We start from the raw sequence: 71,463 nt of genomic DNA on the forward strand, positions 1-71,463 counted from the left end.
ATTTCCTGCCATCTGAATCACCCCTGCCCTTCAATTTCAACCCCAGAACTTTGTCCCCTATAAACAAATTTAGTTCAATTATAATACTTGTGATCAAATGCAAAAGGTGACAAACACTATTGAAAGACCTAAACTAAATTCATATACTTGTTTCAACACTATTTGCATCGTTCTGCATGCTACTGTCCAATGCCTGCTGTTCGGCAACAAAAGATGTAGTAACATTAAGCAAGGGTATGTTAAACAATTTGGAAACCAGATTGAATACCGAAACCGAGACACCCACTGCTGCCAACTCAACGGATCCTGATGAAAAATTGAAGCGAGTTAATACAATAAACACAGCCCCAATCTTGGATTGAGTACATGCTAGGAAAACAAAACCCCATTTTACATCACACCAGCATAGAAATTTATCATATTTGAGACTACTATTCTAAAGCACCTAGCAATGAATTGTATTGGAGAGTGTAAGCGTTATTGTATTCAGCACTCTGAAGTTTCCGAACCATTTGAAGTCCCGAATTACTTACCCAGATGGCCTACGAAGGCGGTGTCGACAAGCGATGCAATGGGATCAGCGGCGAGAGCCAGTACCACCGGCAACGCAACACTCGCTATCTCCAAGCCAATTTGATCACCCCTAACAATCTCAAATGTAACATAGAAGACTCCCTAGCATCAAAAGATATCAAAGTTCAAGAACTTCAACCCTTTTCCAAACAAAATTGGATTACCTAATACGATCGAGAAAGCGTGGGATTGACGAGAGGAGTGATGCACCGATGGGGTTTCGGATTGGAGGCTTGAATTTGGGCTGGGTGTGGGAGGTCGGCGTTTGTTCGTCCGAGGAGGCAAATCTCGGCGGCTTTTGGAAGCGGAGGCGGGAAGGGATGGGGTTGCGCCTGGGTGGCGGGAAGTTTGACGTTGTCGGGCGGAGGGAAGTGATGAGCGGGCGGAGGAAGAGACCGGTTCCCGCCATGGCTGCGTGGGGGATGGGAAAGAACTCGGTCCGTTGGTTGCCGGCATTCTGCAACCATAAGCTTTTCATCCTCTCCTCCTATCCAAGGACTCGACGGAGATTATTTGGAAAGAAGTTGCTGGGATACGGTTACCCACCAGTGTTCTTACCTCTCCCCTATATGTGTGCCATTGTGACTTGGTGCTGCCGTTGTGGGCTTGTGTTGATTTGAGTTCAACTGATCCGAGTTGAGTCCGAGTGGGTGGCTAAAGCTTTAGAAATGGAATCTTGGCATATGTGGATTATCCTGACCAAACTGACTGCTACACCATGTACAAGCAGGTCCTTTGCATCCTAAATCAAATTAATCCTCTAATTTGGAGAAAAGCTCTGAATTCTGGACTGTCTCTGTCCTCCTTCAAGCTTTTACCACCTCTCCTTTTCTGAGCAAGAAATTACACACATCTAGATCATGACTTCTAAATAACCCTTTGATAGGATTGGAAAAAGAGGTTTGGAGGCCCTTCTGTAGCTCCAACATGGCGCATTTAATGAGAAGAGTTCCAGAATCTTAGAATCAAGATTACAGGCTTTAACTGTGATTGGGTTTGCCTTGGTGGTCCACTCGTCTGCTTAGCAACTAAAGAGTCTGAGTTCGATTTTTGGATGGTGCATCCTGACAGCCTAGAATGATAGTAACATTGCACTCAATCTACTTGATGCATTTTTTCAAAGTGGACCGAAATCAAAAGTGGCTCATGTTCATTGATTACCAAAAGCTCGCTCCAAATTTGACTGGAAATCAATAGCCTTGATGAAAATCCATCCTAAGCCAAGTTTTTCTGGGTCAGATGTGCAGGCTGCTGGGTCCAATCCAGCCCGTTAAATTCCACCACTAAAAAGGGCATTATAAGGAAACTTTATGTTACCAACCTGGGCCCCTTAAAGTTCACTTATCTACAAGTCAATTTGGAAGTTCTAAGCAACTTAACAATGACGGATCAAGACGGTTGGATAATATCCAACCTGTTTTTGGCCCTACTAATATGTTTCTTCTTTCTGTGGCGCATATAATGCACGTACTATTTTTTTAATTAAAAAAAAATTATATAAATTGAAACAATAATTAAATGTTAAAAGAAGGATTCAAATTTTTGATCTGTTATTTTATTTTAATACCAAATTGTATAAATAACTCATAAATAAACGTTAGTAAAAAGAGCTCGGACTTTTGATGCCATGGTTAGAACATAAAATAAGGGGTAGGGAGAGAGAAAATGCATGAGATGAGCGAAAACATGATAGAGAAATGCGGACAATCAAGCATGCCTCATGCAAGGACGCATCGTCGGAGTATATGTTATATATTAGTATGGATAAGTGATTTTCGATCGTCTTGCTATACCATCTCTTAATCGCCATGGAAAAGCTTCAGTATACCTTCTTCATAGATGCGAGATATTGCATGGGCTCGAGATAATACACTCTTCCGATTTTTTGACCGAACGATCTCATAGCCTACATAAAAAATGAACGAAATTGGTAGCCCGTTACATTTGTTCATCCATCTTTCGTTTCCCTAATTTGGTACACGGAGAACTCAAATCCTGCAAGGGCCTACCAACTCTGTCCCGGTCCTTTTTTTTTTTTTGTTGGATGCCCTCTTCCGAGGGCACGTCAAGGTGAACTTTGATGACAATGGCAAAATTTAGAGGCACTCTGAAGAGTTTTAAGCTGCTACCTGATGGTAGGTCCTACATAATCCCGGCAAAGATACTCAGGTGGCTGCCACCTGCTCTGCTGCAGCGAATTGCAACGTTTTCATGTGGTATTAATTGATACTAACATAGCCAGGTCCTCTAATTACAGAACTTAATGACTCGGTCAGGCCTAGACTACTGTATCTCATTTGGTTATCAATTCATATTAATTATAGACCCTTGGCAGTACGGTCTGCTGTTTTTTTTTTTTTGCCTAACTGACACAAAATGAAGTCATCGTAGATGGCCAGCATCCAGTTCGCAGTCGGTACATTTTTACAGCAGAAAACAACAATAGCACTTAATTTTGCTACTATTGTAGCATAGCCAAGTGCACTATATTTTAAGAAGTAATTCACAAGGAAATGAATGAGGATTCTCTTGGTCATGGTTCAGCATGGGGCCCTGCCAAACGTAGATAAGATAACTACGACATTGTGCATGGGTTCGTCGGAGACCAAACCTAGAGTTGAAGTCCCATCAAGATGAGTAGAAGCTTATTGGGACCCAACTTGGTTTGGTGTGCAATTGCTCAAGATATCGAACCAGCCAATAAATTTCAGCATGGGTCTGACCCTGGGTGGCTGGGTCCGGTTCTACTCTGGACCGTTTTAAATTGGGTCAGATCAGTCCTAAACTGATGTTCCTGCATGTGCTACACTGATATCAGTGGTTGGCCATTCAAGAAGACCTGGGCAGTGCACTTTTAACCAGTCAAGCAGCCCGGATCCAAACCATTTATATTCGGACCCTAAAAGTTTAAAAGTTTCAATTAGCCATTAAAATTTTATTTTTTATTACAATATGGTCTCCTCGCATATCTCTATTATAAAACGTTATCACGTGATTATCACATGATAACTAAGTGTTTGTAAAATTTTAGAAACACCTTTTTTTACAAATTTAGCAGGGCTCTTATTTTGGTGGTTGAAGAGGAGGGGAAGGAGAGTCAAGTGACTCTCATTGATACATGACCTACATTAAAAATTAACAAAGTAGAGAAAATATTCAATAAAAAATAAAATTATCCTGCCATGTACGAGAAACGCATCCTTCTCCAATACTGTTTTGTGTTTTTTATCCACTTCCCTACAAATTTTCTCAATTTTTATACCTTTAAACACACCCATCATTAGTCTAACTCTTAGTCTCTGAATTATATCTTTTTTGCTCTCTGTTTATATTCTTGACTGCTTTGATTCGGTCTCTTTTTTTATTTTTTTTTTCGTTTTTCACCATTCTGGTTCTATTGGGGCTTCGATGTTAAACCTCTGATAGCCAGATAGGGTCGGATTGTAACAAAAACAAAATCTTGATAGCAAAATGAAATATTTTAAAGTTTTAGAATATTAAGTGTATCTTACTCAAACTTAAAACAAATGTCATTGTAATTCTACATGAAAAATAATCTCTACTGACTTCACATTCTTGATTGCACCAGACAATATTTGCACCCTGCATATCTGTTTCCATTACCCAACGGCTGAACAATCCCCATGGCTTTCTCTTCCCGAAACAAAAGAAAAAAAAAGGAAGTAAACATGGGATGAGGTTTCTAGCTCCATGGTCGTTAATGTACCTCCAGAAAACAACAACATTAAACCCCTCATGTGCTTCTGACTTCTGTTTGTGTGTGTGTGAGAAAGAGAGATAGAGAAGAAGAAGTGGGCACCACCCTGCCACATCGATTTCTACGGAACCCAGAACTGAAAAAGGCAAAGCAGCAGAATAGTATTATATTACTGTAATTCACATGAACCCTGTCCCAGTCCCCACAGTACGTACCCAAGTATAAGATATCAAGGAGTGCCTGCCCATAAAAGAAAAATTTATAAGCACCATGGAGATGTCGTCAGCATGATTTGAGGGTGAAAAGTGACCCAAAAGCCGTGACCTGCACGGAGTTTGCAAAAGGTCAACGACCCCCCTTGGCTGGAACCCATCTCCATCGATTCCGGGGCCCCACCTCTCTTACCGAGCCCTTCTTCTTTCGACTGGTTTAGTTTAATCGTAGCTGAAGTACCACCCTTGTCCGCAAGCCTACGGAAGTAAGGAGAGAGAGAGAAAAATATTAAGCAAATGAGTCCCCCCTGAACCTCTGGCTTTGGACGCTGTCCAAGCGCAAAAAACATGACACATGGGGTGAAGTCATGGGAACCACATATGGGTTCTCATTGGAGCTGAAGCATTTCAACGATTGTCACTTGACTTGACGGAATGATGGATTATAGATAGACATATTTCTGTAACCTTGCCGGATATACCAGGTATCCATTTTATTAATTAACACTTTCATAAACTCATGTTTATAGTAGTGTCAAACACCTTACATATAAGGTTAGGAGTCGCATCGATGAGGATAATATAATTGGTTACAAGTGAGAGAGCCTCTGTATGGTTGATCCCAAGCATATAGGATGGAGGTAATACATGTGAGATCATCTCCATTTGATGTGCTCGAGATTGCATGAACTTTTATTTGAGATAAGGAAGGAGTCTTCATCATCAAAATCTGCGAGAATAACACCATTGATGATGGTATATATCCATATTGTAAGGGGGCTTTAGATAGTTCAAGAATAAGAGCACTGACATGCTTTAATGCCTGCAATAAGTTATGTCCAAAAACGACCATACAGACCATAAATTACTTCATAAATTTACCTCCACTTGCAGTAATTCAGACCTGTGAAAAGTAGGGAGCTGACCATGGTGTACCGAGAAGGAAAGCAAGGAGCCATGGTCTACCAGTTGAGCTAGCCAAACGCTGGTTGCTGTTGTCCGCTCGAAATAGACATAAAAGAAGAAGAGAGCAAGAAATTAAAGAAGAGACTACAAACCCTTCAGACGCTTCTTGAGGTATTCTTGGGAGTAGGAAGAAGCCATAAAACTCAGGATAGATAGCGCATTAGATGAATGGAACCTTTTTGAGCTTCATCTTTACAGTCCCCTTGTTATCATCCATGGCGCTATCCCTCCTGAGCTTTACGGATTCTTCGATACTTTTTTCATGATCTTGATCTGCTAAACGCGTCAGACTATATATACCACTTCCCTCCTAGTCTTGAAGGTGATGGTGGATGTTCCAGCCTCCCTCTTTTAACTTCATCTCTCTACCAAATTGAGAGATGATGAGAAGGAGGGGAGGAGGAGGAAGAGATTGAGAGGGTAACCAGACCTCCAAGGGAGAGAGATAAGGGAGGCTTAATATACAAGCGGTGGGAGAAGGGGTTGAGGAGGGGTTGGGGCCATGGGGGGTGTATTTATAGGAGGGTCCATGGGTGGGTGATAGGGCTGTGTGGAGGACGTGAGAAGCCAGGGACAAGAGTGACGTCTCTCGGGACATGAGAAGCCTTGACTTGGCATGGAGAGAGAGAGGGAGAGGGAAGAGGGAGAGATGGAGCCATAGAGGGTGAAGAGGAGGAGGTCCTTTTCTTCCTTTTCTTCAAGCAAAATTTTCTCTTCATGGGGTGGTAGTCCTGGTCACCCTCTCCTCTCCCCATGAGATAAGGTACCATCAACACACACTAGAAAAAGCTCTTCACCTTTTTGAATCTCTCCATGGTTACTAAAATGCCCTTAAAAGATTGTGGTTTGATTAGGTTTCAGCAGTAAAGGGGAACATATGGTGTCAGGATCTATGAATATTTGAGTCGGTAGAATTTAAGTTTCACCAATCATTTCCGCAGATTTTTGACTCATACCTTGACTGTAGTCCTTGGCCTTTATAGCCGTCTAAAAGCGGGGCAGGGCATTTGATCAGACAGCTGGAGTTTGTCAGATCGTGATGAAACTAGACTTATGGCCTGTACTGCTGTACATGAGACGGTGTTTGACCAGTCAATGTCAGGTGGATGACCTAGATGAGCTTGTTGCCAAAGTCATAGATTTGGTAACAGGGTCTTAGGTTTTGCAAGTTGGAATTGGTTTCAAAGTTTAGTTTTTTCCCTTTTTTTTCTCTTTTATAAAGCTGTTTTTTCAGTTGTCTCAATGCCTAGCTTATATGTCAATGTCTTCTTGAGTATTAGACCAAAGGCTAATTATTATCCTTTGAAGCTAACACTTCATCATTTTCCTTGGGTTTTAGCTAGCTAAGCAAAATTTGTTGCTTTCTAGAAAGATGTGGCATTTTCATTGAATGGCATTTGATCAAGCATGTGGATATTCCTTACTGGTCGATCTAAAGCTACCATCTTCACTGTAAGTTCACTAATAATTCAAGTTCAATGACAGAACATCCTAAAAGACTGCTAAATATATATATGTGTGTGTGCGCGCGCGCGTTGTGCCAAGACTTAGTAGATCTATGAACTCTTATGACAATATGCTATGTTTTGCTCACGAAAGATGTTCTACAATCAAACTATCAAAAAACAAAATTCAAAAGTCATCGACAATTACAGCATCTAGCAAAACGACATTGAGACTCTTTATTGCACCTGCATCTGATTTTACTCGAGCATTTCTATAGATAAAGTTTCAAAACCAAATAGCATTACCAGCTCATTTATATTATTCTTATCTCAAATATTTCTATTAGTATTTTTAGACATACTAAAGTAGTTGCCTATAGTTACAATTTGAGAGTATTGAGTAATTAATAATAATGTATGAATATATTTTTTCTAAAAAAAAGAGGTAAAATGGTCAGAAAATCATGACTCTTGACGTTTGCCAAATCCTCAACGACTTAGAAGGTTACTAATATTGTAATTCACATATGCCATGCACATTTTTGACCAAAAAAATAATTTAGACAAAAAAAGCAATGCACCATTTATACTAGTTATTTATTTATTTTTGGGCACATCAGCTGCTCACACTAATATCGCATGAGCACTGCTATTGGAGTCAAGAAAAAGGATGCAATCCAGATGTAAGGGAACAGATGCAAGGTGGAAATAGAAAAAAATTTCAGAATGGTGGGCGGAGAAGAAAATAACACAAATATTGCTAATCAGGTAACATAACCACTTCTTAAGCGATGGAGGAGAAGGAAAAAAATTTGGGGGAAGAGAGGGGGCAAAGTTGGGCAGAGGGAGATGCATCCTTGTGAAAAATTCCCTCCTGTTCCCACCGAGCCAAAACCCATACCTCCATAAAATTCTGATAAAAAATATCCACTGACTCGGCCGGCCCTGGCCTTGCGTTGGAACTTGAGCCCTCCCCCCGGCCTTGTGGCTCTCCCGGGACCGACTCTTCGTACCCTCTCTCCAACACGAAGGCCTCCTTCAAGTAACAAAAGGACAAGAATGCCCCTACCAAGTTTTCTCCTCCGAGTTACTTTTTTTATCTCTCTGGCTCTGACCAAGCTGACACGACAACTAATGCCATGTCCTCCCTCGCTCCTCCCCACTCCGCTGCGAGAATGACGGGGTCGATCCCGGCCCGGGCGACCTTTTCGAGGGTAAGCCTGTCATTGTGCCATGATGTGGCTGTGCTCACCGCACGTGAGTGCAAACTTTCTGTGACCGAGCTTGGCCTTCTATTCTAGCTCGCCTTTTTACCGTTTTGAGGCTGGCGAGACAACTGATGACCGGATATCTCATGTAGTATATAACATGAGATATCTCATGAATGAAGTTCCAAAATCATTGAGTAATCCAGATATCTCATGTAGTATATAACAACCATGGTATTGAAATTATAGTTGCGGTCTTGTTACTAAGTTTTGTAACCAAACAAAAGCTTTGTACATTCTTCTCTTTCACCAATGTAAATTTTCTTGTATAAATAAAATTGGGTGGCTAAGCCTCTCTGCTAACAAACAGGGGGCCAAGCCGCCTCCTTTCTAAAAAAAATAATTATTATGATCGCTAAATTGTCCAAAACAACAATTGTTGGTATCATGAAAAAGAGTTGAACGGATGCAATACATGTTGGCCAATTCAGCAACATGTACAAGCTAGTTTAAAGAAACGGTAATAGTTATGTCAAGAATATCTAATTTAACAATAATTAAATCTAAAGCGCAAACGAAGTGAGCTGTGCATGAGCGGTTCGGCCTTGGCTTGCTATCAGCTCGTTTGAGCTCGGCTCCACTAGAAACAAGCCAAGCTCAAACATGTTTGGGAGCTAGACTCGTTTGTCTTACTGTCAACTCAAGCTCAAACACGCTTCAACGCTAAGCTTCTAAACGAGCCAGGTCCGAAACGAGGCTTGCTCAAATATCGTTGAGAAACTCGGATTGGTTTAATTGAAGCCCTACTTAGAGCTTAGTTGAGCCAAGCTCAGAGCAGCTTGTTTATAAAACTGACAGAGCCAGGCAACCTGCTACTTGCTTGTTTGCTTCCCAAGTGCAATCAAGTATCTCTTTATCCTTAGCATTATGAATCCCTGGGATGCAGCAGCTCTAATATACAGCAAAGCTTTGAAGTATTTATCCATAATGTTAGCATTCAGCAATCCTGACAAGTCAAGAACACCTCTCGGTGTTACTTCGTTCGCCACCGGTTTCCGTTCAGGCCTTCAGACCACTGAGGATAAAGGCCCTGACTCCCATGTTTCCGGAAATGCCATCGGGATATCATCAAATCTCGCTGAGACCATCGTAAGACACGGAAACTTACCCCCTAGCTCCTTCGTGCCAAAGGATATAAATAGGAATGTGAAAATCGTCGGGGGTATTAAAGAGAAGTAGTAGAAAATTCTCTGGGGTGGTTCTATATACACCCCCCCTATTGCTCAGGACACCCCCCAAAAATTAAAAAAAATTAAATACTCTCTACACCCCCCCATTTGCTAAGGACACCCCTAAAAAATTAAAAATTCCTAAATTACCCCCCACCCTCCCCACCCCCTCACCTAAATTGCTCTCTACACCCCCCAAACCCCCCCCCACCCCGCTCTTCCCCTCCAAAACACCTCGCCAACGCCCAAAACCCCCCGTTCCCCCTTCTCCCTCTCGTCGCCGGCATTCTCCCGATCTCCGACCACCTCGCCGGCTTCTCCCGGAACCACCTCGCCTGCTTCTTCCGAAATTTTTTTTTTTCACGGTTCGTGCTCCGTTCGGCACTGGATCGCCGAACAAAAGGCTTCTGTTCGGCTGAACAGTGTCGGACAGAAGCCTTCTGTTCGGCACTGTGCAGCCGAACAGATCTGTTCGGTTGAGGATTGCCGAACAGAAGGCTTCTGTTCGGCACTGTTCAGCCGAACAGAAGCCTTTTGTTCGGCGATCCAGTGCCGAACGGAGCACGAACCGTGAAAAAAAAAATTTCGGGAGAAGCCGGCGAGGTGGTTCCGGGAGAAGCCGGCGAGGTGGTCGGAGATCGGGAGAATGCCGGCGACGAGAGGGAGAAGGGGGAACGGGGGAGGAGGGGTTTAAGGGGGGTTTGAGGGGTGTTTTTTTTTTTCTTTTCAAAACGAAACGGAGGAGGAGGAAGGGGGGGTGTATGAGAAAATTTCAAGGGCAATATGGTAATTACACTAAAGGTTAGTTTGGGTTTTTTTTTTTTTTGGTTTTTGGGGGGTGTCCTGAGCAATAGGGGGGGTGTATATAGAACTACCCAATTCTCTGCTATGTAAGCTTCTGAAACAGGACTGCTAACTGGATTGTCTCGTTTGTTGTTTGGCACTCTGAAGTAGTCCTATGAATAGATGATATTGCCATTTTTATTCTACTATGTTTTTTTTTTTTTGCTTGATTCTTTCGGCAAGTGCGCCGGCGTCGAGTACTCGGACGCCGGATGTTTTGTGAGCCGGACCGGCCATTGCCGGGGCCGGCCGGCCCAGTCCACCCTAGTGGATTGGTTGTACCTTCGCTTATGATAAGAGGTCATCTAGTCACCATCACATCCATATCACCTCTTACTCTTTCTCTCTCTCCATAGACCAGAAGGCTTATAAATGCTCCATGTGGGCGTGGGATGAATAGCCATTACGGACCCCCGGGCCCATCCCTTATGATTTGCAGTCTCTCCACTACCTAAAATATCTAACGGGAGGTAGGAAAAGCGACTTGTTCCAAAGAGAAGACACGCATGGAGGACCATGAAGAGAATCTGCAATAAAGTCTATGGGACTCGCACTCTGATTTAGAGGTAATTGTTAGGGCTTGAGGTACGCAGGAGTCACGTGGTGTGGTCTTTGTTGGCGTTATCCCCCGTCTAGTTTGATCCTGCAAAGAGAAATGGGAGGGCAACACATGTTCTCACACAAACATGTAACACTAACACAATGAGAGTGTAGCTTTCCATTCCTCCCCACTCTTGAACGGGGGTTAATGTCTTTCATGCTAAAAGAAAAATTAGCATTCCTTTGTATGGATCCAATATCGTATAATAGCCACTTCAAGATTTATATAGATGGATAAATGAACATGTTCGAAATGCTTTAAAATTTATGCAGGATTCAATCGAAGATTGATATCTCGAAATAAGCATGAAAGATACAATTTGGACCCTAAAATCTCTCTCGAGGATAATGCATGCAGTAGAAAAGATACACCATCATGTGTGCAAGATTCTGTGTTGTCGCGGCATTGCTCTAGTTGGATGGATTGGTGGGAGTCTTATGGGGTCTGATTTATGTAATGATTTTTTATTTCTTTTGCACATGCACCTGCCGAACAAAAATCATATGGGGCGGGGACCATAGAAAAAAATATGAGGTGCACTTCCTATTTTTCCATGTTTTCTTTAGTGCACATATTAAAAATAAACTCAAAAATCATAGATTCTTTATATTAACGGAGTTGTCAGTTTTGTGATTAAAAAAGGAGAGAAAATTATAGTACATACTACGTGACCAAGTAATGCATGGTAAGCAAATTAGTTGCACTATAAGAAAATTAGGCATTACTAACACTTTTTAATGTATATATCGACATTTATAAGCGTCAGTAGTTTTATTTCCGATGCTTTCTAAAGCGATGCAAAAGCGTCGGCTATGCTACGTCAATAATTATCTTGACGATGCTTTTTGAAAGCGTCTCTAATTGTCAACGTTTATTAGCGTCACTAATTGTGGATGCTTATTCGCATCGCTAATTGCCATATCTCTAATTAACGACGCTAATAAGCGTCGGTAATATATCTTTTAACGGTGCTTTAAAGCATTGTAATAGTTAATTTTTTTAAAAAAATTAAAAAATAAAAAACTTTGTCTATATTTACCAAACACATACACAATAAAAATTATATAATAATATATATCACAATCAATTAGATCATTCAAAATATTCATATTGTTAAATATGATTACATTTACATTATCAATTTATATTTACAATATGCTTCGAAAAACATAAAAAATATACACATAAAACTCCTAAATAAATAGTCTAAGAGCTATCGACCATCAAGAACCTACAAGAAAAAGATAGAAACTTTAGAAGTTAAGAACACAAAAATCATTAAGCTCATACAAAAATACATGATAATTATGCAAAATATTCAAATAGATGTAGTTATTTATCTGAGAAAGGACAAACCTATGCAACATAGATGCAATCTGGTCAAGCTGAGCCCTTCAAGATTGCATCTTTGTTTGATGGCTCTGTCTCATCTCCTCAATCTTTGTCTGATGGCTCTGCTTTATCTCTTTCATCGCTTTCTTTAGACTACAAACCTCTGCAGTGCTACTACTTTATCTGGCATTTCAGGTATATCTGCTCACTGCAGACAACTGAGTGGGGATAACTCCAATGCCATAACCCCTCACTCGACCATAACACTTCGGGTCCATCAACTCGGCGAACATCTGAGCTTCGATGTGATCGGTCTTGTCGGATGATGATGACTCCTCGATACGCTTTAAAATAAGGGATATATCTTTATTCTATATTTTAGAAAAAAAAGGTCACATATTCATGTTTAATAAAATAAAACTAATAAAAAATCGTTGCATAAATTAAAGATGAATACATACAACTATATTTCTTGACTCCTTTCGGACAAAGATGTCATCTCAATGGGTGTGAGTCATCTTGTGGAACTCCACCTTACCAGGCTCCCTCCCATACTCTTTCATCTACAATAAAAAGTATATTGGCAAGTTATAGGAATTAATATATGATACAAGAGTTTCAAAGAAACTTACAAATTCATTTCTATGTCTCGCATATCTCTTCGAGTCTAATATGTAAGGAATTGCCGGAGATGCTCGTGCAGCTCTACCAATGTCGGAATATGTCTGCCAAAAAAAGTAAACAATATAATATATTCGAAGATGGTTTCATACACATCCATGGTGATAAATTATATGAAATCAAAAAAATCGGTCAAGTGTTATACGTAGAACTCATCGTTCGAAATGGATTGAACCCATCAGTAGCTAAAACCAGTCTAACATTACGAACATCAAAAGCAAATTCGTGATGTCTATCATCAAATACTTTTCATGCTAAACTATCTGCTGTGTATTTTGATATTTTATCCTTCGTACGATCTTCGTCATGCCATCTCATCGAGGAAGTTATCTTTGATGATGCATACATCCTTTTCAATCTAGGTATGAGAGAAAAATACTGCAAAATTTTGGCCATTTTTTTCTTAGTCCGTGCATCATCCAGTTTATTCAAAAATCATACTCTTCTTTTTTATATTTTTTCCATCATGAATATCCATATATTCGATACGACTCTTGGTTCACATTTTCATCATGATATAAAATAAAATCATTCGAACAACTATATATTTTCTTGTATCCAAAATCTAAATTTTTTACTAGTTTCTTGGCTTCATAAGAAGATGATGGCAAAGTAACATCTTTTGAAAATGCATCTTCTAATAATTGAAGCAGCATAGTTAAATACTTGCTAAACCAACCATTCAAATATTTTAATAAAATAAATACACAAAAAAAATCTGTTAAATTTTCAATACCATATCCAAGGGCATCTCTGAGTAAGCTCTTTTTATCATTTTTTCCTTCAGAATATTTTTTCATATTACTGGATCCAAAACTATAAGTGTGTTCTAAATAGAAGGGTTGGTTACATGGAGATGACAATATGGACTCTCCATAAAATATTCATTTAGTATAACCCTTTACAAAACTATTTCACACCTAGTATTTTTCAACAATTTTTAGAGTGAGAGAAGAATAATTTACACATTTTTAATATGGACATAAAATCTTTTCATTCATATTAGATTTCTTAAAAATAAATTTAATAAAATTCTGAACTCCATCCAAATATTTTTTTGCTAAATCTCAACTTATTTATTCAATTTTTATCTATTCTATTAGAATACCAATTGAACGCAACTTATTTAAAAAAGATAAACAAAATTAGACATCGATCTATTAAGTATACTTCAAATATATTTAAGTATACTTCAACTTTAATCTTAATACAACTTCCTGCATCTCACATGGTAGTGGCCTGGTCTACATAAAAAAAAAAACTTGATTATTCTACTATTAATCTTATTAAGAAGTCACGAATGTAACTTTCCAGGTCTGGATCATCTAATGACAAATATATTTTCTTAGCACATGATGTCTAAGATCTATGCTATCATAAATACAGAATCTTAAGCTCGTTTGTCTATTGCACTTGTTTGATGCTTATAAGTATTCAATGTTTATACTACCATAGGATACACTTGGTGCCGCATGGAGCTACCATTTCCATTGTTGTGTTGTCGTAACTCATATCTTTAGTTAAGATGCCAAACCGATAGCAACAAAATTTCAGAATAAAATTATTTATTTGAAGAAGATTATAATAAAAAGAATATGTTTTCTATACAAATAAATATAAGAAATATTAGCAACAAAATTTTAGAAATTTTTAGGTTTTCTAAAATTCCAAAGTTCAAATAACAACTCAAAAGGAGAATATTCTGAACATAAAAACTTACTAGCATAGAGGAAGGTCGGCTGAGATCCGCAACGGAGGAGGCCGTCGACTGGAGGAGGATGGTTAGCTAGATCTTCGAAGAACACCGCGGATTAGCGGTGGGTATAGGTAGCAAGGAGGGGGAGAAGAAGGAGGATGTTGGCAAAGAAGAAGGAGGTGCTGGAGAGAAGGAGGAGGAGAAGGATACCTGCGCGGACGAGTAGAGGTGGAGCTCGGCGGGTTGGTCAATCGATTCGGGCATCAGAGAGAAAAGAGGGTTGAAATCAGAATGCTAGGGGTGCTGGGTTGGGTTCAATATTGGCTTCTGACAACATTTATAAGAGTTGTCTTAATATTGACTTCCAACGACATTTATAAGCATTGTCTTAGTTTAATTCTCGATTTATTCCACTTCTAATGCTTTTAAGCATTGTAATATACCGACACTAGTAAAAAGTATCGACAAATTTTGGCATGGTGACTAAATTGCCAACGCTTCTTTTTAGCGTCGGCAGATCATAGTCGGAAAAACCTCTTTTTTCTGTAGTATTATTTAGTAAGCCAATACTTACATCTAAGTAAATCGATACATAATTTTTAGAACGACAGTATTCACCAATATACAATATATGGTCAGATGATATATACTTAGCAAATTAGTCATCTAACAACCCAATGCACACTTTCAAACAAATTAATGCATAATTTCTAAAATATCATATTCACCACTACACACAACATGACTGGTGATATACATTCGTTGACTTTCTGATATATATTATAAGCTTATGTGGTACACATTTTGTAGTGATCCAATATATGCCTTCAGATAAATTGATACAAAGTTTTAGAACATGCTTTTTATTAGTACATACTACACGACTAACACTACAAGCGAGATGATGCATACCCAACAATTAATCATCTCGTTTTTTTTAAATTATGATATTGATGGATTTCGTTAGTAACAAGAGTCTTATTTTTATTTAACTTTTAATTTTTTTAAAAAATAAATACTAAAAAATTATAATAAAATAAGAATTTTGTCCTATAAAATATTCTACCGCTTATGATTTTTCCTACACCATTCCATGTTGGGTAGGTGGAATATCTATGCAAGTAATGAAAGTTCCTTTATGTCTAATTAATTCCCTTCATTTATAATTCATGGACGCGTTCTTCTCTGGAATCATGAATATTTTAATTTTATAGCATTAAATAGGTACAGCATTAAGTACTACAACAAATAATTGACAAAATCATGAGCATTGGTTAAATAAGTTTGATATTTTTATTCCTCAGACATGAAAAACAAAAGCTTTATTTAATCCCACTCATCGTTTGTTAGTTTTCTATGCAAGTAATGAAACTTCCTTGATGTCTAATTAATTCCCTTCATTTATAATTCCCGGACGGGTTCTTCTCGGGAATCATGAATACTTTAATTCCATTGCATTAAATGCATACAATATTAATGCACTACAACAAATAATTGACAAAAATCACGAACATTGGTTAAATAAGTTTGGTACTTTTATTCCTCAGGCATAAAAAACAAAAGCTTTATTTAATCCCACTCATCGATTAGTTAGTTTTCATAATGAATCTTGATGTTTTAACTGATGAACTTATAAACAAATCATCTCATTTATCATTTTTTAGGCAGGAGGAGGAAGGTAGCCTACTGCCAATTGCAACTCGACAAAAGGTAACCTACTGCCTATCTCCTGGATTCAAATCTGGTGGAACTCAACAGTCCAAAATACCTTCTCTTAGCTCATAGAAGCTCTATTGGCAATGAAATAGACTTCAGAATTTTGTGCAAGGTGACATAGATGTGTCAAACCATCTCAATTTAGCTTTCCAATTGATTCTCTAAACTTGTTTGGAATAAAATATGTAACCTCTACCATTGTATCAGAAAGATGTCTTCACTTTTTCACTATTTTTTTGTAAATTTGATCGAGATTTGTGTCTTCGGAGATGGAAATAATAAGAACTTCGCCACTATAAGAACAAATAGCCATGAAAACAGGTCCACTTGTTTTTTTTGAAGCCATGACAAATAAAGAGAAATCTGAATTTTCGGTAACTCACAAATAAGAAACAATCAGTTTCTTCATCTCTTCACCTATAATATCTAACATTCCTTTGCCTCACTCCCAATAGGGGAAGAAGAATTCGAACCATATCCCTTGTTTACGGTCGATTTCCCAACTGATTCCACATTTTAAACCTTAACGGCAACGAAAGGGCATCTTCGGGAAAAAAAAACATAAAACAAACCTCTATTAAGAACTGATAATTTTGGACCGAAAAGCTTGGTCTGGGTCTACAGGGATTTAGCGTTATACTGTAGTTATGGGGAGGGTCGGAAATTAATTTACGCTAATCTTTATCAAAAAAGTTTTATGTTACAAATGTCTTATGATAACTTCTCTTCTTTGGGTGCTTTGATGCTATGGAACTAATCATTTCTTTCTTATTTCAATGTTCAAAATCAAACCGTTTGCTTGTTTGTGGTTTTTTTTTGAGGGGAAAAGTGCACGAAGCTTTTTTTCTTTTAAATCTCTCTCTCTCTCTCTCTCTCTCTCTCTCTCTCTCTCTCACACACACACACATATATATATATATATATAATTATTGGAAAAAAAGCGCAATCCATGTGCTGGAAGTAAGTGCACGAATCTTGATGAGGAACGCTCGGCTGTTGGCATCTTAAAAACGCGCTGACAAAGCTGGACCATATGATCTTTTGTATGCCGCTTCAAGATTACCGTACAAGTGCAGCGAAACTGGCCGTAGTACTATATCTACAGGCAAGCCCTGTTCCCGGAGTTCCGAGGGCCTCCGATTGCCGAAATTCGCTCCGACCGTCCGCTGGAAGGGCCGGGGTAAACCCTAGGTTCCCTCTTCAAAGGAGAAAAGCTTCACATTCTCTTGTCCTGTTATTCCGATGCCATTGAAGCAATCTCGTCTTCTCGCAAGTTCTTGCGGCATCAACGAGGCTTCTTGACAGTGGAGGAGATGGCGGCATCGTTCCGATCTCCAGGCGGCGCCACGAGGTCCGTTTCCGGTGAGGGAGAGCTTGATTCGCTCCGCCTGTTGTTGCGAGAGGGGAGATTGCCGAAGGAGGTGAATCGATAGCGTTTTCTTGAATTCCCTTCATTTTCTTTTCTTTTTCTTTTTTAAACTAATTTGTTTCTTGATGTTTCCGTAGTCAATTGTTGATGGATTTTTTCTTTAATTAATTGTTTCTTCATCTCTTCTTATGGGAGGGGAGATTGCCGACAGGCGACAGAAGCGTATCGATTGTTTTTTTTTCTTTACTTTTTTTTGAAGTACTTTTTTCCCCTTAATTATTTTCTATAGGTTTCCTGTGATAAATCTTATAAAGAATGGATCTTTTCGGCTCCTAGAAGAAGAATGAATCTTTTTTCCCTCCACTCGCTTAGTCTGTTCTTATTTTGCAGAAAGAGGTGAAAAGATAGTTTTTTCTTGAATGTTCTTCATTTTAAGTGAATTTTTCTTTAGTTTTTTCCGTGAGAAGTCCAAAAGAGAACGATTTTTCTGTCGATTGCTTCATTGTTTCCCCCTTTTTCTTATGAGAGCAGAGTTTTCGGATTGCTGATAGAGGTGAATATATGCCTTTTTCTTGAATTTATGGCTTTTTATTGCATTACTTCGATCTTCGTGATAAATACTGAAAGGTTGTTAATGGTTGTTATCTAATTAATTCTAAGCCGATGTTAATTATTAATGAGCATAATTGCAGCGTCCAATGTTGCCTTTGTTTATCCGGGTTCAAGAAGAAAAATGGAGAAAAAGAAGAAAAAAAGGATGGCTTTCTCAAAAATGAAACAAGGTGAGTCTCGTGCTCCGTAATTGACTCGGATGACGTCAAGCGACGGAGGTAAGCTCACACACGGTGATGGGACCTCAACTCATCCCAAACGTTTGGCTGAGATTGCCGCGCAAAGTATAACAGCACCAGTATATAGAAGACGGAGCTTTGTGAGAGGCTGTAGGGAAGGGTCAGCAACAAAAATGGCTGCCTTTTCTCTCAACTCCTTGCCTGTACCTCCTTCTAAACACCAGAAGGCAGCTGATTGTTCTCATGTCAATGGAGTCCTTAAACCGATTGTGGTCACTGGCAATCCTCCAACATTTGTCTCTGCCCCTGGTCGCCGAATTGTTGCTGGTAACTTGACTGTTCCTTTCTTTCATTCATGTGCATTTTCAAAATTGTTAGTTATTTCTGTGGTTTATTTGGTTGAGCTGTTACACATTAGCAGATGCCATTTCTTAATATATTTTACTTTGATTTTTCATTGCTATAATTTGGTTTAGTGTTTAATTCAAGTGCTTGATATTTGGCAAATCCAAATATTTCCTTCTGATCTACCTCTTGGTTTAATAGCTAAATTTACTTGATCAGTTTTGGTGGGTTAAATTTGAGGGTTGTCTAGATGGCTTGGTGGCTGCAAGTGTGAATGCATTTAGCTCAAGAATTTGTCTTCATTTAGGTTGGTTAATTTTGTTCTTTTTTTATGGGAAGGATGTACATTACTTTAAATAACTATAACCTTATGCAGCAATTTTGAAAATGATATAAATTTTGCCATTACTCTTGGTCCAATATACAGAATATGCGTCTCCTATTTACGGCATAGCAACTCCTAAAAGGGAAATTTTACTTTCACTTTAAACGAAGATTCTTATCTTGACAGGTATCAAGATAATTGGGACTTGGGAAGAGTTAAAGAAGAGAAAAATGAGAATTGGGAAGAGTTAAACAAGAGAAAAAATGAAAAGACTCATCTCTGGTTTGAAAAACTACTTAGACTTTTCTTTTCGATTATAAAGGATGGAACTTCTTCCCATTGCAATATATAGTTGAAAATGCAGTACGAAATGAAATATCACAATATATATATATATTTTTAAATACATGTCCAAGTAATTGGGAACAACAAAATATCTTTTGCATATCCACCTAGTTTATTGACTTTTCGGAAATGATAGAACGAAAATGTTTTTGTACACAACAAAAAGATGGTAACAAGTTATGTTATTTCTCTGTGAGAGCTGATGTTTCTAGCCATGTAAGGGTTGGAGATGTGTGTCATACACACTGACATAATGCAAAAAGAAAACAAAAAATATATATGATTTTTATTGTTGGTTACAGTTTCTGTAAGATCTATACACTATTTTTATTTGCACTATTCAGCATAATGAGCTTTTCAAGCACCTTATTCCTATCAAAAATGATGTATGTGTTTTTGTTATTCTTGAATTTCTTTACATATATATGTTGGAGGCAGGGCTGCATGCTATTCTTTGGTTTCACGTGCATGCTATTCTTTGAAAAAGAAATTACATGCCACGTTCATTGACATTGCTCGTTTTCCTTTGGTACTTAGCTTCTTGTATTTCATTTTTTTCTAGTATGTACAATTCTTATTCATGTTCATTTTGTTTTATTTGACATTTCTATGAAGATTGTTCTTCTGAATTTCAGTTGGTGATCTACATGGGGACCTTGCTCAAACAAGATGTGCGCTTGAATTGGCTGGTGTTTTGAGCCCAGATGGTCAAGATTTGTGGATTGGTGGAGAGACAGTATGTGGCCTTACTTTCATGTGATTCTGATATAGTTTTTTTCATATTTAAAATATGCACGTGAAACCATTTATTTTTGAACTTTTAGAGTGTGTAAAAGGCTAAACAAGTCTTGAAGATCATGGCATATTCATTTTTAAGGTTTTTATGACCACAGAACTACCATTACGACATTATATTTTCTAAAGGATGCAAATGTCTATGTTCTGTTACAAGGCGGATGCGGCTACTTAAATCTTATGGTGCCAACTTGAGAGAATATGGTTACAGAAATTCGGAGTCTTGTTCTATTCAAATTATCAAGTATATCACACTAGACAAAATGTCCCAAAAATGTCGTGTCTAGAATCAGTTTGATATTTCTAGCATTGCAGCAGATACATCAACCATAAATTCCAGTGATTATTATTGGGTAATAAAAGTTAGGGTGGGTCAGTAGTAGGATCAAGGATGTATGAGAGAATTTAGTATGGAGAGCTGCAGGTTGGTGGCTAAACATTTTGAACAAGGCAAAAAAGCGATAAAACAACAGGAAGAATACAAGAGAAAGCTAAAATATAGAGTTTGGTGACATTAGATAGAGAGGCAAAAGATTTCGGATGTGAATATTTTAAGGGGTTGTTTGGCTGCAAGGAACACTGTCCGCTGAACTTTTTCTTGGAAAATATAGTTCTCCATCAATTTGTTTCAATAGAAAATTGACAAATTTGGAAAGCTTAATTCTGTTTTTGGAAAAAAATTTCTTTTCCATAGAGAAATCCAATTTATCCAAAGTCTTAGAAATAAGCTTTCCAAATTTGTCAATTTTATGTTGAAACAAACTGTTGTAGAACTAGATTTTCCAAGAAAAAGAAGGTCAGTGGACAGTATTTTCCTTACAACCAAACAGGCCCTAAAAGAAAATTGGAAATAGAAGGTAAGATAGTAATGATAGTAGTAAGAGTTTTGCTATGGTACTCTTTAATATTATTTTATTAAAAAGTAAGAGATATCTTGACCATTCATTTCATGAGGGTACGTAGGAAATTTTGTTCTTGACAAGCAGTAGGTTAACTATAGTTCGACAACCTCCCTTATTAGTTATTATTTTTCTGAATAGTGTGGGCCGCTTGCACCAACTTGTCGCCGTCCCCCACCTCTCCTCCTCCTCCTCAGCCTCTTTCTTGTTTATGACAGCAACGACCAAGCCATGGTCTCCCACCCACCACAGACCTCACCCTCTTGACCTAGCCCCCTTCTGTGGCGGCGATGACCCAGCCTTTTCCTCGTTTGCGGTGTACGCTCATAGTCCCAACCCCTAAGGTAACTCATATATGCCTACCAACTCCTCCCACCACCTCAGACCATCTCCAACAGCCATCGTCACTGCCATGATTTCAAGCCCCCCATCTGGAATTGCTAGTGCCGCCTTTGCTCCTTCCCCCACCCTGATGCGGCCCTCCTTGACCCTAATCTCCCCTCCTCCGCCCTCCTCCTCAAGCCATCCCTAACTTCCCTCATAGCATCTCCACTCCTTGTCTCTCTGCCACCACTGCTGCCAACCCTGATGAGCCTGCCGACTACATTGCCTGCATTGAGATTGTTGGCGGCCACCATGCCTACAGCATCCACGCCCTTGTGGTTGAGGTGGCTAACGTTATGTCCTCCAACACCCAGCCAATCGATGACCTAATGCCCCCCTCCTTGGCCTCTTCCTTGCCCTCAGCGACGACCCAACCCCTCAACGATGACCCAGCCCATCCCCATTTCTCTTCCTCCTTGGCCACGATCGAGCCCCCTCTCCTCCTCTTCCCTTGGCGATGACCGAGCCCCCCTCCCCTGTCCTCAGTGACGACCCAACTCCCCCCCTCCTCTTTCTCCTCTCTTGATGGCAGCTGGCCCGCAACCTGAAGACGACCCACTAACACCCCCTCCTCCGTTAGGGTCCTTGCCCTTCCTTCATCATCGAGCTCGCTGTTGCTGTGGCATTGCCACTACTCTCTCTCTCTGGTACAAAGGCAGGCATCAGGGTTGAGGAGGAGAGATGTTGGAAAAAAGCCCTTGAAGTTCGAAATAATTACCAGACGTACCACTTGTTTCAATAGTAAAATTATTGTGAAGTTTGAAATATTACTATGCCAGCCATGCACATAACCGGCTACAATCGGTTGCCAATGGACAAATCCAAATAGTCCACGTTGAATCAGACGGCTAGGGATAGGGCAGTGGTAGAAGGACAAAAATGCCCTTTGGAGTACCATAGCAAAAGCCTAATCTAGTACACAAAGCTTTGGATTTAGTTTTTTAATCCAAATCAAAATAGAAAAGAAAGAGAAAATACATTTCTACATTCATGGAAGAGAATTATTTCTTTGTATCTAATTGGTAGGAGGCGAGAGGGCGTCAGTTCTGCTGGAGCTCACACAAAAGAGGGGAACCATGTTTTGTGGTGGAACAAACTAATGGATTAAGAAGCTAAGCAAGGAGAAAGGATGAGTTAGAGAGAGAAAGGCTTAGGTTCTGGCCACTAAAGTTTGTTTTTCTTATGAGAAACAATTTTCAGTCTTACATTAGGATCTCAGAAAAATCTTTAGACTGAATATGGATTAAGATCTCCAAGCGATGAAGTTAAAAAATTAAGTTTGGTTCTTACATATTATGAAATATTTTATTATTAGCGACTGGAATATATTTCTAAGAAAAAAGATCAATTATTGTCTCTAATATCAAATTATTTGTCCTCTTTTATTTTCAAATTTTTGTCTCCTTTTTGGTTATCATTTTCACAATTCATCAATATCATTTTCCTTTGTTTATGTTTCTCATGCATCAAAGTATGCTCAAGCCACATGCAATTTTGAACTTAAAGTTAATTTTTTTCTTTGGGATTTTCCTGGGAAGAATTTCTCTCAGTAAATTCAATCTTGAAGAAAGCAATGCATGCCTTTTTTCTCGTAGATATTGGTTCAACTTGGAGATATCCTTGATCGAGGTGAAGACGAAATAGCTATCCTATCTTTACTACGATCACTAAATATTCAGGCAAAATCTGATGGTGGTGCAGTCTTTCAGGTCTGGTCTGCTTTGAAATCAAGATTTCATGATTTTTCTTAGATATCGTACTTTGAAGGATTTTCCAATGTACCTTATTACATGATATGCAATTGTTATGTAGCCATTTTTTATTTATTTTTGTCACTTCTCAAATTATTTGACTATTATTCATATAGTGGCTAGTGTATCTATTTTCTTTGTGAGGCTTTTTATATGCTCAAGCATGACAATATGTGAGATTCATCCATGGTTAGTGTGCTTTTGCTATATAAAATATGATGATTAACTTTAACTTTTTCTCTTGTTATATAGTTGATTTTGCAACATGGGTTAACAAAAACAACCAGTCAGTGAAACAGTTGGGATTTTCCATATGTTCCTATGTTTTTGTTTGCAAAGGAAAATACACATACATGTACAAAGTGAAATGTTTAGTTATTGACTTGCTATTTCACTAAAGACATAGAGAACACGGATAGTAAGTGCATGATCATCTAGCATGATTATGTCAGGACAAAGAAAGTAGGAAAACATGGGCAACAAAACAAGTGTATCAAGTGCAAAGATACTGCAAATTACTTTTCCTAATTGTGTAGAAAGGAAGTTCATGAACATTGTGCCTATGAAGGGAGAAAATAAGGAAGGGAGAAAGAATGGAAGAGCAAAACATGAGAGCAATGGAGGTGATATTTCCTAGACCTGATACCTTCAAAAAGTGTTATACCTATTGGAGAAGATTATTTTAGCAATCTCTTGCCTATCTTTGGAGAATTGTACTTCACTTGTATTAATTTTCATTATGTTGGGAAAGCAAAATGTCTGTATCTGCCTCAACATCCATATTTTAGTTGAATTTGAAATTTTAAGACTTTAGAGCATCATGCTTGTCTACCCTGGTTCGTTATTTTGAGCACATTTTCATATGCCAAAGTATCAAGTATGGATATGGATGTTTTAGTTTTGCTTGGCAGCTGCTTAATTGTGATCTCTCATTTTCTGGCTGGAATAAAATAGTAAGCTGGATGCAAAAGCCTGAAGGTTTAGGTGTGTCTTAAATGGGTCATCTCTGATTCCAATAACCTAAATATATGTTCCTTTAAATTTTCATTATAAGAAACAGAACTTTAACTTCACTTCTCCCTTTTAATATATTGTGTTTATTTGTCTCTACCATGTGGCATCACAAAAACACTTAGGGCCTGTTGTAATATTCCTATAGGATTGGGTTGAAAATCATATAGGATTTGTGGATTGGGTCGTCCATTTAAGCATGACCATGTATCAACCAAACACCACCCAACCTAAATCTTGTGGGAAGAAATAAACAATCTCCATGAGTCCTTTTTTTTTCTTGCAGCTCAAAAGCTAGGATCTGGGTTGGGTTTAAATAGGCTCTTAGAAAATGCAAGCTAGATGGTCCAACAAGCTTGATTCCTACGGAATTTTCAGCCCAATCCTATGGAAATATCCAAACAAGCCCTCAGTATTTTTCAAATATCTGATGTAGTCAAAGGCATGTTTTTATCTAGTACAACATCTAATGTATTTTGGACATGAAGCATTGTCTAATTTGTGGTAGGTGAATGGAAATCATGAAACCATGAATGTTGAGGGCGATTTTAGATATGTTGACCATGGGGCATTTGATGAGTGCATAGACTTCCTAGAATACTTGAATGAACACGAAGGCAACTGGAAAGATGCTTTTGTTGGGTGGATCAATGTTTGTGAAAGGTGGAAAGAGAATCGCAGAATGTCCCAAAATTATTGGAACCCTTGGAATCTTATGAAGGTATGGACCTAGAATGTTTTTCTATACTGCCCTTTTATTTCCTTAATCTAGAAGTTCAAAGCTCTTTTACCATCACTTCACACAAGTCATGGTATCTCCATTGAAACGTCGCTCTGTAAATTGTTTTATGAATTTTGTTATTTGCTATTTTTTTAACTTTATCTTTATATGATTACCATTTTAATGAATTCCTTTAAAAATTTTAAAGTTTACCATGAGACCTTTTGTCAAAGAAGATAAGATCATATGTATAGGGCATATATACATTTCCATTGCATGTGCACATGAAACTGCATATGTACTTTGTTGTTTATATTGTTATTGGCTATTTGCACCTGTATGTATGTCTGGTCATGCTGAATTACATGAACTGTTGTCTTGAATGGGTATTCATTTCCTGAGCATTTAATTTGTGATCCATATCTGGCATTTATTATTATTATTATTTTTTGAAAGTGTTTTAGGAATTTTGAAGTTCCATGACATCATTCTCTTTTTCTTTTTTCCCCTTAGAAAGTAGAGAAAATTCTTGGCATTTTTTTTGTTGTTGTCAAAATGTTACTATATGTAATATCTATTTATTGACTATGTTTTACTTAATAATATGAAATATCAGATGTGCCTCCACAAAGTCTACCTGCAACGTGTTTTTTTCCTAGTGGCCCTGATTTCAAGTAGTATGCCAAAACAAGTAACCTGATATCCAATTAGTACCTCTACTATCATGTGGTTTTCATAATATGAAAAGGTAGCGGAACTCCTCTCTCTCGATGTGGCAGCTATGTTGACAGAAGTTGCAAATTTAATGTGTTGGATATGAGAGCCATGGAGGTCTGTTTGACTTGGTAAAACTATAGCACACATTAGTAGACTCTTTTGGTTTAGGATTCAGAGTTCCTCTCTCAACATTGACACGTATTGCAGGCAACTGGTTGGTTTAGAGTCAGATAAAATGTTTCATGGACTTGAATATGACCATAAGAGTGTAGGGTAGGGGTGCATGTCTGTCTTATCCTTTGATTCTCATAATTTCCCCTTGTGTACCGATACCCATGTGTCATATAGGTTTCTATGTCTACGTGCTGGCTGTGGGTACTTTAGTACAAGCCAAAGAATCTGCTGAGTAATTGATTAATCCCTAACTTGGTTTTGATGTGCCAAAACATTGAGGGTGTATTCTTTGTTGGACTAACAGTTTTAAACAAGTATCTTCAGGATAACGATGCTACAACTTCAAAAGAATAACTTAGAAATGGTTCATGGATCTTAGAGTCAAGCTTTGGAACCACTCAAGCATTTTTCAGAGTTCGAGTCGACTCCAGGAAGTTCGAGTCGACTTCGGCACAAGCATAGAATATTGGCACACCTTCGAGCCGTCTCCACCAAGCGTGAGTCGACTCTCTCAAAAAGACAGAAAGAGGTATTTCTGGTCGCAAAGCGCGAGTCGACTCGAGTCAAGCGTGAGTCATCTCCTATCCCGCGGACGAAGCACGAGTCGCCTCTTCACTAGTACGGGACGTTTCTCTCAGACAAAGACAGAAAACTTGTTTTCGGCGGACGAAGATGCGAGACGACTCCCGAACCACGCGAGCCGACTCCAACGAAAAGTTGATCGATAACCTGACAGAAGGATTCCCAGCAAGAGCCGACTCCAGACTCATACGAGACGTCTCCCACTTTAGTCGAGTCGACTCCTGGATGGGCGAGACGTCTCCAGCTTCAACGGATCCTTTTGTCAGAAATGACAGGCGCGACAAAACGGCTAGTTTTTTCAAAACTAAGCTATAAAAAGACCCATTCAGAGTGAAACAAAAATAAGAACGAAAAATCCAAACAAGAGGGAAAGCAAATCAGTTTGAAACAAGGGCTCAAAGGATATTCAAAGAAAAATCGGAAAAAAGCAAGTCTTTGTTGAGAATCCATTCTTTCTCCACACCTGAGCCATAATAGAAAGATCCTTCATTGCTGTTTGATCTGGAAAACGATCCAGAAGAAAAGAAGCAGCGTCTCGATTGGCTAAAATCATCTGAGAAGCTTCTTTTCCCTTATTCATTTAAACTATTTTATCTGCTTTCTTAGAAGCTTGTACTTATACATTTATTCTCATATTTGGGTGCTTGATTCAAATCAAGGGATTGAATCAGAAGGGTTTAGGTTGTAGTTGGTAATCTGGGGAAAACCAACTGGGTTGGATTGTGAGCCCGTGAAAACAGTCGGATTGGTTCTAATTGGTGAGCCTGTGAAAATCGACCGATTTCGTTGTGATCTCGTGAAAACAACAAGGTAGGTTGTGAGCTTGTAAAACAACCGTGCTGTAATTCTAGGATTATAGTGAAAATCTCAAGTAGAACTTGGGGAGTGGACGTAGGAGCAAGGGTAGCTCCGAACCACTATAAATCCTGTGTCTTTGTGCTTTGCTTTTCTATTGTCTCATTGTCCTCATATCGTTAACTATCACTTTAGATTAAGCACAAATTGAATTTCCATATTTTTAATTAAGCCCCAATTCACCCCCCCCCCCCCCCCCCCCCCCCCCCTCTTGGGCTGCCTACTAGGCAACAGAATCTGATTAACATACAGCTTAACTTCTCATAAATTTTCTGTTGTGCTCATGAAAATGTAGAGAAAATAAAGGTTTCTATCCATAGGTTGAAGTAGTAGATAATATCTTGTATTTTTATTAAAGTGCTCCTTTGTGGCATAATCATCTTATTTGTACCTGTATAATGTGCGTGCAAAATTACAACATTTGTCTTTACTCTTTTTTCTTGATTCAAACCTTAGCATTGCATTTCCTTCTTGCAAATTTCTTTTATACTAGCAAACCTCCATATATAGAGTCTATCAGATCAATGTTCTCACAATTTCCTCAGTTAATATTTTGATATAACAGTTGGGCCTCTATATTGGTAAACTCATTAATGACTCTATAAGTAAATGTGGCTTATATAATAGGTCATGTGTATGCCTATGTCTGTAGATGCTATGTGCACTAAATATCCTAATGGCTTGACTTTGACACATCGTGTAAAAGGGCATGTTGAACATTAGTTTTCTTTCTAAAAGTTTTCCTCATTATGCTGACAGATTTCTGAAAATATTACAACAGAGGCAGAAGGGGATTATCGCTAGATCAACACTTTTAAGACCAGGGGGTCCTTTGGCTTGTGAACTAGCTCAACATGCAGTTGTCCTTAAGGTTGATGATTGGATTTTTTGTCATGGTGGCCTTCTTCCTCATCATGGTAAAGTTGTATATAATGAATATCTAATGTTTATTAAGAAAAGCTCTTCTTGTTCAAAACTGACTTATGCTCGTCATTTTTAAAGCAGCAAGCATTTTAAAGAAATTTTCAATAATATAGACCTTCATACATTTATAATGAGTTACATCTAACAATGTACAAAAGCTTGGTTTTGGTAGCGACTTCGATAGGAACAGATAAGTATAGGTTTTGGCTGCTTTATTGAAAATTATGAAGAAATTCAAAAAATCTATTAGATCAAATTAAGAAAAGTAAAACAATAAAGAAATATTTTCATCATGAAAAATAAATTGGATTATTAGATTTTGCACTATATTGTTTTGGATTATTAAATGTATCGTTTTGGTAATTTTGCAGTTAGCAATTGAAAAATTGTTTTTTGAAAATAAAATGTTCGAAATATCATGTTTATAGTGTATTATATACTTTACAATTTAAGACATGATAATAGTGATGCCTACAAAATCTGATCTTTAAGATAACCAGACCTATGCCAAAAAAAAAACCCTTCCCTCATAATCTCTTTGGAGTCTTGCATTTCGGTGCTTCTAAATCTTCTCAAAACTTGCAAAGGCTGTGTCTAGTCTGAAGAAAATGCTGTGGCATTTATGGAAATGAAGATACACTATAAATTGGAACAAGACACCTATATGTACGTTAAAGTTTGGGCCATAAGTTCGACTTGTTCAAAACTTTAAAGCTAAGCCTAGTTTCAGATTGGTTGTGGTTGAAATTGGGAGTTCTGGATGAGACCTCAAACCATGCATATACATAGTTGGACATGGGGTTCCATGCTTCTTGCTGAAAGGATTTTTATGAAACTGAACTTTATTTTTCAGTGTAAATTTGTCTTTGATGGTGTAAGCTGGGCTTGAAGTTTTAAGCATTATCAGATTTTACAACCTACATGAGTTGCATATCAATTCATTTTGTAGTTAGACCTGTTACAAATCAGTTATCTATTTCATTTTACCAACTTTATTTTATTTTTTAGTATTTTTGTTGGGACTTATCCTAAGCATTGAAAAATGAAGTATTAAACTTATGAGCAATGCAAATTATGGGAGAGGTTTTTGGAATAAAAAAGAAGAGACTGGTTACAAAGCACTCAAATAAGTGATCAGTAAAGATCTCGAGGAGCCAATATTGGTTTCATACCAGGCACTATATCAATTGACGATAATTTTCCACGTAGACACGTATGAAGAGAGAGAAAAAAGTGCTCTCCAGTTTTGGTGTAAATATAACATATTCTCAAACAACTTGATATATAATTTGATGGGTAGTAAGGATATGGGTGGGTGGTGACGGATGCATTGACTACCAAAAAGATGTAGGTGGGTGTGGTGACAGATGTGAGATGTTGTTCTAGTGGAAAAGAAGCAATCTCTTCTATCAATTGCTTGATGCCTATGGATATGGGTCAAAAACTTAATTAAGTTAACTTCCTTTAATAACTGGATGGCCCATTCACCTCAGAAAAAAAGGGACTAAATAAGGGATCCTGCTGTAATTGTGATAGGTAGTTCTTCCTGGTTCTTGAGGTGTATATTGGATGCTTTTATCATGAAAATCTTAACTATCTAAACTTGTTTGGAAAATTGACATGTCATTAAACCTGATAATTGATTTTTATGAAAAACAACTACCTCCCTTTTTTTTTCGTAAAATCTGTTTCACACATAACCAGGTCCTGTGGATATCTGTTTTTATAAGACCCACAGAGAATTAAACAGCCTTTGGACAATGGTTGTCTTAAGGAGACAGGGTTATAGATGTTTAAAAATGTAATTCTATAGATTTTTTCCTTAAATATTCCAGATTACTGTTTTCAGAGCTGGTATGTTATACTAGTGATAAAGCTGATAAGGTTCCCCATACGGCTAAGGATGTCATATCCTTAGTTTTCTTGTTGAAATATGCATGTGGCTAGTCAAATTGGAGTATTATAACAAAGTCTTGAAAAGAATAAAGTAGACATAACTAGTTAAGGATGTTAATTACCCTTAAAGTGGTTAGGAGGTTTGATCCTCTTAGCATGATCAAAAATTTTCTTTTATTTATAAATTTTTTATTAGATTTTATCTACTTTCAGTTAGAATTGAGGTGTGTCATAAACTTCACTAGCAATCTATACAACAGACCAGCTTCATCTCTCCATTGGAGGAGAAAATGAATAGTATTCATCCCCTACGATATATTCAATATTGATTAGGAAAAATATTATTATGATAGTCATCATATTACTCCGATGAGAAAGCAGTGATTCTTAGTGGCTAAGTTTGATAGCCAACTATGATCTTCTCTCCAGGTATTTATGTGGTACCCATATGTTGCTTACTGTTTTTAGAACCTTGAATTACCAAGTCTGTTATGATAGTGTGGCGACCCTTAAAATTATGTATCACTTCAATCAAGGAGCCACTTCATGTAATCAGCATTAATTGCAGCTGCTTGATGTTAATCAACCAACATCCTTAACTGAAAAGGATCTTTCAGGGTCGGAGACTTAGCCAACATATGAATAAACTAGTTAGATATTGTTAACCCTACTGCCTAAAACAATTGTTCTATTGAGTAATGATATGGTAATCTATATCTCATTTCTCTCCTTTATATTTTACGTAGAATTTAAACACTAGAATTTTATGCTTTTGTTATCATTGTTTGAAGGACATCTTGACATCCACTGGATTTAGAAGAAATACTCAATATTTCTACTTATCACTTATATTTTGTGGTTTTATACATGCAGTTGCATATGGTATAGAGAGGATGAACAAAGAAGTATCTCATTGGATGCAAGGGTTCAGTGAAGATGATGATTATAGTCCTGAAATTCCTTTTATAGCTACCAGAGGTTATGATAGTGTTGTTTGGAATCGCTTATATTCAAGAGATTCTGCAGACAGAAAATACCAATCTTGGCAGGCAAGTAATCTCATAGTATAGAAGCAAAGTGACCTGAAATACTTATCGAATCCACGATGTATAAGTTCTGGATGGTATTTTCTGAAATAGTTTATGTTCTTTCTAGATTTCCTCCATTGTGGAAGAGGCATTACAAGCTGTAGGAGCTAAGGGGATGGTGGTCGGTCATACTCCACAGTTTAACGGTGTTAATTGGTATAAATTATTCTTGTGGAAATATGGTTTATTTAAATGAGCCAACCTGGAAGCAAGACCTGCAATATTTCTTTCCATGAAACTTGATTATACAGTTGCTTTTTTGCTCAAAATGTTCCTCCTTCATGTTCTGCAGTAGATATAATCAGAGAATATGGTGTATTGATGTTGGCATGTCAAGTGGAGTCCTTAATTCAAGACCAGAGGTAAAGTTTCTGCTTGGTAAAGATAAAAGTCACTCAAGCATGCCATTCAGTTCTTGCATGGTATATCCATCTTCTGGGTAGTTAAATTGGATATTGTTCTTCTTATGGCTAGTGATGTCTGTGATGTATCTTTCTGGAAAAATTGAATGTTCTAACTCACCAAAGATGCACATGACCTTTAGTTAGAACTCTGAGTTACATTAAAAATCCCAACAACATTGACCCTGCTGTACTCTATTTGGAGCCCGGTTGTTATCATTTCCCAGTATATAACTTTATTGTGATAGGCCCATGTGCAAATCCTCCATGCTGCAGTTTATGAAAACCACGAAAGCTGGACTAGAACTGTTTATGGTTGAAATTAACTGAAACCTGAAACAGGGGGTCAGTTTTGGTTCGACCTCAGCCGAAAATTAAAACCTTGAGTCCTCGACTATGATTGTATGTGATCACCAACCTGAGTTGGATCCTTATCCTTCTGGAATGTAGTTTTTGAACTATCAAGATCTGCCATAGGTGATTGGAAGTGATGAGGAATTTCCAATTGATCTTGAAACCCAAAATCTGTGAGCAAAAAGGCAAAATTTACCTCCTGTCAGAGGCAAGATATTAATGTGATATGTTGTTTCATTTGTTTGATATTCTACATGTTATTGCATACAGTGATTCCAATATCTTGAGGTGTCCGTTAGTTTTGTTGTTCCTTGTTTAGTTATAATTTCAAAATAGTGAATTTTGGGGCTTTAATTTCCACTAACTCTCAATTTTGATCAACCAGGTTCTAGAAATTAAAGATAATAAAGCAAGGGTGTTGAGGAACCAAAGTTACTTGTTCGATGAACTTGAAGTCATGGATTATCTATGAGAACATGCACTATGGCAGAAGGTATGAGAAATCCATTTTGCTTTTCTTTCTTTAATGCTTTCTATCTACATATCAGATATGAGATCATATTATGTTTGTACTTTTATATTTTCAGAAGTTCAATTCGACCTTATCTGCCAATTTTAGTAGAGAATTTTGAAAGTGCACACATTTTCCAGTAGAAATGTTAAACTTAGATTTGATACTCACAATTTCATGCACTCATGCTTATCTGTATGTTTTTGTTGAGAATAACTATAACAATGTTTACGTTATACTTGAAAATCTATGATATTTGGTAACAAAGGACCTAAAGATGGTATCACATCTCTCTCTCTCTCTCTCTCTCTCTCTCTCTCTCCATTATTTTTGTAAGACTTGGTGCTAGTAGTTGTTTGCATCATTTTGTTGGAAATGTCTAAACTGGCAAGCAAGGTACGCCATACCACACTGAACCAAATAGTATGGAGCGTATCGTATTGTATCGGTTTGATACTGGTACATGATACGGAGGGCATGTTGACATAGTGATAGGGTGGCACCAGTAGAGGGATCGGTATTGAGATGGCGTACCTTGCTGGTAAGAAACCTAAAGATAGAGGCATGGATTTTTTGTTCGGAGTAGGAAGTAGAATATCATTAAGAGAAGCAAATCACTTACTAAAAAGAAAAAACAGAGAAGTAAATCAATCTGCAGATTAACCGGTTTTAGCTACGAGTTTTGTGGATGATTGTGAAGTTGCAAAACTCTATGATGGCGACCTAATTAAAAAACTTAATGGCGTTTACCCATCTCTGTAGCCGACATTCACATCTGTAAGTGTCACGCCCATGATTACCTCGTTAAGTTCTGGATTATTATGGGATTAATTGGGCTATCTGATACAATCTCAAGCTACCAATGCAATAATGAGTGATTAGTGACCCACAATCCTTAAAATACATAATGCGAATTTCTAATGTGTATTTTATGATTTTATCAAAAACTTGGTGTTTGAACTGCTACTATCACACTACTGATAAGTTGATGGAGATGCAACTCTTAGAGGTTAGAGTGCATGCATGTGGTATAGGGAAGGAGGGATAAGGACCGGGTGGAGTTGATATGATGGGAGGTAGTGATTTCAAGGATCTCATTGCACCAAAATTACCTTTCTCTTGGTAATACTGTACAAATCTTGCACAATTTGTATTTGGTACCTGTTGTATATGTAAGTTTCAGATCACAATAACGATAGCAAAACATTGCAGCTGAAATTTCAAATGATACTTGAGATGTTTTTGCATGAGATCTTTTTATGCATCAATCTTGGTATGTACAAAGCTTCCCATACGACATGATCTTACATCAGTCTAAATGTGCTCGAGTGTTTGAAATAATATCTGAAACTAATCTTGATTTTGTTCAATAATCATTTTGTTCTTATGAAGCCTTTCTATTGAATTCTAGATCTGTGTCCTCTTCATCTTTGGCATTATGTATGGCAAAACATGGACATAAAGCTGCAGGGGGAAGTTAATCATGAATTCTCATTTCATATATGAAGACATAAACTCACACAGTGTATACATACTTCCAAATGAAACTTGAAATCAGATATGGAAGCAAATGGGGAATTTATTTGGGTTCTACTGCAAATTCTCTCTTCTTTGTACATGTATAGAACTTGATGTACTGGATACATAAGTGATAAGGAAGCAATATATCTTATGTCTTATTTTGTACTATTTTAAGATTGACACTGAAAAAGGGTTCCAAATCAACAGTCATACTTGTAACTTTGATAAAAATTTCAACATGACTTCTCTGAAGCTCTACTACACAATGGTTATTGGAGAATTTGACTACAAGCTACCATGGTAATCTGTAGAATGGATTTTCAAACCAGAACTATCGCCAAATTCGCCACAAAAGTCCATATAAGATTTTATTCAGCGACTAATATGTCCTAGTTAATTATTTTTCTTAACCATCCAATAATTTCTCCTTGCCTGATTAATCTTGAAGTAGTTGACATGAAATTCAAGAAGCAGGATGGATTAATAATCATGCAAAGAGCTGCAAATTACTTGCAAGATGTAGGTAAGATATCCAGAAGTAGTTGTTAAGCAGAAGTTGTCAAATATCGAAACCACTTGATACAGGTGGACAACCCTCTTGGTTATTTGGGTTCGAGAATGAGTTCTGGTATGCAGAACTTGACCTGTAATGTTTTTACATTAGTTCATGAAGGGGTTCGGTCAATTTATCGAAATTGATCAGGCAGGAAAATTAGATTTGCATTCTTGTGTTACTGTGATCTAAATGGTTAGTGTCTTCTTGCTCTTTCTTATTCTTCTTCCTGTTTTTTGATGAAAACTAAATGCTCAGTATCATATTACCGTGTGATGCCAGGGACAATAAGAACCCCAAAATTTCTTTTTCTTCTTCCCACAATTTGCTGGATTGGATAGATTATCAACAAAAATAGGATAAGGAGCATAGGTTTCAGTGCCTTGGCCTAGCATCGTCTTCTTCGTCGCCCTCCTCCTCTGACAATTTGCTGGATTAGATTATGAACAAAAGTGGAATAAGAAGCACAGTTTCCAGTGAACCATGGCCTTGGGCTTAGTATCTTCTTCTTCTTATTAAAAAAATCTTTCAACGGAAATGTTCATTTTAAAGAGACCAGAAGTCTTTTCATCATCTGGATGATGTGATTTCCAAAAGAATCATTTCATCTGAATATATCTTGGAAAAAAAAAACATTTATTTTGTTATCTGGAAAAGATGTAGGCATATAGCAGCTCATTCCAGACATCAGGCACTCCGGGGAGGCACCAGTGTATGCAGTCAGCAAAGCTAGTGGGGTTCTCAAGCTGCTCTTTGGTTAATGGCTCCCAATGCTTCCTGTAGATCGATGGGTGGCCATCTTTCCTATACTCCGACAGTTGAGTAATGTTGAGTATTTGTACACTTACACCTCTATCTCGGAGCCCCTCTATTGTTGCCTCAGCTATTCTCATTATTTCACCATCTGATCCTCTGCCCCAGTACCCATCTTTGGTGATTGGCTCGGTCTCGTTGTAGCAGTTCTGATCGCTGGGTATGCCCCATTCCTCGCCCCTGCCAGAACTAAGCAAAATAAGCTTGCAGAAACCTTAATAATTCATGAGTTAGCTCCCTTCAATTATTTTTGCGTCAGGATCTTTCAGCTCATTGTGTTATAAAGGCTGAAGCTTTTGTGCAGGTAGAGACAAGATTTAACTTAAAAGTTCACCTGTAGGGTTGCAATTATGTGTCACTTACCAAAAATGCGTGGGCGACATGCTCATGAAGAACATCTGGGTCCTCCGATGGTCGACATGGAATTCAAGCCATTCAGACCATGTCTTCAGAGCCAGCTCGTAGGCACGGTGAGCCTCGATCTCTTTATAGATCCCATCTTTGTCCTCAAATGATCCCCACCTAGTCCATCAAGATGGCCATTCAGGTTCCAGCAGGCTTAATTCAAACTCGATACGTTTGGATATAGATCAAGGAATGAGTGGGACAGCAATATGGAGATGAGTTTCTGACATTAGTTTGACAGAGATGTGCACATCTGGTTCAAAGTAATGCATGCCACTCAAACTACAAGGTCAGACAAATTGGCCTGACCTGAGAAGATTCAATCAAGCACACGGGGATCATGCGAAAAAGGAGGCAGAGTACTTACAACACCCTCATGGTGTCCCTCCTCCACAGATAGGAGTTGAAGACCAGTATATCAGCATCAGTCCAGTGCCTTGCATGCTTCTCAATGGACTGTGCCCTTACGGTCCTGTCCGGTATCTGGTGGTGCACTGGATCGTCGGAGTTCGATTCCACCAGTAATGGAGACCAGTAGAAATCAACTGTTGCATTGAATTCCTACATTGTGTGGTCTGCAATGTCAAGTAGATCTCCAGAACAATATTGTATACTAATATGAGATCAAGGACAGAATGATCTAAAATACCTTGACTCTGAAGGACATGCGAGATCCATTGGTTTCCATGGTCTTGGAGGGGTCAGGTATGGAAGCGCCCAGGAGGCAGATCATGGAAATCCATTGATTTCTATTCAGGGAGTCCCCAACAAAGGCCATTCTTTTGTCCCTCAGCCTCTCCAGTAGTCTTGTGGCATTGAACCTGTTTTTGTTTAAGATTAGGATAATTTTAGATGAGAAGGGAGGGCAGATAGTATAAATTGGAATTAAGTATCATAGTTTGTTAGTTAAGCTTAAGATAATGCCAATGTTTGTTATTACAAGGATAACTATTAGGACACTAGTTATTTAATAATTGTGCCATATGCACTGTGATGGAAACACAAACAGAAACTAGTCATACTTGTTTGTGACAAATGGCCTCTAATGAAGATCCTGAAATCTGCATCCTTAGCTATTTAATAATTTAAACGCAAAATTTGCCGAACTTTAGAAAGAATTATGGAATATTAATTGCTGTTTTTTTTTCCTTTCAATTTGCTAACCTTATTTTCCTTCATTAAATGAAAGGGGTACTGGCTGGTGCATCATCCAAAGTACTTCAACTATGAAGAAGAACATCAAGTTATTACTTCAACACCAGAAATTTCAATTCGACATTTCTTAAAAATTTTTGAATGCCAACATAACTTTAACCGAACAAAAAAAAAAAAAAAACCCTAGCCTTCTCAATTCCACAAACATCATGATTTACTATTCACCTATACACCTATTTAAATTAAAACCCTTGCGTATAGAATTAACATGCATACCAAAGAACATATATAGTTCCATGGACATACCTTGGAAGGTCGCATCCGTGGGGCTGCCACCTCCAATTTTGATACTTTAGATTTGTCCTTCCGAACTTCTCGCATGCCGATTGGTCAGACATGAACTTGCACCCCTTCTCCAAGTACAAGGGGTAGGTCGAGTTGTCGTAAACCCATCGGCCTGAGAACAAGTCACAGGTCACAGCTGAGCTCTCGAATACAGGCATCGGGATATCAGGCCGGCCGTCATCCTTCGTGGTGAGGAAGACGGCAAGGACGATGATAAGTGCCAAGAAGAGAGCCAGGACGGAGTTGAATCGGCTTCTGAGCCCCCATGGCCTCATGGCGAACTGGCCCTTCTTTTCCATCTCACACACCCATCCTTCTTCCTTCAGAGGGATGTTTGCTTTTCTTTGTGCCCGCGAGAGACGTATCAGGTTTTTGGCAGCAGCATTCAGGTTCATGAGAGTAGAACAACGCAGTCTTCTTAGAATGGTCGGAAGCTCTATCATATAGATTTCCCAAAATGCCCCACTAGCTTATAGATTATAGTTTGTCACCAATATTACGTCCTGATGGATGAATTGAATTGTATATATAGACATGCTTCTGAAGTTTGGAGTGAAGGCCAAGTCTAAAACTGAAGCAGTGAGGAATTAGTTAAAAGGGTACACCTACTATTTGGGGTGGTAGTGGAGTTCTCCATACCCACTTTGGAGGGCCTTGTGTTACCAACTATTCATAGATTTTATGAGGCGAGCTCATTTTTCTGAAGGTCGAGGCCTTTCTTTCATCAAGGCGCGCATTAGGTAAGCGTTGTTGAATGTTTTGGTGCACCTAAACCAGCCTTGCTCTGAAAGAAAAGAAATAAAATCCAATTGTTTTGAATATTTATTGAACTTCTGTCTATGAAACAATAGGCTCCAAATTAGTGAAAAGGTTAGGGGAACATCACATGACTTGAACCTAAATTGTGGCACAAATCTCATCTTTAATTAGTCTCGAAGAAAAACGTGATTTGGTTCCGAAAATCTCAGAAAATTCAGATTTTTAAGCATATGATTCGTATAAGATGCTAATGTGGACATTATTATTATTATTATTTGGTTTGTTGAAGTCAAATGGCATTTGTAGAATATAATATCTTAATGATGTAATTGTAAGTTGTTTATTATCCTGGAAACACATCATTAATTAATATTCTTCTTCTTCTTCTTGTAGCTGCTGACTTATTGTTTTTTTTTTATTTGTCCTTTGTATCGATTTGGTGTCCTTGACTTGTTCTTGCTGTCTTTGTTAGTTTATCCTTTCTCCAGATTTTCTCTCCTGATCATATAATATTTTATCCTCAACTTTGGCCTCGCTTTCCCATAAAAACAATGATTTGTTGTACCACTTCTTTCTGCCAGAACTGGGAGCCATGGTCGTAAACTAGGAGGACCAGGAGGGGAAGGTGGAACTGCTAAAATAGTCAAGTTGCACCGGCAACAGTGGGTGAAGTCTTCCTCTTAAGCAACGTCGAGGCTATAGAAAACAGGTATCGCATCCTTTTCCTTCAGGGTGAATCATAGCCTATCAAAAAAAGGCGGAATGTTTGGTATATGCTTCTCTTTCTAGGATGAAAATACATCTTTTACAAGGTGAAATATTTCGAATATCTAGCGAGACTTATATATAATTGTCTCATGCTCGAATTCATATATATGTCAATCTCAAAGCATTTGACCCACATAATATTTCTAGAGCCATGGCTTAGTGTCATGGGAATCAACTCAATATAAGAAAGAATTTTTGCCAAGGCTTTGATATATCGCTTGCCGACTGGAGTTCAGTTGGTCACCCCTCTTAAATAGAGGGAGTTTATTTCATGGGGTTTGGGATTTCAATCCTATGATGGAGAATTCACTGTATTTCTTTAAGAAAGGACAAAATGTTTGATATATCGCAGTTATCAACTATTTCCTTTGGATGTACAGGGCTTATTTATGACTCGCCAATTAGAGTTGAATGGTACTGATTAACTATGTCTCACTTAATTCACTTATCAACCAGCTAAATATCAGAGCTTAAACTCGGATAGGACTAATGTCGTAGACACTTCAGAACATGCAAATTGTCGAGCCGAACTACATAAATCATTCACTAACATAAAGTTCTTAAGGAGCCAGTATGGATTTCTAATTTGTATAATTTAAATTGTAAAGAAAATGGGCCAAGTTTGGCTCATTTTCATCATATCTAGTTAGGATTCTCTCTCTCTCTCTCTCTTTTTTTTTTTTTTTTTTTTTTTTTGTTGCTAAAGAAAAGGGGTAGGGGGGAGGAAGGGACAAGCCCACCCCCGCGTAGCAGCCCCCAACTGGGCCCCCGCCCCGCCAGGAGAATGTTCGATGCGGGCAGAAATGGCCGTGTGTTGGGCACCCCGACCGGTTTTACTCATACCCTCCCCACCCGTGGGCCCGGCTCAGCTACTCCTCTGAGCTCTGGCTCGAGTCCCCCGTGTGAGTACGTCACACCCGGCACCACCCCGGCTACTAGCGGTTCAAGAGCGGTCCTACACCACAAGTCCAAGCAGTGGCCAAAGTAGTAAGCTCCGGTCCACAATTTAATCGTCGCCGCAGCGATTCGAACTTGGGACCTTGTGGTTAGAATTGCTGCCCAGTACCACTAGGCTACCACCTTGGTGGCTCTCTCTCTCTCTCTCTTCTCAAAGTTACGGAGGAAGCAAAGAGCTTCCTCTAAAATTTATTAAAGGGATAAAAAGTTACAAAGTATTATAAGAATTTACAATGATGGAATATGGATAAAGAGGAAGGTATAACATCTCAGGCTTTAAGTGGATGTAGTACGCCAGAGAGAGGATAAGAGTGAGCATATTTATGACTGTCAGTGTCCTGCGAAGAGCATAGGTTAAACTTTCTCAGAATCCCAAGTTTGGCTGCGAAATGATGGTTCAAAACTTTGGAATCTCCTATTGGACTCCATATTAAATTAGTAAAGTTGAGACCTAGCACTTGTACAAAACGAGATTCTTCTTGTGTTGAGAATCTGGTGTTTGTTGTTTCTTAGATCAAAGAATCTTATGGTCGTTTCCTGCTGTCGACTATATCATATTCCAAACGATTTGGTCAAATCAACTTTGCAGTGGCCCAGCCAAAAATGCCTTCTAAGCATGCGGCTGAACCAAAATTTGGTAGCTTCCATAAGAACAGATGGGAGAAAAGATTCTCTTACAAAAAGACTCATGCATGGGCATTATCTGTATAGTTAGAAAAGGAAGTTAGCATCTCTAACTTTAGATCTTTAAATATTTCAGAAATCTCAACAACTGCACGAGTTTAGTAGTCTTCTTTCATTTATTAAAATTGATTTCTCGCACACTTTGTATTGGACTGAGAGAGGCTATTAAATAATATCATATTTAATAGTTTTTAGACTGAGAGAGGCTATTATCTTGCACCCACCTTATCCCATCCAGGCTGGAGCCCACGGCTCAGGTACTGGGTTTGGTATAAGTTGGGTTGACATAGGGAGCAACGTGCAATAGAACCGAAACCGATCCGGGCTGCACCGTAGAGTGTTATGCCACCAAAAAGAGATGGATATGGCCACCAAACAAAACAATCTATGAAAGCTATTATTTTATATATGGCGTGTGTTGTTTGATGGTTGTTCATTTTCTGATGGTGGTCATCAAAGGCTACGCAGCACTTTGCTGTGCGCCCTACGACCGAAGAGGATGTTAGGTGGGAAAGAATTGTACCATTCAAATCAAAGTTCAACAATCCTATGCTACTAAATATGAAGTTCAAAGAAAATTATTTTAAAGTAACTTGAGATCAAAGTATAGTGGGTTTCTTAAAATTTATTTCTGGTTGCCTTAGTAATGGCATTAGCACTGACCGCCAGTTGCTAGTAACTCCTGAAAAAAAAAAAAATCAAACAGAAATTTTATATATATATTGTTTGATCTTGAGGAGAGTTTGAGATCTCCCGAATATTTTTGTATAAATCCAATGAGGTTTTCTTACCGAGAGCTTAAGATACCATTCATGCATGCTCATGCTTGTTAATTGACTTATAACAATAAAATGTGATTTGTGGTAGGTAGCGGATATACTGATCAGTAAATGATGTGCTCATTTTTTTTTCCTTATTGGAAAGAGTGGGATAGGAGTACTACTTTAATATTCATGTAAGTTAAATTGTAAAATAGTTCCAATCTAAAGTGCAATTCTTTTTAATGGATTAAACTCTTGGTTTTTTCTAGAAAGAGAGCCTTACTGATCCTTACGTGCTACATACTTGTACTTACAAAGAACAAGTATCCAGCAGGGTTAGGGTTATCGGAAAGAGGTGCGTTAGCGAAGAAAGAAGCCTACTCGAAGAAGGTTGCCAAGAGGAGCAAGCCCACATCGAGCAAGTTGACTTACTTTAAGTTATGTAAAGAGTTCGTTATTACGGCCCAGTTCTTCCACGAGCGAAGGCCCGTCAAATTGGTCTCTCGAATGGTTTCATGGTTGGAAGGTAGAGTGAGTCTGGGGAGGCCCGGATGAATGATTGAGTCAGACTATCTGGTAGAGCTTAAGAGCTTTACAATGCGGGCTTGGTTTAAGATTTACCAAGTTACGAAGGTCGGATTGATTGAAGTGGATGATACGATAGGAAAGGAGCCGAGATTTGGCTAAGGAAAAATCCTAAAATGAAAAGGAGGTCATCGCATTCCCTTCTCTTTACTTTTTCTTCTTTTGTTTCCTACCCCGGTCAGCATTTCTTTGGTCTATCTCCGCGGGTCACTAAACTAACCTTCTCTGGTCCGCTTTGGCTATTGAACTAATCTTCTTCGGACTCCCAGGCCGAACTCGGAAAGTCCAACCATAGCGAGCTCGTTAGGGACCCTAAAATAGAAATGGAGTCGCCACCTAAAAAAAACCGGAAAATGAAAAGAATTATATAATGAAAGTGGCTATCTTCCACTATTATAAATGACAACCCAATGCTCGAGAAGTTTATTGCAATCTCTTAAGAGGATCTTGAATGAGGCCTTCAGATGAAGTGTTAGGATTGTATCTTTTGCACCAAACCAATACAAAAAAAAAAAATGATTGATCTTCTTTCGTGAGATCAATTATTAGATTATATCTTGCACAAATTTTAAAGCACTTTAGATTTTCTATTTCATCTGTCTTGATAGATTTTACAGCGGGTATTGCGCGACCAGATGGTACATATTGCGAAAAAAAGATGAATCGTTTTTTCGCATGAAAAATACAACCCGAAACCTCATCAGAAAGATGCTTGTAATTTTTCCCTTGTATCGGGCAGCATATCTTTGTGAGGAAAGAGCATTCATCAAGTTCTCGTAGCTATTATGCCACATGTAAGCGTGATGAGCACTACTGTATCATTGGAGTGGGCGTCCATGTAGCTTCCTCCCTCTCTTTAAAGAGAAAAGGTAAAGAGAGGCATATCAATAAATAGTGAGAATCCATTGATAATGAGATTGAGATCACAGTCATCCATGGGACCATCCTGCTGCTGCTCACATGCATCCCATGTGCCGCGGTTGATCCACCATGTGCAAATGGTTCCTCCTCATGCAGACAAACCAATATGGAATCAGAAACAACATTATGGTGGAGCCCTGCATTCTCTCTACTAAAGAAAATTTGCAAGAGAAGCTTCTATTTCTTGCTTTTTTTACTTTAATTTGATGTGAAAACACATCAAATTTTCATAATTATGATAAGTAGGGATCTATGCTGCATGCAAATGGACGACTTCAAGTTCCAAAGTCCATCCAGGTTAAATTAGGTAGGTTCTCTATTGGGCATGCAGCTCTTTTGTTTTTAATCGACTGTTTCGACCAAGATCAAGATCAAGATATTCTGTTCGATTAGCAACCAACTTTACAATCATATTCTAACGATCGCACGATTCAAAGAATACGTATATAAGGATTTTAAAAATCTGTAATTTTATGCCCAACTAATACAATATTTGTCATCTGGACATAATATATGCGTACAAAAGTTCATTCCATGTATCAGGAACACCAGGAAGGCACCAATGTGTGCAATCTGAGTAGCTTCTAGGGTCTGCAAGTTGGTCTTCAGTTAAAGGAACATACTGCCTCCGGTAAATAGATGGATGGCCATCTTTTCGATACTCTGAAAGCTGAGTAATGTTTAGTATTTGCACATGTACACCTTTATATCTTAATCCTTCAACTGCTGCCTCGACCGTCCGCATCAATGAATAATCTGTTCCTCTACTCGCATACCCTTCTTTAGTGATTGGTTCAGTCTCAGTGTAGCAGTTTTGATCACTTGGCATACCCCATTCATCAGCCCTTCCGAAGTTAAAGATGCAGCTTAGTATAACTTGGTGAATTAGCAATAACGTGGTGGTACCAAGATATATACCATATTCATTATAAAAAAGAGAAAGGTAGCCAGCGATGTGGGGAAATTTGGCCAGTGTCATTAAGTAAACGCAGAACAATCATAAGACACAAATTTGAAGTTAGTCAGGACTGAGGCTAGATACTATTCGCTAAGGGTATAATTGAAAAGAAAAGAAAAGAAAAGAAAAGAAATATGTGCTGCAAAACAAGTGAAAAGAGGACATATAGGAAAAGTCATTGAAGGGAATTTAATTCAGGGATTAACTTGAGATAGTGGTTACTAGGAAAAATAATTGAAGGAAATAGGGAACAAGAATTGAGGGGATCTGTTGCTTCACATAAATTGCAGAAACCAGCAGCATGATCCATTCTCTCCTTCTCCCTCCCTTTTTCTTTAAGAAAACGTAGAGTAACCTCTCCTAAAGTGAGGAGTTTTCAAATCTCTGAAAATGTTTCTCTTATATGTTTGATATAAGATAATCTTTTCATCATTCTTTAATAAAATAATTAGTGCCACTTCCATCAGAATTTTACAAAGAAAAAGTGTACAAAATGAAGAATTTCTCACCAGACATGAGTAGGCGACACGCTAACGAAGAATATCTGTGCCTTGTTAGTATCCACATGTGACTCAAGCCACTCAGACCATGTTCTCAATGCTATCTCAAGACCACTTCCCATCTCAACTTCCTCGAAAGTTTTATCTTCGTCTTCAAATGAACCATATCTAATATTAAGGATCTACGATATTAGTAGGTATGCAACATGCAGTATTGAAGTGCTTATGGAAAGAAGGAAAAAAAAGTTATTATTATTGCTACTATAATTATTATTATTATGAGTCCTACTGGGGAGTGCAATTATACTACCACTTGAGCACCGGATTCCATTGTACTTGTCCTCTTGATGCATGTATCATTGGGCGAGAATTGATTTTTGAATACCATCTCAATTTTCATTTTTATTGGGGCTGCATTTATAGATTTAATAATAGATAAAATACTTATCAGGATTTACTCAGGCAAGGAAAAATTCTTATTCCTTATGTGACAAGGACTTGAGTTTTAGAGCTCTCTATGTGTATGTTTATGTATGTATGTGTATGTATGTATGTATCTATGTATGTATGTATGTATGTATGTATGAATGTATATTTCTAACCTTTGATAAAGGCAAATGATAGAGATTGGCTTGTCAGGGCTTCCAAGCTCATATACTAGGAGGTATGTTTCAGGATTCAAGTTTTACTTCCGTATTTTTCATCATATAATCTCTATAGTTACAGTCAATCAGTGGATTATCTCCCCATCAGTAAAAAGGCAACTCCAAAATTACCCTTGATTTATAGACATTTTGAATATTGTACAACATATTGATAGTTTAGATTATTATTTTGTAGTTCTAATTATTGAATTTGGGAGTAGGTGTGCAGCAGTTGTTGTTGGTGGTGGTATTTTTTTTTTTTTGGTGCATATTGTCGTTGTTGTTATTTGGGTACAGAAAGAAGGAGAAAACACAGCTATCTTAGAAATGCACAGCCATAGAACTCAGCTGAGAGCAGATCGAGATGCCAGTTCATGTGGATGACAAGTGCATGACTGCATGCTAATATCTTGGTATTTTCTTATCATAAATATGTATGCCTATTTCTTTAACGCAAAGATTGAGATTTTGTTGTTTAATAAAAGTTTGGGATGTTGAATGGGTTAAAGAGGTAGAAAATGGCAAAATTCATCAGATAGAATACTATAAATAATAATTTCTGAGGTGAATTTTGTTTCTGGATCTATATAACATGACTACTAATGAAGTGGATTTTTGGTGTAATTAATGAAATTTTAAGCCTATATGCAAAAGATGAATGCTGATACTTTTTTTTTTTTAAAAAAAAAAATCTTTTATCTTCTTCTTCTTCTTCTTCTTTCTTTTGCATTTTTTTAACAAAAAGCGGGATTCCAACCCTTTTTTATGAAGATTAAAAGGAAACACATGCATGATTGTATGCACTAATACTTACAAAATTTTCAGTTTAATCCCTGGCTTTTTCCACCAAAGATAAGAGTTGAATATGATTATGTCAGCATTTGTCCAGTGCTTTGCATGCTTTTCAATTGAATGAGCCCGGATGATTCTATCTGGTGATCGATGGATTATTGGATCATCACCATTTGACTCCAGCAGCATCGGTGACCAATAAAAGTCAATCGTTACATTGAATTCCTGAAATTTAAGCAGCCCCCTCAATAAAAAGAACTTACTTAAAACACAATTAAGATTTGATGAGGTTGGCCTGAATGCAAAGAATTTTCAAAGAACCTGCTTTGTAGCCAGATAACAGTGAAAATGGGTGGATGGAGTAGCCTCTAATGGATCATCCAATCGGCAGAATTCTTTAGAATAGTTTCAAGAGATAATTAAAAGATCAAATTTATCGAGTTTATCGGAAAGTTGGAAACAGTTCAGCACAGATGCCACATGATGTTGGTTGGTGCAACAGTAAAGTGGACTATAATTAATCCAACCGCCCCTATGAACTGCACTGTGTGAATCAAATGTAGAATCAGAGTGCAATCCACGAGAGTGTTGGATATCATTCGCACTTCTTGCACCATTTCACATCATTGAGCTGGTTCATGATCAGGAAGTTAGATATTGATGGCAGTAGATAGGGATGCCAGGATGAATTTTTTGTACTCTTACGAAGGTCAAAACGAAAAATTGCCCTTTCTCATGCACGTCCACACGCATACACACGCACACATCAAAGGCATGGTTTTGACGTTAAACGAACAACGAAAAATTTTGTAAAATGGTTTGGACATGTAGAATATATGTGAGAAAATGTTGGTTAAGTGGGTCTTTAGAATAGATAAATGGATGGGTAATGGAGCAATAAGAATAATAAGATCAAAGAATCCTTGGAGGGAGGCAGTGGATATTAATCTAGCAGTACTTTTCTTTGCAAACAACTTGTCTTAGAAAACAAATGCGAAATAGATGGCTAAGTTGATTCTATAAATCAAATTACACCGAAGGTCCTTTGTTCTCCAAAGCCTCTGTTTATGAAACCGAGGAGGCACGGGTCTTGGGTATGGATTTAATCTTATGGATACTTAGGAACCGCTTGGCTTTCCACATCTAGGAGAGATGAAGTGATGACCCTTATATAATACATACCTTGGATTTGAAGGACAAGAGACTGCCATTAAATTTCATAGCTTTGTGTTCGGGAGGTAAAGATGACCCCACAAGGCACACCATGGAGACCCATTGGTTCCTATTGAGGGAGTCCCCAACAAATACCATCCTTTTCCCTCTGAGCCTCTCTAGCAATTTTGTGGCGTCGAACCTGCATGTCAACAGCGAAGAAGCATCAAAAATTTAACTAAAATTTCTTACAACCTATCAACTAGTAGCTGTGTTTATTTTTAATTCAGATTTTTCTAGCATAAGTAATTTCTTCAGAAATTATCTTAAATAAGAAATATCAGTGACTATTATTGGATGTAATAATCTGTTTGGTCAAAATCCTGGAGCCAACTCTCTCACTAACTGGTGAACGAGCAGGTATTTTGCATATGTACTCAAACCTTCTTTTTTTTTTGAGAGAGAGAGAGAGAGAGAGAGATGGTGGAAAAGCCACCTTTTAGGTTCCGATCTGAAACCTCTCTCAAGCACATGCACAAAGGAGAGGGGTGGTTAGCGGTGGACCCAAGTCCTGTTGGCTAATGGCTAGCTAAAGATTTTAAATTTCTTCTTTAACATTTGAGTATCGGTTTTCCAGCACCAAATATCATAATCAATGCATAGAACGATAGATAATTTTTGCTTTACTAAATTAGTGTTTTTATATCTCAAGTCATTATTTGCTGACTGAAGTATCCAACTATCTTGTTTCCATACACACCAATGCTTATTTCTGTACAAGAGCTAAAGATAGAACAAAAAATGACCACTAAAACCAACAATCAATAATTAAAACACTCAATCAAGGAGTCTTAAATGTTAAATGACGGTCGATCCAAAGTCTAGGCCACAATTCCCCATGACTGAGAATTAATCCATGAAGCTAGAGCAGTTCTGTAGAGATGAACGATGATCTTTTCATGAAGAAGACATGGGAGTGGACTGTTGTTGCTAATCTATGTGCGATACTAATTAATTTCGACTTTCCATGACACACCTTGGAAATATCAATAGTAATTTCTAATTTCCATGACATACCTTGGGATATCGCATCCATGGGGTTGCCAACGCCATTTCTGATAGAGCCGATCCTTCCTTCCGAACTTGTCGCAAGCTATTTCCTCATGCATGAAGGAGCAATTGAACCCGGAGTACAGTGGATGGGTCGAGTTGTCATATACCCAGCGGCCGGAGAACAAGTCGCACTTATCGTCGCCCTTCGATGCATTCGAAGCTACAGGTGGTGGTGGTGGGTAATGGATAGCAATCCTCTCTTCTTGCCTTTCGACCTTGGATATATTGAGAGCTGCAGGTCGGGGGAGGATAGGGGTGGTTCTCTCTTCTTGCCTCTCGACCTTGGATACATTTAGAGTTACAGGTGGTGGTGGGTAAGGGATAGTAATCCTCTCTTCTTGCCTTTCGACATCGGATATATTGAGAGCTGCAGGTCGTGGGAGGATAGGGGTGGTTCTCTCTTCTTGCCTCTCGACTTTGGATACATTTAGGGTTACAGGTGGTGGTGGGTAAGGGATGGTAATCCTCTCTTCTTGCCTTCGGACCTTGGATATATTGGGAGCTGCAGGTTGTGGGAGGATAGGGGTGGTTCTCCCCTCTTGCCTCTCGACCTTGGATACATTTAGAACTATGGGTGGTGAAGAAGGGGAAGGAGTACTTGGTGTCTCTTCTTGCGGGAGATGGGCTTTGTTCAAGAAGAGAGAGATGGCGAAGATGGTGAGGAAGAGGGTGATGAGAGAGCTGAAAAAATTCCTCAGTCCCAATGGCCCGTAATAGGTGGTCATTTCCTATCCTCTATTCTTCTCTTCGATTCTTTCGTTAATGGCTGCTTGCTTTCGTTCTCCGGGCTAAACGGCCAGCTGAGGACATGGACGCTCTTTGTTTGGACGATGGCCTGGTTTCTTTATAGCGCAAGAAAGCACCAAACTACTGCAGAAAAGGAGAGAGAACACCAAACGATACAAAGAGAAGATGTACCAAATTTAAAAAAACACGATGTGAAGGAAAGGTTTGAAGGCTCGGACATCAACAGGGTTGCTGCCGGGGTGGGCATGAGCAAAATTAAAAAGCATTTGGTAGGTTGATTTGGTGGACAAACGGTCTACGATTGTAACCACTTTTTTTTTTAATTATTAGATTAGGAAGAAAGTCTTATCCATTGGTCTGAGACACAAATCTAGAATTTGCACCAGAAATATTTTAGAATATATAATCGACTCGGAACCGACAATTTGCTTGGAAGCAATTTTTCTCAAGCACCATAAATCTTTCATAGTATAAATTTATCCTTTTTTTTTTCTTTTAATTTTGAGTGACTCTAGCAGGCATCCTCACTAGAAACAAATTCATCTTGTTTTTTGTGAAATACATGGTAGAGATGCAGGCTTGAATCCTGGACCTCTTCTATGTTCAGGAATATGTCAACAAGATGAGCTATGAATTACATATGAGCTAAATTCACATATTTCTTGTCAAACCACTTTTCTTCTGTAGGGGGATGCTTAAAAAAAAAAGAGGCAACTTGGGCTATAATCGGTTTCTTTAGGAAAAAAAAATCCAAATATTAATAGATAGTTGTCTTTTGATTACGTATGTCCTGTTTCAGTTTAGGCTGAGAGAGAGAGAGAGAGAGAGAGAGAGAGAGAGAGAGAGAGAGAGAGAGAGAGGGATGCAGCTTATGGATGAGCTGTCTCCACAGAAGAACAAATCTTTAAATGGCTTGAACAGCACAAAATTATATTGGAGTAGATAAGAAAGAATCATCTCTGAAAGTGCAGCACATCTGGCTTTGGCAAATTTACTACCAACTTCCTTGCTATTTGGATTAATCTTCTATCAGCAAACATTATCTCTGATTGCTCCATAATTTTGAGAATGAAAAATGGCATTCCACCAACACAAAAGAGCCTTTGACAGTCATTGATCCAATTAGGAGATGGGATAGGAGCAGTATATGAATACTTCTTTCAGAATTACATAAGAAAAGCTTTAAATTCCGGTTTCGGGATTCATCACCAACATGATTCCTAAGATTGGATATCTAATTAACCAATTACCAGCCAAGAGCCTAGAGGTTACAAACAAATTCCTCAAAGAGAGCTGCTCCCAACAATCTAACGGAAAGGGTGGCAATCATATAATCCGAGTGCATATTACTTTTGTTCCTAACATGATGATGAGCTACCAATGCCAGACGTTTGAGAATTATTTAGCAGTTTCCAATATGATAATTGGGTTGGTGAACCATTCCAGTTAAATATATACGATGTGTATGTACGCATGCGTGTATGTATGCGTATGTATGTACGTATGCATGTATGTGTATATATGGAAATGGATTTTTGTTGGTGGCTAGTGACATTACACCACACAACCTGGCAACATGAGCATTGTTATCAATGCTTTGTAAGGAGTACTGCATTGTCTTTGTTGTCATGTCCCTTTTCCCTTGCCTTTTCTTTGACACCATCATGGAACTTTCACATCGCTAACTTTGTTACTGCTCAGTCCACTTGCTGCTATATTAAACAATACCAGGACCCTGGGGAGGTAGAACTGTGATGACAACTAAGCCACACCAGCATGGTTGGGTGAAGTCTACTCAAACAAACATGGGGGGAAACAACAGCCAATGTCTTCCCATTCTAGCTGTTCTTCAAAGCCAATCAAAACACACTGTCATGCGAATTAGGAAACAAACCAACCCCAAGGAAAGAGCACAGACCCAACGCCCCCATTATAATTGGTACCCCCATCAGAGTCTCATGTAAAGGCCACTTTATCCACAGCACTACATTCCCATGAAATCAGACTGCACGCCAAGAAGGACCAAAGAGAGAGAGTCCTGGCAAGGCAGCAGTCAACATCATGAGGTAAGATTCTTATTTGTGTCAGCATCAAACATTTTTATAGTATTCTCATCTGAACCGGTTCTTGGGTGGCAAATTTTGTCTTGCATCAGGTCTGGTTATGGATGTTTCAAATATGGATTGACACTTAATTAAAAAACACAGATAAACTTCTTTAGGAGAAGATGCTCAGTATGATTTTCTTTTCCAGTCTTGTCTTAAAAGAAAAGAACGTTCCTGCATGGGTGTGATGATATAAACACGAAAAAAGATTTCAGAGCAGCAATAGAACACTTAGTCAGAACATTTAGTCAGACTCATTTGGTTTGTAGAAAGAGAAACAAGAAAAAGTATGATCGATGGTAAAATATTTTATCTTTTAAATAAGCAACTACCTACTTGTTCATTTAGTTCCTAAAATCTATCCAAGTTATTTGAATTTGAACCTAAAATTAACTCCAAGCACACTTGCAATCACATATATAGTCCTCGTTATTTCCACCCAAGCAGTAAATCATTCAGAACAACTATGTAATGGATTGGCAAACCATCAGAAATTTGTGTATTTAGAAAATGAAATGCATTCTATCAGGTGGCGCTTCATTTTAACTAAAGCACTGAATATAAGCACAAAAAAAGTGAAGCATCGTCATACTTAATAATCTGCAAATCCAAATATCATTTTCTAGAAATTATTAAACTGAAGGGGGAATTTCACCTCGACATGCTGGCTCATAGGTGAGTGATGGAAGTCCAACCAATAATATTTTTGCAATCTAATGAAGTTTTCCCTCTGGGAGAACTAAGTTCTTCCATCTAACATTATGATTGGCTATTTACACAAAATAAAGAAGAAGACAGAAAAGAATGAAGATCGGCCGACCAATAAGAAATATTCTCTGGGCCACATAGATCAAAATAAATGTAAAGATGGAGAAAATCTAAAATTTCCTGGCCCAAATTAAACCTGCTTTTCTGATCTTGCATCCTAGTATTAGGGATTATCACCGACAATAATATCCATTAGAAATAATATAGGCATATAAAAGTTCATTCCACACATCAGGAACGCCAGGAAGGCAGCAATGTTTGCAGCCTGCATGGCTAGTAGGATTTGCAAGTTGATCTTCACTTAGAAGATCCCACTGCTTCCTATAAATAGATGGATGCCCGTCTTCTCTGTACTCTGAAAGTTGAGTAACATTAAGAAGTTGCACAAGTACACCTCTATCTCTTAGTCTTTCGATTGTAGCCTCTACCATCAGCATCATTGTGTAATCTGATCCTGAACCTGTATATCCTTCTTTAGTGATGGACTGTGTCTCATTGTAGCAGTTCCGGTTGCTTGCCACACCCCAATCTTCACCCCTGCAAAAAGTTAACGTGTTGCTTTTCTATTGTTGGGTGAAAAAAATATTAAAATGTCAATGTCAAAAAAGGGAAATAATACTAAAATGCCTTAATTATGTAAAACTATAGTCAGAACGATTAAAAATTTGTTGCCATGTCACAGTAGCTGCAGTTATCAAGATTAAAACAAAATTTCTTTTTTAAGTAATCTAACATAACATCGACAGCTATTATCTCAGGTGGTAGTTACCTTCCTCTTCAAGTGAGAGCAAGACTTAACACCCTTGAGCAGGCTTGTCTTATGCAATTCAAGCAATCCCCACTCACTCATACGGCCAAAAGCAGATCAACAATGGTGTCATACGTTCGCACATGTGTGGTGGCGAATAACCACCACATTCTCAAAAGTTCTCTAAACATAACAACAGCAGCAGAAGCAACAGTAATTTTGTTGTTGCCTCTGTTATTAGATAACTTAATCCGAGAGAAGTTGAAAGAAGAAAATTGGTCATAATCTTGAGAACTGTAACGATTGTGACCCAGCAGCAGCAGCAGCATCCCTGCCTTTGTCTTGAAATTCCATAGGATGTACCAATGGTGAAAAGCGACATGATCCACCTGTATTAGTTTTTTTTTTTTTTTCTGAACTCATCTAAAATAATAGTGCCGTAGAATTTCTTACCGGACATGAGTTGGTGACAAGCTCACAAAAAAGAGCTGGGTCTTTGAAGTGTTGACGTGCAACTCAAGCCAATTAGATCATGTCTTCAATGCTAGTTCAAAGCCATGAATCATCTCAACTTCCTCAAATTTTTTCGGTTCATCCTCAAACGAGCCATACCTAATCAATGAGACCACATTTGTCTTATAAGATGGTAAAGTCCATTGAGATGTTAAAGATTAAACATAACAAAATTAAAGTTTGTAAAATGAGACATGACCCCCGATCATGAAATATAATGGCAAGAAATGATTCGGCATGCTAATCATAAATGGATGGAAAGTAGTTGATTACATGAATGACTAGCAATGTTCTTGTACAGATAAGATTGGGATAAAGATGATATCATACTTTTTTCTCCCTCCTTTAGTAAAAAAAATTTGAACTCATATTTGGTTAGCATATTTGATACCCAAGCTTGAGCCAAACTCAACCAATTTTCAACTTATGAAGTCTGTAAAAATGAAATATTGGCTTGATTAAAGTTAAGGCCATTTAGTGCAAGTCTAGTCCAAAGTGCAGATACTATTATTACACAATTAAATTAGACACAAAGATTATTGTATCTACTAAATAACGTATATAATATTTAAACTTATATATGGTTGGCTTCAGGTGTTAGGTTCATAAAAGACTATATTTGGCCTGATTCACATTTAGGTAAAATAAAGAAGCCACCTTTAGTCCAATCAGATCAACTGTCTCCTGCCACATCTCACTATAATGAATGCAGTAAGCAATTTTCTGGCCCAGCCTAATTTTGTACTTCCATCTATAACATCACGAGATTGACCTTGGTTGCAATATCGAATAAATTATAAGGCTTTATTATAAGATGATAAAAATTTAGAAATGTATGATGTATGATCTATTATGCATAGTATTTTTTCATATTTTATTATGGCTGAAGTACATGCCTGGTGATTTAGTGAAAGAACTTACTCCATTTTGTTGAAAATCAGATGTTGAAGGAACTAACAGCCTGTGACTCTGCAGCTGATTGGTTTGCAAATTTTGCAAGAATATTAGAATTGCTGAATTTTTGGATTGCATGATTCCTAAAAAACATGAACAAAATGAATAGTCATGATTTGAAATATTGGCCAACCAGACCCAGTTCAGGCACTTGGCATCCCTCTCTACGTGCGGGAGGTCACTGGTCCAGACCCCAGTGTGGGCAATATGAAATGCTGTTGCAATGATTAATTTTGAGGCTATACACACCATTGCATGCTTATACGCACAAATAATTGCATGCAAGATAACACTTACAAGACCTTCATCTTCATCCTGGGCTTTTTCCACCAAAGATATGAGTTGAAAACAAGTATATCAGCATCCATCCAGTGTCTTGCATGCTTTTCGATGGCATGAGCCTGCATGATTCTACTTGATACTCGGTGGTTAAATATATGATCACAATTTGACTCCACTAGCGATGGTGACCAATAAAAGTCAATTGATGCATTGAATTCCTAAAATGATTTAAAAAAAGAGAAACCAATTGAAGTTTTCCTTGATTGCATCTAGTAAAATTTTATTGAGTCAGGTATGAGGCCACATTTTATTTTATGTTCACTTGCAAATGGCTCAGCTTTCTATTTCAATAGATATTAAGTCATGTACTATAAATTACCTTGGCCTTGAAGAACAAAAGTGAACCATTACATTCCAAAGATTTTTGATGAGTAGGTATTAGAGATTTCACTATGCACACCATAGAGACCCATTGATTCCAGTTGAGAGAGTCACCAACAAATACCAACCTTTTTCCCCTTAGCCTGTTTAGAAATCTTTTGGCATCAAATATGTTTGTTAAAAAAGACAGCATAAAAATCTCATATAACACAACAGCAATATATAAAAAACCATATTCATTTTTATCAACCAATGCAGTCAGCTATGCTTAGAAGTGGTTGCTTTTAGGCACACCAATGCTTTTGTATTTTCATTTCAAAAAGGAGCTCCTGCTAACCTGGCAGGAAACTTCACAGCTTAATCAGTTTCCTCTTACCACTTTAAAGGCATCAACTTAATAATACAACACAAAACATGAAAAAATCCATGTACCAAGCAGATGCCATAATGGCAGCATTCTCCTTGAGCTGGAATCAGCAAAGAATTTTGCAAATTCCTTTATAAATTTTTTTTGCTATTTCATTCTCAAAATGAATCTCATACTCTAAATACAACTTTTACAGACCAAGCCACGATAGGATGAATTCTCCTACAAGCAATTTCAGAACTGTTGCACCCCAACCTATCACTTCTACTCTAATACACCAAATTTCCACTGCATTTATTTGATTCTAATTGTATGTGAAACTATGTTAAACTGATATAGAGGTCAGTAAATTTACTTTAAAAAATGTTATGAGAAAGACAACAACCTCAACCAAGAAACATACATTGAAGCATCAGTCACATTTTATTAATTCTAATTCTAAAAAGTCACTATTTAACTTCTAATATTTCCATTTCCTTAACCTGCCAACCTTTGCTACATTATATTGTATGGCCTACTTTACAGTTTAGGTCTTTGATGCCAAGGTTGGAGTTCCACCTGAGCCCTTCCAGTCTAGACATTAGCTGAGTTACATGTCCAGATATGAAGTTCAGCCACCTACTCCGAGCTTCAGGGAGCTAATCCTCATTACTGAAAACAAAAAACTAGGGAAGCAAAGGGTTTTTTGCATGGGTACCCTCCTAAATATCGGATTTTACATGAATACCCTTCCAAAATTGGTATTTACATGTATACCCTCGTAAAACACTTGTTTTGCCATTCTATCCTTTTTTTATTTTTATTTTTGCATATTTACCCATGCTATCTAACGACATTAAAAAATTAACGGTTTTAAATTAAAATGATTAAAATACCCTTAATAGGTAGACATGCAAATAGATTACGATTTCGAGAGCAGAAAAAGAAAACAGGGACAATAGCATAATTTTAAAATTTTATTTTATTTTTAATTAATATAAATATGATTTTTTTAAACACCGTTAGAACAACTGTTATATTACAGGCATTTGTACAATAACAGAGTTTTACGAGGCTATACATGTAAATATCAATTTTGGAAAGGTATTCATGCAAAATCCGATATTTAGAAGGGTATCCATGCAAAAAACCCGGAAGCAAATGGTCTAGAAGGTTGGTTGCCTCAAGAATGAATCCCCTTTTTCTGAATGACTAAGCTACCAAATATAATTCCTTTTCGATCACACCAAGCACCAAACCTGATAGTGGAAATTACAGAGAATGAGGTCTCTAAGATTGAAAATAGCTCCAATGACCCCATGCTTTTACAAAGAAATTAGAAAAATCGACAGTATGTCCTTATCTCTGTGAGGCATTAAGAAGAAAAAGATTTTTTCACACTAATCTTTCTAAAAGAACAAAGCATGTAAGCAATCAAAAAGAAGTTCCTACAGCCCATGGGCCTGCCACCTCTAATTCTTATACTTAATCATTATATATCCCATACGCCACTTTGTCGTTCAGAAATAAGCACCGCAACCAAGAGTATAAGGGATTTGTTCATGTTATTGGAAAGCCAGATTCCTAAAATAAGTAACACTTGTGACCCTTTGGTCTTTGACAGACTTTTTGTTCCTCCCCTTGGTGGTGATCAGCTTTACTCAAAGAGAAGATATCAGCTCTCTTTCTTCAGCAAGAGGAAGACAGCAATAATGAGAACAAAAGGAAAGCAAACAAGAGGACTGCAGGAGAGCCAAAAGAAGACCTCAATCCCACGACCCATGAGAGGCCAGGTCCTGGTGATGACTTCTTAAAGAAGAACCCTCGTGATATAAAATTAACATCAAAATGAGCATTTTTTCTCACTTAAATGACCTTTTGCTACCCAGGCGGTTTCTCTACGTATTTTGTAAAATGTCCCGAAATTTTTGTAATCTAAGGTCATAATACTTCAATCTGGCACTTTGGTTTATCTCCTCTTTTTCATCACATCACTTACCAAGTAACTTTAATTTTAACATCAAGCACTACACAAGTTCAAGTACTTGAGGCCATTAAACGAGGGGGGGAACTAGAAGTAATGGAGGAACACATCATGACAGAAACAGTTGCCGACATTCTTTAATGTTAGATATGATGAAAATCTCTGTTAATTAATAGAGCGGTTTCCACAAACACTATTCATTACCCATATACTGCATCAAATAAATCTGAAGCACAGAGATTAAATCATTTAACTAAAACATCAAATAAATTAAAAAACGTACCCAGGGGGAGAGAGAGAGAGAGAGAGAGAGAGAGAGAGCCTCTAATGGAACAAGATAACATTTTTACAAGCAAAGCAAATTTACTAGTGTACCGTATTGGTAACTAAAACATCAATAGAATCGAAGTATCAGGAATAGAAGAGAACCTAAGGTTCGCGTTGCTCAATGTATTTAAAAAGAAAAGAAACACTAGAACATTAGCCAATTACAAAGAGAACGAGAAGAAAAGCACGGAAAACAAAAGCAATTCTTCGGCAAGATATAAAGCTCGAGAGATTCCTAATTACCGGTCAAAACAAAGGCGTGATACGGCCCACTAAAACTCCTCCCGGCCTCCAAGCTATTGATCCAATCCAGCACCTCCCTCGGCCTCCTACAATCTCCGGAATCGACGCTAATCCGCGAGTCGGGAACCGGAGAGGGGTCAGAACTCGTCGAGGAGCACATAGTCGAAGGATCTCGGTATGGATTGAACGCTAGGGTTTTGGGAGGAGAGAGGATTTGGAGGGGGGGCAGCCATCGGGATTTGGAGAAGGCGAGGAAGAGGGGCGGCGCTCTTCGCGACTCGGTGGAATCCATCACGTGCACGGCACGTGCTAAGAGGCTGTATATTTAAAAAGGTGTTGTGGAAACGCGGAACAGCTCCCGGTGGTCTGTTCGCGGACCAAATGCCGTACAAAACTTCTCGATTGAAATAGCAAGCATTCTCGCACTTCCTCGCTACAAATATCAATAGATATTCTATCAAAAAAATATCAATAGATATTCTTATTTTTTAAAGGCACATCCCCCGTGGCGTAATTAGATCTTGGGCTGTTTTTTTTTTTTGCTAAAGAATCTTGGGCTGTTTTACGGGAGATATAAACATAGATTTGTCGCGTCATCAAACCGAACATTGCAACGCTCGGTAACTGCTGGCCAACTTACTTTTGCACAAGCCTGCAGACACTATTGGCGCGCTATTGCAGTAGAGCTGATCAAAATTCGGGCTGGATCGGGCTCAGGCCGGACTCTACAACAGAAATTAGGCCCAAGAGCCTTGCCCATGCCCGGCCCGGCCCGACTGTCGGGCTTAAATTTTTGTCCAGGCCCGACTCGATTTTATAAATCTGGTCCTAGGTCTGTCTAGCGCGGCCCGATCCGACAGGCTCGATTTTTTCTTTGTTTGGAATCTGAAAATGGGCCAGAATGGCCCGACCAGGCCCGACCTGATTTTTTTAGTCGTGCCGCTTTTCCTGCCCAGGCCCGACCCATGGGCCTTTTTTAATATTCAAGCCCGAAAAATTTCGGACCGAGCTGGATGGGCTGTGCAGGCCAGAAGGCCCGTGATCAGCTCTATATTGCAGCCACCGCCAAATTTGGCCGCAGTACCGACATAGCAGAAAATACCTCGATCCCCATAATGCATTTGGTTCACCAACAAAATCAGAATCGAAATCAAAATCAAAGTACAGAATGGCCATATTCATGATGCACATGGTTGGTGATTGGAACCAAGAACAAAATCAAAATAAGATTTGAATATTAAAAAAGAATTAGAATTGAAATTTAAGAGTTTGGAGCAATTCTATTTTTTTTTGAAATCGGCATTGCAATGAAACTTTTCCATCCAAATGGTTGGAGTAGGGTCACCCATTCTTATTTCCATTCTGGAACTCGACTTTCTCTACAGTGCAAGACAGCTGCGTCCTCCGTTAATTTTAAGTAAACACCACAAGAATTGTTTGTGGTTGCCCTTCTAGGTGAGGAAATGAGAATGGTAAAAGAAGTTCCTAGTGCATAGCTTGGAAGGTTGCATCCATGAGGCAGCCATCTCCAATTCTGATACCTGAGATCGCTCCTCCCATATTTCTCGCAAGCGACTTCATCATTCATAAACGAGGATTTCAAACTAGTGTATAAGGGGTCGCTCAAGTTATCATAGATCCACCGCCCTAAATAACAAGTCACACTGCTCGTCCTTTGATCTCGTCCGAGTTGTCGACTTCTATCATTGCTGCTGATCTGGTTCTCTTTATTCGATGGCAAGGAGACGGTGAAGATGATGAAGAAGAAGAAGGCAACCAAGAGGGCTTTGAAACAGCTACCCAAAAAACACCATAGGATGGAGAGGCCTTTCAGACCAAGTATGTATATCGTGAAGCCAATGGGACTGCAGATTAGATGGCTGTTTATATAGCATGTCACTCCCACGGTACTCTTAAATAAAAAAATAAAAAAATAAAATAAAATAAAAAAACGCCATGGTCCATGGGATGCCAGCTTGTTCCTCCCAGTCACCATGTTTACTACCCAAAGGTGATGGCGTTTGCGTTGGAAATGAGTGAGCCAATGGGAGGGGGGTGACCATGACGTGTGCACACTAATGTTTCGATGGTAGGAAGAGGCCCATTAATGCTTGTGTTAGGATTTTTGTGGCTATTTTTTTGAAGGCGCATGCATTGCTAACTCCAGATTACGTAAATATTTGGCGGTCATGAGATACGGTCTGGGGAGTGGATTGCTGATTCCTTCATTTTGTTTTTTTTATTGGAAATCAATACATTGCTCAGACAAGTTTACTTTTTGAGTGACTTTGCTGAGGTACAATTAATTTATCATAGTAAATATTTATATTTTATAAGCACAAGTTTATTTTGACAAATATTATTATTTTTTTATCTGGATGATCATTGGTATCCCGTTTCATCAATATATATATATATATATATATATATATATATATATATATATATATATATATATAATTATTTTCGTTTTTTTTGCATTATCCACTATAGAATGAATTCATGGTCTCATATCCATAATGTAAATGACCGGACCTAAAGCATCTAGTTTTCTTTATCTTTGAATGCCAAATTTATACCCATTAATATCAGAAATGCTTGGAGTAAGGCCTCGGGATATCCGCATCAAAAAACTAAATTCCTCCACATTTTTGCCACTTGCCTAAAAAGATCATATTTTCTTTCACATCACCTCTTGTTGCGCACTATACATTGGCTCCCAGCCAAATCACAACTACCGACAGTTGCTCTTATCTGCATTGGTTTTCCTAATTCTAGTTGATAGATAACGCCTGCTAGTACATGGAGCATGCACCCCAAAAGCAAAGTGTTCTTTTGATGACATACAGAAGTTTTCTCCTGATTGGAACATGGATATTGTTGACGCTAGGAATTGATCCAGCTAGAGCACCGAGTTGATGGGGTTGTTGGAGTGCTCGACTCGTTTATTGCCTGGATCGGAAAGGTTGATTAGGGATTTGCTGCAAGAGTCTATGGTAACGGCCTGGTGGTTGCTACGCTTAGGTGGTAATGGTTCTGACACAATACATCTTAGGGCTGGGGATAGATGGTAGAGTCTCACTCGGAATGTTGCTCCGACGCTAGGTCTGACATGAAATAACAAAAACAAGAAAGTCCATCAATCGGAGCATGTCCTATAGTTCACTATTGCTAGCTGAGGGAAGAGTGGTGATAATGGCCTACACCCACACTTGAATTGCTTGGTAGCGAACTTACCTCGTCTATATATATATGGATTCTCAAGGATTCTCTAGGTAAGTTTTCTTTTAACTCTTATACGCTGCCACTCTGCCTTTGTCTTAAGCCTCTTTCTGTACCCTGAGAGCCATATCTGATTTAGGCATCAAAGAATTTGCTGCTGGATATGTTTTGGTAGGTGGACTTTCTTATTTTTTGTTGCATTGGACTAGTATTCTAAGCGAGACCTCCGCCATCTATCGCCAGCTCGAAACTATGTGACGCTAGAGCCATCGCTATCCGAGTGTAGCAACTAACCGACCGTCGCCATGGAAGCTCGCAACGACCTCTAGCCGACCTTTCTGATATTGGCAGTAGCGAGCTAAGCACTTCAGCGACCCATTAGCTTGGCACCCTAGTTGGACTGGTTCCTAATGGCAACAGATACATTCTTCTACATATATTGTATGGCTACTATTAGATATTAGAAAGGTCATAGATTAAAGCCAACCAAGTTTTAGAGACCTGGTTGGAAGTAGATTGAATGGCTGTTTTAACAATTAGACGTGATCGTTGGGCCTACTTTAGGGTGATTTCATAGCAAATGAGCCTTTCCTTTATCCTTCTTGGGCTGCCAATCGGGTGTCTGTTTCGGCCCAAAGATTTTAGCCCAAAAATCCGGCCTTGGGGCTTGAATTGTTAAAGCCAAATTTTTAACAAGCCTCATAACGTCCAAGCCTAGCGTTTGCAGAAATTTTAGTCTAAAATGACTTCTAAAATGATTCAAAAAAGTAGAAAAGTAAAAAAATATATTGAATTCTAACTAAAATATCTTATTTATATAACAAACTGCTCCATGCATAATTTAAAATGATATAATGTAGTCTTTGGTCGCTAAATGTAGCTTAATTGAATCCATGGTTTTAAGATGTCGATACTTCTAGGAAGAACTGAGCAAATTAAGACCGGAAAACTATGGATAATACCAATTTTCTTATTGCCTAAATTATAAATAGGTTCCATGTGTTAGATATTTGACAATTTTAATAGGCCGTACCTCTTGTGCCCCATTTCAAGTGCATAAACTGAAATAGATCAAGACAAAGGTCAAGTTGATCTCTAATTGTCTCAACTTACTTACATGAGATGAAAATGATCAAAGAAAAGTTGATCTCATAATTAACTATTGTGCCCCACAAATAGTTTATAGAAACAGAAACCATAATTACAATCTTAATTCAACTAAACCTCAATCTCATGAGTCCTTCTAACATAATAACTGAACTATGCAGTCCTTATGCAGCTTTTTGATTTTAGATTTTCGGCCGCATTCATATTCGCGAGCCGCCGATGTAAATAATAATAATAATAATAATAATAATAATTTTAATAAACGCGATGGGACCACCGTGCACGTGTGTATAATAAGGAAGGAAGAGGACAAAATAGAGAAAAGCCGAAGGGCGCACGAAAGGAAGGCTGCAGTTTTCTTCTCGCTCCACCAACTTTTGGACGCGAGGCGCTGCGCAGGCGTCTTCACGCCTCCACATGAACTTCGGTTACTCTTTTTTTTTTTTTTTTTTTTTTTTTTTTTTTTGAGAGGAGTAGGGAAAGGAATGGACAAGCCCACCCCCATGTAACAGCCCCCACTGGACCCCCATTCCGTTAGGAGAATGCTCGATGCGGACAAAAATGTCCGTATGTTGAGCACCCTGACCGATTTTACTCATGCCTTCCCCACCCGTGAGCCCGGCTCAGCTACCCCTCTGAGCTCTGGCTCGAGTTCCACATGTGAGTACGTCACACATGACACCACCCTAGCTACTAGCGGTCCAAGAGCAATCCTATATCTCATGTCCAAGCAGTGGCCAAAGCCACATTTTAATCATCGCCGCAGCGACTCGAAGTTGGGACCATGAGATTAGAATCCCACCCAAATACCACTAGGCTATCACCTTGGTGGCAACTTCAGCCGTCCAACTTTTACATGCAAGCCTGGCCCTCAAAACGACATCTACAGGCTCGAGGAGTATTAAAATTTTTCTCCCATCTCAAATGTCTCTCTTTTTTCCTCTTAAATGGCATCATTAATCTGTTTTTCTTTCTTTAAATTGTAGATTATTCTTTGTATATTAAGGTCTTCTCCTATCTTATGTATGCTTTACTTTTTTTTTTGTTATCTAAATTATGTTGACAGACTATGTTGAATATTTGACCATGGAAGGTGTATAGTTGTATCCTTGGTCGTATACCTAAAATGTCGCATTCGATTGGCATCAGTAATCTTTTTTTTAAAAAAATTATGATTTTATTCTGTTATACATAACAAAAAAATCCTATCCAAAGAGTATTAAAGTTTTCTCTTATCTCAAATATGTTGAAGGACTACATAGAACATTGACGGTTGTATCCATCGTAGTATGCCTAGAATGGCGCATTTGATTCCTATTATTGGCCTCCTTTTTAAACTTATAAATTTTTCTTTCGTATATGACTATAAATCCTGCTCAAAGAGTATCAAGGTTTTCCTCCTATCTCAAATTTATCTGTCTTCTTCCCCTTATCTCAAATATGTTGAAGGGCTGTATTGAACTTTGACCATAAAAGGTGTACAGTTGTATCCATGGCAGTTATGCCTAAAATGTCCCATTCAATTAACGTCATTAATTACTTTTTTTTTCTTAAATTGTAGTTTCTTTTCGTTATGTATGAGTAAAAAATCACAATCAAATGGTAGGGGTATGCACGAGTCAGATCAAAGATAAACTCGAAGTGAACTAATTTAAAATACTTTTGTAAAACTAAAATCAAACCAACCATTTATAAAAACCATTTGAAACCGGCTCGAGATATTTAATTTGGTTTGGTTCGGTTAATCGAGTTGGTGTTCAATGGATTGAACTAAATAGATTGGACTAAATCTAAATATAAAAAATTTATTTTATATATAAGAAAAAATATAAAAATAAAATTTGAAATATATACACAGACATATAGGTTGGATTGAGTTAGGTAGGTTTAAATATATATTATATATAGATACATATTGGTTGGGTCTGATTGGCTTGAATCAATTTTTTGAAAATTCAAATCGAAACTAAACTAAATTTTTTTGGTTCAAGCCTTTCTCAAACCGACACCAAATATATTTTTTTTAAAAAAATAGTTTAGGTTGGATCCATCATTTGGCTGGGTTTTTTTTTTTTTGCATACCCCTATCAAAGAGTATTAATTTTCCCCTATTTCAAATGCATAGCGATATTTTTCTCTTATTTCAAATACGATTGAACCGCTATGCTGACCGTTGACCATAAAAGATGTACAGTTGTATCTATGGCAGTACACCTAGAATGTCGTATTCGATTAGCGTCATCAATTCTCTTTTTATTAAATTATATTTATTTTCTTTTATTTAACTAGCAAATTTTATAATTCCATACTTACTCTGATATCTCCTTCCAAAAGCATGTCTATCCATATGCATATTACATCATTCCCCTTATAAGAAAAATGGAGTGACATCATTTGTAGATGGGTCCAATGGTTGTCATGGAAACGATACGGATATCAAATCATAGATATATCCGTTTGGTATATTGATCATTACTATTTTTTTAATGTTGAGATGATATATTCTAAGAATTTAGATTCACGCAAAGTTTTGTAAGAATAATCTTCAAACTAGACAATATATATATATATATATATATATATATATATATATATATATATATATCATGTATCCATTACACTATAGTCTAGATGGAAGGAGCATGTTGACTATTGACCAAGAAAGATATATAGCTGTGACAGTATGTCTGAAAAAATCTCATCTGATTATCATCATTAAACTCATTTCTTCCCTAATAATATATATATATATATATATATATATATATATATATATATATATATATTTAAAATTAACCTATAGAAAGCCAGAATTTTACAATTATTCTAGGCATGCCCTGAAAAGCATGTCTATTTGGAAGTATTTCATTATCTTTTTGATAATGAATGCCTGATGTTATATAAAAACATATCTACCAATTTTTATGAAAATGGCATGGACAACAAATCATGCATATAAATATATATATATAGATACCTTCATATATACTTAAATATAGTAATTCTATATAGCCGTGCATTCTTGACCCGATGATGTGCCATTTGCCTATTAAACAAAAAATCAATCAGATCTAACAAAAAAAAAATTAATATATTATAGTGCTCAAGAAAAAAAATGAAAAAGTATCCAAACTTTTAGTGATTACAACAACCTCCTAAATATTTATAGAACATAGTTCTTGAATGAAAAACATAGTTCTATATATTTTATAAGAGCTATCTCTAGAACAATGCAAATGTAATATTTTTTCACCTAAAAAAGGGTATTCAAGTAATCTTGATGCAAGCAATTAGCTCTTTGTCAGTGTAATTTTTAATAGATTCTAACCAATCTCACAGCCTTTGTTTCCCACAACCACCCTCCAAGTGAAAATATCATATTGAAATAAACGAGCACAAGTTGCATAACAACAAAAGTAGTAATAATATCTCTCTTTTTTTAAAGAAAAGAGAATATCAAATAAATAGTTTTTTTCCAACACGGCAATAAATTATCCTCTTCCTAAACCCCTCTCTTTCTCTCTCCATCTCTTCTCCTTCGGTGGGAAGAAAGAGAGGAAGGGGCGACGATGCCTCACCCCGCTCCCAGGCCCTCCCCCCTGCAGTACCGCGTCAGCGGTCGGCCGGAGGGAAGCGGCGCCGCCTCCTCCCAGCGGTGCACCTCTCACGACGTCCCGGACGCGGTGGCGCGTCACCACGAGCACTTCGTGGGCCCCCACCAATGCTGCTCGATGGTGGTGCAGACCATCGCCGCCCCCGTCGCCACCGTCTGGTCGGTGGTCCGCCGCTTCGACCAGCCCCAGGTCTACAAGCGCTTCCTCAAGAGCTGCAACGTCCTCGACGGTGACGGCGACGTCGGCACCCTCCGCGAGGTCCGCGTCGTCTCTGGCCTCCCGGCGGTCACCAGCCGCGAGCGCCTCGAGATCCTCGACGACGAGCGCCACGTCCTCAGCTTCCGGGTCATCGGCGGCGAGCACCGCCTCAACAACTACCGCTCCGTCACCACCCTCCACCCCGCGCCTTCGCCGCCACCCGCCGCCGCCGACCACACGGTGGTCGTCGAGTCCTACGTTGTCGACATCCCCGACGGCAACACGAGGGACGACACGCGCGTCTTCGTCGACACCATCGTCCGTCTCAACCTCCGGTCGCTGGCCCGTACCTCCGAGAACCTGGCCAACAACGGAGGGGCACCGGCGTAATTATCTCCCAACCTCTCGATGTCGTTTTCTTCTTCCCCGCTTTCCGCCATCCCGCACCCGCATGGAAGGAGACGACAACGGCGATGACTAGAAAAGAGTACTGCTGAGCTCATCGGAACAAGCCTATTCTAAGCATTATATAGTTCATCTATATCTTTCTTTTCTTCCATCTTTCTTTCTTTTTGCTTTATAGTGATGCAAACCCCATTGTGAATAATATCATAGTTCTTAGTCTAGCTTGTTCATACATCCTATAAATGTTCTTATGCTCTATCTACTTATATATTAATAGAGTACATAACTTTTATTATTTTTGTTTGTCTTTAGTGAATGTGCCTCTTGGTTTTGATCAATGTGGTTTGGCAATGAATTGCTTCTGATGCTCTACCAAAAAAAATGAATTGCTTCTGATGAGTTGTGTTGTCCATCCATTTTATATGTAGCATTCAAGGCTGATGCACCACCTGGTTAGCCTCTTTGGCCAAGCATATGGGATGTTGGAGCCTCTAATCATGGTAGAGGCCATTCTTTTTAGATTGAGATCAGGTCTTGTTTTCTTTGAGTTCGACATGCCTTTCCTTGATGCAAGCTGCCTCCATGGTTGTCATTTCTTTGCCTAGAGTACCACCTTTATTTTCCTCTTCTTTTTTTTTTCCTTCTCTCTTGCTTTTGAGAAATATGGTGGAATGCCACCGTCCAGATTGAATGTGGGGCCTATTCCAGTGGTTGCGCTGAGCTATGCTTGCTTGAAAACACCATGCAAGGTAAATAGCATCATGATTTCTTTTGATTAAATATCACTGTGGAAGTGAATCAATTTTTAGGATTTTTTTTTTAAGAGAGATTTTTTTTTTGAGTAATAGAGAACAGAAAATATTGATAACTTCTAGTAAGCGGGTGATGTGCAGAGAATCCTTTAAAATAATTCATCTTTTGACATTCTTCTTATTTCAATTTAGCCCCAAATATCTATGAGGCAAGAATCTCTAGGAATTGACTAATATAATAATACATTAGGTCATAGCCAAAGATTATATATCACATCTGCAACATGACTTCGTCCTAGTCACCTTCATTAATTTTCTTGATACTGACTAATTAACCATGTCATTAATTATGACATGATGCTTGCTGTGTCAATTGCCATGTACCATAAATTCTTGAATATTGATGCATGATGGGGGGCTAAAAACAATATTTCTTGGTACATTAGTGGCTGATCCATAACCATCCCCCCGCTCATAGTTCAAAAGGGTGCAATGGCAGATGAATTCTTTTTAATTTACTTGTTTACTTCTCAATCTGCCAGTACCATGGCTCGCTTCTGTTTCTGAAATGGAACTTTTCAGATTTAGGCACTATAATGGAAATATTATGGGTGCCCCTGTAAGTTAAGCACATGTTGGTGCTTGTTGCAATTGAAATATCTTTTTCTGGTGATGTGGAATCAGCTTCTAGATGGCTATGCAACTTGACCTTTAATTACTTCAACTTGTGGTATAAAGAAATGCCAAGTTGATATGGTTTTTAGTTTTTTTAGAAGCCTTTCTGCCTTCCTTTCCCTGTCTTCTCTTCTATCCTCATCCTTTTGTTTTCCTTTTTCGATTTTTAATGAAGAGGATGGCTCACGAGTTGGACAGCAATTTGGCAGGGAAGCTTTTGATTATCCCACCGTGTTAGCTTTGTTTGCAGCCAAATCTTCTCACGCCACCCAGTTTTTCAACCCTCCCTCTGTATCTTTCTGAAACTTTGCAGTGAATTGACCATATAACCATTCACCACCAAAAATTATTCTAGGCCTGGTCCTTGGTTCATCATTTGTTATTCTAAGACAGGGTTGCAACTTGTTTGAAGCAGGACTAACACCGGAAGGGAAAAGTTTTTCAGTCTTCTCCTCGGATAAAAAGAAAAGGAGAAGGAAAATAAGAAGAAAAGGTTTCAGTCTTGATTTCTGAACTTAGACCACACCAGTTTACTTGGATAAATATGGTTCAGGTTAGAAGCCATGCTTAAAAATCTAATTATTTTTCCATTAAAAATGAAAATCTGAGCTAGTTTTATGAGTACCCTATACCAACCTTGTAGGAGAACAATTCTTGCTAGGGCTGCATGCACTGCTCGTGGTTTATTATGTGAAACTAATTAATTCATGGTTCAGTTGGATGATTCCAGGATACTTAGTGGATTCAGGAATACATACAGCGAATGATGAAAGAGACACAGAGTAAACTAATATAAGACATCGGTGGATTATAGTTCACCGATGTTTTTAGCTACAACTGGCTGGTTAGTTTCAGACCACACATTCTTTTCCTGCTTCAGAGAAATTATGGATGATTATTTTGGATAGGGGATGGCTTGTGTTGCTGGAATTTGGATCTGGGGGCGACCGTCGGCTGAGGAAGGGGGAGCTCTGGCGAGACTCGACGAACGGCGGTCTGGCTGGCGCGCGACGTCCTCTGGAAAACCTGTAAGAAGCCGGTGGCCGGGGTTTCCGGCGCCGGCGCTCCGATGCTTAAGTTAGAGGGGGCAAGTGTATGAACGGGAGTAGTCAATGTTCAGAGTTTTTCCTCCTTCCTCCCTCTCTAAAATGGGAAAGTTCCCCTTTTATAGAGAGGGCTGGGTTACCTGTGATGTGACGGGGCAAACGGTCTGTAGTACGATTGGGCATGCAGTAGAAATCAATGCTCGATCGTGTGAATCAATGCCGTTACTGTAGGAGATTAGGCCGAAGCTCTCAAGTCATCATGGAGTCATACCATCATTCATAGCCAAGCAGGTTTTCTGTAAGAGGCTTGATGTCCGTAGACAACAGAAGCCATACGCTTTAATTGTTGAGTAAGCTGAGTGCCTGCAGGAGCCATACGCTTTGATTGTTGACGAAAGCAAAGCGTGGTTTTTCGGTCGCGCTACGGGGGGATGTGACCACAGCGCGAGTCCGGCGTCTCTGGGTCAGTAGGGCTGCTCAGGCGCTTCCGGGTCAGGGGGGTATGCTCGGCGCCTCCAGGTCGGAGGGTATGCTCGGCGCCTCCAGGTCGGAGGGTCTCGCAGTCGTGACGACTTATATTTTTCCCCTAACAGATTGCATAAGCAAGGGAATACTCGATATACTTATCAGGAGAAACTCGTATCTCACGCTAATGAGTATAAAAAAATGCATTTGATCAAGTCAAGAACTTTCTATCAACATTTGACTTCTACAATTGAGTATTATATGCTCTTTCCACATTTGCTGATTTTAAGAAATCCTCTTTGCACTCAGTTTAGGATGCTAACATCTCTTTTCCTAATAGGAAATTATGCTCTTACTTAGGATACGAATTTAATGCAGATGATTTATTATGAATCTACACTTGATGCCACTATTGAGTCCAACGCTGACTTTCTCTAAACAAAGAGTGTTTAGACTTGTCATGTGATGGACAATATCACCACTGTGAAAAATTTAGGAAAATTGTTAGGATTCCTCATCAAACTCTCGCATCCATGGTTATCCTTTCAGGTTTGTTGCACATAGAAAAACGTTATGCTACTTTATCAGAAAGGCTACATCTGTTTACCGAGATCCTGCGATCGTTCTCACGTAGTTTTGGCAGGTATGATGAACACTAAATGAGAAATTAGTCTTGTTTCACGAACGACAAAACTCAAACACAAGTTGCATCAGTTTAGACCAGGAAAGAAGGCCTCGGCATTTCATGAATGAGATTAGGAGACTCTTCCCTAGTGGTTACATTAATCGACAAATATAACGTCATCATGCACATCGTGCTTAACACATTTCAGTTCGATATCATCAAGTGCAATTTGGAAGCTTCTTGCATCTGATTCCACTTAAGACAGTAGTTGAAACAGAACCTCTTCTTCTTTTAGAGGAAGTTGATTATGTAACTGATCTTACTAATTAATCTTTCACCATGAACTTAGAGCAAAAAACATTACATACCTAAAAATGTATTTTTCGAGAAACTATTAATTCTTCTTACAGTTCAACAAGGTAAGTCCAATAGAATTATACAAAAAATGCACGTCGTATTGTGAACTTTATATACTTGTGGTGGTGGCTCACCCAAAAGCTCCAGTTGGTCTTACCTACTTTTCGAATGCAACTCTTAGATGAGTTTGAAGATCTTCAGTGCAACTCTTGGATGAGTTTAAAGATGCTTTTCCTCGATCACAAAATAAGCTTTTGGATAGTCATGTTAAGGTAGCATGAGAAATCAATTTTCCGAATAATTTCCCATCCTTATTGTTGTTGCATGGAAGTTCATGTCACCCATCTGTTAATGAACTAATACTGAAGAAGCTATTCATTTCTTGAACTTATTGAATGATGGATTCTTTGTGTGGACAGTCGACTTTTTTTTCAGATCCTAACCCATCATCAAAATTGTAGAAGATATTGGACATTGGTGGTTGCACCAATGAACCTACAACAGACTACCAGATAGTTGAAATATGAATGCTGAAAACTACCCTAAACACCATGGAATTAAGAGGTCACTGCATGACTCGAGCTATGTATTATCTGCTCGATCAGGCAAAAAGAAGGCATTCCCTTGATATTTCTGATAGTCAAAAACCCGTACGCTGTGTTGGACGTAGCACCTACTCTAAATTTGACTAATGTTTTTCATGATTAGTAATCTTAGTGCTAGTAAGTTTAGGAAAAGATTTGAACTTCTAGGATATATAAGGTTTACTATTTTTTTGGTTGGACAGTTGATTATTTTGATAGGACTTTTCACCACCAAAAGAAGTTTACATGAATTAACCAATATCTGCATTTCTGCAGAAAGATGACTTTAAGTCCTTGACTACATTTTGAGTGTGGACACTAGGCTGAAAGCAGTTCATAACATGACAAGTACATATATGACCAAGTGTCATTCTGGGGCCTAGGTCGAAAGAGTAATCAAAGCAGTCACCTTGGTAAATGTAGGGAATTTGCAAGAGTGAGTTGATTTTGTTCTAGTCTCAACAAGTTTTGAATTTTCTGTTGCAGCATTTAATAGAAGTTGGTGCTCAATCTTGTCTAAATTCCATACATAAGGACCACCAGTAGGCAACTACAGCTGAGGATCCGCAAGTGGCCATAAGAGTTCAGATCCAAAGAATCGTAGTCAACCTGTTCACTCCATGTTTGTATGTGAAACATGAGTAGAATAATTCATTATAAAATTGATAAGTTGTTTGTCAGATGTATCAAGTGCATATATGGGCACTTCTTTCTTTGCCTTCAACATTAGTACCATTCTCTGCCAAATCCAATGTTACGATCTTCTAGAAGTAGCTTATATCAAGTTGCCTAAAGTAAGCTTCCATTCTGAATCTTTCTTTTGAAAAAAAAAAGCTTGCATGTTGGAGTTCTTAACTAGTATATTATTTTTTTAAGGTAATTAGCTAGCATATTATGCACTAGAGCTAAAGTTGTTTAACAAAATTAATAAAAACTTTTGCCTGATGACGACTCCATACATGGTGACCATCTATATTTTCTTGCTTTAGATGTCCAAGGTCAACTTTTGTTTGACTTTTCATAACAGAGTAGAAATTGGCACATAATCAGCCCAAGCTCAAGGAAGATGTGTTATTTTTTTTTCAAATCCTAGAATAAAAAATCTAAGAAAGAAAATGAAGGCAAATATTTCGTAGAAATTACAGAATAATATGGATATATGCTTTTCTTT

The 71,463-nt window shown here is 38.2% G+C and overlaps 5 protein-coding genes, 1 long non-coding RNA gene and 1 pseudogene across 11 annotated transcripts in view; 3 read left to right on the plus strand and 4 right to left on the minus strand.

The window, feature by feature from the left end:
- LOC103714367 (protein DETOXIFICATION 44, chloroplastic) overlaps positions 1-1,081 on the minus strand; it is an 8,777-nt gene extending 7,696 nt beyond the window's left edge. The window contains exons 1-4 of one of the 3 annotated variants that reach the window (XR_003387037.2): positions 738-1,081; positions 534-643; positions 148-306; positions 1-57 (exon numbers count right to left, since the gene is read on the minus strand). The exon at positions 1-57 is cut by the window's left edge and continues 113 nt beyond it. Coding sequence is in view for 2 of the 3 variants with exons in the window: in XM_039124937.1 (XP_038980865.1) it covers positions 1-57; positions 148-306; positions 534-643; positions 738-1,051 (640 nt within the window). In the remaining variant the exon portion in view is untranslated. The remainder of the gene's footprint in view (positions 58-147; positions 307-533; positions 644-737) is intronic. The other 2 variants (XM_039124937.1, XM_008801580.3) reach the window with 2 other exon arrangements.
- A 16,276-nt stretch (positions 1,082-17,357) lies between these two features.
- Positions 17,358-45,463, plus strand: LOC103714406 (shewanella-like protein phosphatase 1). 4 transcript variants are annotated; one of them, XR_005511199.1, is made up of 12 exons: positions 17,363-17,641; positions 18,282-18,707; positions 20,031-20,131; positions 23,069-23,182; positions 24,744-24,956; positions 28,066-28,201; positions 30,978-31,153; positions 31,260-31,348; positions 31,485-31,554; positions 32,333-32,440; positions 38,591-38,718; positions 45,085-45,463. XR_005511199.1 is itself a non-coding variant. In XM_039124940.1 (11 exons), the coding sequence occupies exons 2-10, from the start codon at positions 18,401-18,403 to the stop codon at positions 32,417-32,419; spliced, it is 1,293 nt and encodes a 430-aa protein (XP_038980868.1). In that variant the 5' UTR covers positions 17,358-17,641; positions 18,282-18,400; the 3' UTR covers positions 32,420-32,440; positions 33,870-34,147. The 4 variants fall into 4 exon arrangements, 3 of the variants coding, with proteins under 3 accessions (XP_038980868.1, XP_038980870.1, XP_038980869.1); XM_039124940.1 differs by lacking the exons at positions 38,591-38,718; positions 45,085-45,463 and adding an exon at positions 33,870-34,147 and having other exon boundaries at positions 17,358-17,641; XM_039124941.1 differs by lacking the exon at positions 45,085-45,463 and having other exon boundaries at positions 38,591-38,898.
- LOC103714365 (protein trichome birefringence-like 34) lies at positions 33,906-37,762 on the minus strand. Its single transcript, XM_008801577.4, has 5 exons — positions 37,212-37,762; positions 36,400-36,571; positions 36,118-36,311; positions 35,709-35,867; positions 33,906-35,525 (listed from the first exon to the last, which is right to left on the minus strand). Exons 1-5 carry the CDS (start codon positions 37,691-37,693, stop codon positions 35,177-35,179), a joined length of 1,356 nt encoding a protein of 451 aa, XP_008799799.3. The 5' UTR covers positions 37,694-37,762; the 3' UTR covers positions 33,906-35,176.
- On the minus strand, positions 43,054-48,853 carry LOC103714366 (protein trichome birefringence-like 34). The gene is made up of 5 exons (XM_039124939.1): positions 47,809-48,853; positions 46,762-46,933; positions 45,602-45,804; positions 44,153-44,311; positions 43,054-43,530 (listed from the first exon to the last, which is right to left on the minus strand). The coding sequence occupies exons 1-5, from the start codon at positions 48,567-48,569 to the stop codon at positions 43,182-43,184; spliced, it is 1,644 nt and encodes a 547-aa protein (XP_038980867.1). The 5' UTR covers positions 48,570-48,853; the 3' UTR covers positions 43,054-43,181.
- A 1,217-nt stretch (positions 48,854-50,070) lies between these two features.
- On the plus strand, positions 50,071-57,138 carry LOC120110304. The gene is made up of 2 exons (XR_005511200.1): positions 50,071-50,657; positions 56,313-57,138. It is a non-coding gene; the product is annotated as an uncharacterized LOC120110304 (long non-coding RNA).
- On the minus strand, positions 51,377-58,830 carry LOC103714405 (annotated as a pseudogene).
- Positions 58,831-65,094: 6,264 nt separating this feature from the next.
- LOC103714404 (abscisic acid receptor PYL4) lies at positions 65,095-66,083 on the plus strand. Its single transcript, XM_008801643.4, has one exon. It carries the CDS (start codon positions 65,141-65,143, stop codon positions 65,771-65,773), a length of 633 nt encoding a protein of 210 aa, XP_008799865.2. The 5' UTR covers positions 65,095-65,140; the 3' UTR covers positions 65,774-66,083.
- The last annotated feature ends 5,380 nt before the right edge of the window (positions 66,084-71,463 follow it).

This window comes from Phoenix dactylifera, chromosome 3 (assembly GCF_009389715.1).
Source record: "Phoenix dactylifera cultivar Barhee BC4 chromosome 3, palm_55x_up_171113_PBpolish2nd_filt_p, whole genome shotgun sequence".
Lineage (NCBI taxonomy): Eukaryota > Viridiplantae > Streptophyta > Magnoliopsida > Arecales > Arecaceae > Phoenix > Phoenix dactylifera.

Excerpts from the sequence above, each read along its gene's own strand:
- LOC103714406 (XM_039124940.1), top strand. The coding sequence starts at position 18,401 with ATGACGTCAAGCGACGGAGGTAAGCTCACACACGGTGATGGGACCTCA. Across the intron at positions 31,154-31,259 it reads GAAAATACCAATCTTGGCAG|ATTTCCTCCATTGTGGAAGA; the intron begins GCAAGTAATCTC and ends TGTTCTTTCTAG. Across the intron at positions 31,349-31,484 it reads CAGTTTAACGGTGTTAATTG|TAGATATAATCAGAGAATAT; the intron begins GTATAAATTATT and ends CATGTTCTGCAG.
- LOC103714366 (XM_039124939.1), bottom strand. The coding sequence starts at position 48,569 with ATGACCACCTATTACGGGCCATTGGGACTGAGGAATTTTTTCAGCTCT. Across the intron at positions 45,805-46,761 it reads TCTTGTCCTTCAAATCCAAG|GAATTCAATGTAACGATTGA; the intron begins GTATGTATTATA and ends CTTAAATTTCAG. Across the intron at positions 43,531-44,152 it reads GTGTCGCCTACTCATGTCTG|GGCTGATGAATGGGGTATGC; the intron begins GTGAGAAATTCT and ends TAACTTCGGAAG.
- LOC103714365 (XM_008801577.4), bottom strand. The coding sequence starts at position 37,693 with ATGATAGAGCTTCCGACCATTCTAAGAAGACTGCGTTGTTCTACTCTC. Across the intron at positions 36,572-37,211 it reads CACGGATGCGACCTTCCAAG|GTTCAATGCCACAAGACTAC; the intron begins GTATGTCCATGG and ends AAACAAAAACAG. Across the intron at positions 36,312-36,399 it reads GCATGTCCTTCAGAGTCAAG|GAATTCAATGCAACAGTTGA; the intron begins GTATTTTAGATC and ends CACACAATGTAG.
- LOC103714404 (XM_008801643.4), top strand. The coding sequence starts at position 65,141 with ATGCCTCACCCCGCTCCCAGGCCCTCCCCCCTGCAGTACCGCGTCAGC.